This window comes from Pleurodeles waltl, chromosome 4_2 (genome assembly GCF_031143425.1).
Source record: "Pleurodeles waltl isolate 20211129_DDA chromosome 4_2, aPleWal1.hap1.20221129, whole genome shotgun sequence".
Lineage (NCBI taxonomy): Eukaryota > Metazoa > Chordata > Amphibia > Caudata > Salamandridae > Pleurodeles > Pleurodeles waltl.
The window spans coordinates 393590053-393662141 of NC_090443.1; positions in this window are offsets into that span (position 1 = coordinate 393590053).

Genomic DNA, 72089 nt, shown 5'->3' on the forward strand with positions numbered 1-72089 from the left:
GAAGGCCAGATTCAGGTGCCTGGACGTAGCTGGAGGTGGCCTCCTCTACCCGCCCCAAAAGGTATGCCAAATCATCTTTACCTGCTGCATACTTCACAATCTAGCCCTGAGACGTCAGATACCACTGATAGCTGATGAAGGTGAGGCAGCTGGACCAGTGGCTGGAAATGCTGAAAAGGCAAGTGAAGAGGAGCCAGAGGAAGAAGGTTCTGTAGACTAAGACAGAGCTCATCAATCGGTACTTCCAGTGACATACAGGTACCTGGAGTGGGGTTTACCAAGTCTTGTAAGTCCAAAATCAGAGGTGGATTGATGACAATAGTTCTCCTGATGTGATTCATCAGTGGGGGTGTAATATGATCCTATTCCTATGTTTGAGTTGCGGAAGCTGACAGATAGATTGTAAGGTGCACTGTAACAGTGGTTAAACTCTAACATGTGTGTATACTACAGTTACCTACATTCATTTCTCAAATGTACAGACCATTTTTGAGCTATGTTTGCTACATTCTCCTGTACTCATGTCATTCCACCCACTGACTGTGGTTTATAATCTATGCCTCTGCTGCCTATGGCTCGAGGCATTCATAGTCATTAGCCATTGCTAAGTGATTCCAGACATGAGGGTTGTACATGTCAGATGGCAGGTAAATAATTTTTCTGATAAGCCTGTGACTGGTGGTGAGTGGTAATATCAGGGGAGCCCTGCCTAGGAGGTGTGCTACACTGTGCACAACATCTATGACTTGCATATGTGCTTTGTGTGGCTGCATGCCTTCCATCCTGATGCTACTCTGTCATGTTTTTTTTTGCCGGTTGGAATACTGACTTTACTCTTGTGTGGCCCTGGATTATTCCCTGTCTGACTCCTGTCCTGGGACATATCAGTATTTGTTTTGTCTCCTGCAGAGGGAGCCTCTCTCTGCAGTCCACTACACTGCCTGACCGATGTAGGGGGGTGTTAGACCTAGCATCCTTAAAGGGGTCTTCTCTGTCTTTTTTGCCTCTGCTTCTCATGTTTTGACTGTGTTATGGACTCTGTTTTTGCTGTTTTTGATATTCTGGACACTTTACCACTGCTGACCAGTGCTGAAGTGCAAGTGCCCCCTGTGTAAATTATATGTGTAATTGGCTTTTCCATGATTGGCATATTTGATTTACCAGTAAGTCCCTAGTTAAGTGCACTGGAGGGGACCAGGGCCTGGAAACCAAATGTGACTAGTGAGCCTGCAGCACTGGTTGTGCCACTCACATGAGTAGCCCTGTAAACATGGCTCAGACCTGCCACTGCAGTGCCTGTGTGTGCAGTTTTAACCTGACAATTCAACCTAGCAAGTGTACCCACTTGCCAGTCCCAAACCTTCCCTTTTTATAAATGTAAGGCACCCCTAAGGTAGGCCCTAGGTAGCCAGATGGGCAGGGTGCAGTGTATGGTAAAGGTGGGACACGTACTGATGTGTTTTACATGTCCTAACAGTGAAATACTGCCAAATTTGTTTTTCACTGTTGCAAGGCCCAACTCTCTCATAGGTTAACACGGGGGCTGCCTTTAAATAACCATAAAGTGAAGTTTCCCTTTGAGAGCAGATTGAGATTTGGAGTTTGGGGTCTCTGAACTCACAATATAAAACACATTTTTAGTGAAGGTGGTTTTTAGATTGTCAGTTTGAAAATGCCACTTTTAGAAAGTAAGTATTTTCTTGCTTAAACCATTCTGTAACTCTGCCTGCTTGTGTATTCCCTGTCTGGGTCAGACTGACAGTTAGTTTGTTTGTTAATCCCCTATAGAAAGTGACACAAAGGGAGCTGGGGTATAGCCTGGAGGGAGGAGTGGTCACTTACACCTGAATGGGCTGTGCCTGCCCTCACACAATGCAGTCTTCAACCCCCTGGTGCGTGTCTGGAGCCAGGCCTGGGCACGGCATGATCTTGTGAACAACAGAGACTTTCCTTTGAAGTTTGCCTACTTCAAAGGCAGAAGGGAGTATAAGTAGTGGACCCAAACCACCAGATTTTTAGATCACTTCTGGAACCAAGAGGAACCTCTACCAAGGAGAAGAGCTGAAGAGCTGGAGGAGGAGTACTGCCCCTTTGCCTGTGACTGTGCTTTGCTGGGCTGGGCTGGCCTGCAGCTGCTGCTTCTGCCTGAAAGAGGACAAAGACTGCACTTTGTGGTATATTCTTGATTGCGAAGAATCTCTAAGGGCTTGATCTGAGCTTGCCACCTGTTTTGAAGTCTTAAGGCCATCAAAGACTTCCTCTGCCAGCACCTGGACTCTCTGCTGAGGCTCCTGCCCTGCCAAGTGGTGCCCTAGCCAGTCTCTGGGCCCTTGAGTGGTGAAGTTGGCAGAACAAGGACTGAAATCCACGCACAGAACAACATGTGGGGAAAATTTTGAACACACATCTGCAAGGTGACTGTAAAAACGACGCGCCACTCGCTTCACGGCTAAAATCAACACTCCACCTGCATCGCAGCTGGGAGACTGACACATTGCAGCTGCAGAAACACAACACCCGATTGCGGCTGCTGATAATGATGCAAACCCCATGCAGTGAAGTTTTCTGACACTGTCCCCCTGGATTTCTCACGCATCCTCGAGGGGCGTCAAAAATCAAAGCAGGCCTGCACGGATCTGAGGTGCCTGTTCAGAAATCAAAGCATCGCTCTCTTGAGGGAGAGAAAAATGGCACATTGCTGACCCGACCGGAGAAAAAACGACACACTGCCTCACTTGCGAGTAAGGAATCAACACACTGCTGACTTTTCTGACGCACGCTTGCCTGCTCAGCTTTATTTTTTTTGCAAACCAGGTACTCTGTGTAAAATCAACATTTCCATTGGTTTCTATGGAGTAAGAATCTTACGGGGTCATCACGACTCCGGTGGTCGGTACAATAGTGGAGGTATTACTGCCAACAGGCTGGCGGTACCTTCCTCCACTATGATGACATTGGCGGTTTGGCTAAAGCCAAACCGCCATGCTAGCAACCTGACTGCCACAACGCTAATGACCGACAGGCTGGGGACTTCAGTCTCCAGCCCGGAGGCCGTCACTAGGCTACTCATGCCATTTTGACCCCCCCCCCCACCGTGATGGTTTCTGTACCGCCATGGAAACCATTGTCGCGTAGGCTCTCATTATCCTAATGAGACTACTGGATTCCGAGCGGCAGAATCGCTTGCGGTGTTGGAGACTGAGTCTGACCCACTACAGGTGACACCTGTCGCTCCAATCCGGGTTTTGCTCTGGCTAACTAGCAGTGCCTCATCTCTACCCAAGGGCAGGGACGAATGGACAGCCGAGCGCATGACAAAAAACGTTTCTCAGAGAAGCCATGGTCACTCAGGTCTCATCCGTTTCTCTCAGTTACATTAGTCTCATATACATAATGACAAACAGAGGCAGTATATGTTTCAGTAAGATTTTAAAGAAGTGACTGCATCCTAGAAAGCAAAGCGTGTGCTGCAATAACCAGGACAACACAACATAATAAGATTAAAATTGTGTCTAGGAGAGTAAAGCATAGAAATAACGCTACCATGTTGTCACTAGAATCAATAGACTAACTGCTAACCAGGCTATAATAGAGCACAGCCAGTTAACCTCTAATTCTGCCATTCAAGTTCCCCTGGGAAGACATCATCCCCCATAGCAAAGGCCTGAAGTCTGCAAAGGCAGCTGTAGCGAAGTACTCAGCAATCAGCATACAGTTGTGGTTCTCTGGCTGGAATCTCCCTCTAACGTGTAAGGGACAGGAAAGTGTTTTTTTTATTATAAAACAGCTGATGTTCTGAGAAAATGTCCCTACGTAAAGATGTGTATTTTCTACGAATGTCAGGGACTAAACTTATACCACGTACACCGGCAACCTGTCTTTCTGCAGCCCTGGAAGAAGCACAGAGTGAGCAAGAATGTCTTGTTTGAGAACAGAGTGCTGGCCTAGGAGAAAACAGTTAGATAGAAAGAAAGAAAACAAGACTGTAAAAGTGGCTACTATAACAATAATAAAGCGAAGCTGAACAAAATATATCTAGGTTAAAGTGCACAGCTGCAGGCCTAGTATGCTAAAATAAAATGCATGGAGCTATAACTAAAATGGCTACACAACATCAAGGCAGTATGCACTATCATTCCTTCCCTGGCACTGATAGGGGTTTCCCCCACCCTCCCCCTCTTCTTTCTGACCCCCAACATATACACACATACACGCACATACATACACACCCATACACACATGCATACACACATTCACCCATGCATGCATACATTCATACACACTCACAGCAGCACTCACAAACATACATCCAGGCACACACACACTCACACAATACAACATGCATGTACACACACACCCACTCATGCACACACGCATTACACACGCATGCACGCATTCACACACAGTCACACCCACACATGCACCCAACACCCCCACCCCCCTCTCCTGAAGGATAACCCGACTTACCTGCTTGCAGGGGGTCCTCTGGCAGGAAACAGGACGCGGCACTGCTTCCAGCAGCAGCGTTCACCAGCAAAACACCGCTGCCATGGCGCTGCTGCTGGCAGCAGCGGCAACTTACCACTGTCCGCCGCCATGACAGTTGCTGGAATTCCGCCAGCCTTCTGGTGGAATTCCGGCTACGGTCATAATTCCATGGACGGTCGTTAGCCACGGCGACGGTATGTTGGCAGCCGTCGCCGTGGCGGTTGGAAGCATTTGCCGCCAATGTCATAATGAGGCCCTTAATCTTTTGAAAATCATATCTTGACTTGTGTATGTTGGAATTTCTGTTTTAGTCTTGTTTGATTTAGATAAAGATCACCTATTTTTCTAAACTGGTATGGTGTCAACTTTGTAGTGTTTTCACTGTATTACTGTGTGTGCTGGTACAAACACTTTACACACTGCCTTTGAGATAAGCCTGACTGCTTGTGCCTGTAGGAGGCTGGCCTGGTTTGGAGTAGGTACCTTGGGTACTTACACCTTACACCAGGTCCAGTTATCCCTTATTAGTGAAATGTAGTAGTGTTCTAGCGGCTTAGGCTGATAGAGGTATCTCTAGCAGAGCAGCTTAGGCTGAACTAGGAGATATGCAAAGCTCCTGCAATACCAATAGTTACACAGTACTTATACACAAGTAAAGACAATACTCATTGTTACCAAAAATAAAGGTAGTTTATTTGGGTGACACAAGGCCAAAAGTATCTTAGAGGCAATACTCCTTTTGGAGGTAAGTATTATACATAATATATACAGTCGACACCAAAATAAGGTAAGTAATTACACATAGGACAGTGCAAACAATAGGAAATGCTATAGAATGCAATGGGAGAAAATAGGTCATGGGGCAACACAAACCATATACTAAGAAAGTGGAATGCGAATCACGAATTCCCCCCTAGGGAAGTGTAGTGTGTAGAGAATCGCTGGGTTAGTAAGAATACAGCAAAGGTAAGTAAAATACCCCACCCCAGAGCCCGGAAAAGCAGGAGTAAAGTACTGCAAGTTTCCTTAGGGCAAACTACAATTCGTGATTAGAGTTATTGCAAGAACCAAGCAAGACTGCAAACAACAAATGTTGGGTTCCTAGACCTGAAGACCTGCAAAAGAAGGAGACCAAGTCCAGAAGTCGAAAGAAGTTCCAGGAAAGACACTAGCCCCTGTCAACCCAGAAGAGGGTGCAAAAGAAAAGTCGCCGGTTGGACGAAGACTGCAGAAATGCACCCAAGGAAGATGTCAGCGTGTTGCTGCATGATGCACTGGATGTCCCATGGAGAGAAGGAGAAAGCAGGCGAGTTTTGGCGCTGGATTCCTCCAACAAGCCTTGGTTCCGGCAAAGTCGCGTTTTACGTCAAGTTGGCGCTATGTGGACCCAGGAGGGACCTGGGGTTCCTCATCTCTGTGTGAGGAGGAAGAGGAGGCTCTCAGCACTTTAGAGAGCCCTCAGATCACCAGATAGCTCCCACGGGAGTCCCAGGACACGGGGCAAGGAGGTGCAAAATGCAGTTGGTGCAGCACTACAAACGAAGGTCCCACATTGCCGAAGAACAACTCCGCGAGTTGAGCATCACAGGATAGAGTGTTGGGGCCCTCGGCCAGGCTGTGCATGAAGGAATTTTGCAAATGGTGCACAAAGGCCTCAGGAGGTGCAGAAGACGCAGTGCACAGGGGTACTGTCATTCTCGGGGAAGGCAAGGTCTTACCTCCTCCAAATTGGGACAGCAAGACCTCAAGACAGTCTGTGTCGATAGGTCCACCCGCTGTGTTCCAAGGAGCACGCTCGTTGACAGGAGAGGAGTCCAAAAGAACCGGTCGTCAACTTAGAAGGTGCCTGCATGATCAGGGGAGTGACTCCATCACTCCATGGGAGATTTCTTCGGTAATTCTGGTGCAGGGTGAAGACAGGGACTCCGCAGAGCGTGCACACCGTGGAAACTGTTGCAGTTGCTGGCTGGAGCTGAAGTTGTGGAAGAAAAGTAACCCTTCTGGATACTTTGTTGCTGTTCCAGAAGTTCCTGGAGCAGTCTGCAGTTGATCTGAGATCAGAGAATGAAGTAGTAGTTGCAGAGGCTTCATGCTGGAAACTTGCAAGTAGAATCTGAAGAGAACCCACAGGAGAGACTGCAAATAGCCCTGAGAGGGGGAGTGGCTACCTTATCAGGTATGGACCTATAAGGAGAGGTCTCTGATGTCACCTGCTGGCACTGGCCACTCGGAGGCCTCCAGAGTGTCCCCACACCTTGGAAAACAAGATGACTGAAGTCTGGGACACACTGGACACCCTGGGGTGGTGATGGACAGAGGAATTGTCACCCACCTTTTCTTTGTCCAGTTTTACACCAGAGCAGGTACTGGCGGTCCCTGAACCAGTGTAGACTGGCTTATGCAAGGAGGGCACTATCTGTGCCCTTCAAAGCATTTCCAGAGGCTGGGGAGGCTACCCTTCCCCAGCCTGTAACACCCATTTCCAAATGGAGAGGGTGTAACACCCTGCTCCCAAAGGAAATGCTTTGTTCTGCCTTCCTGTGACTGAGCTGCTCAGACCTCAGGAGGGCAGAACCCTCTCTGCGAGGTGGCAGCAGCTGTAGCTGCATTGCAAGCCTCAGAGAGATGGTTTGGCAGTACTGGGGGTCCATGGTGGAGCCCCCAGGACACATTGAATTGGCTCCCCAATACCAGATTTGGAATGGGGAGACAATTCCATGATCTTGGACACCTTACATGGCCATATTCTTAGTTACCATTGTGAAGCTACATATAGTTGTTGACCTATATGCAGTGCACATGTGTAATGGCGTCCCCGCACTCACAAATTCCTGGGGACTGGCCATTAACTATGTGGGGGCACATTTGCTAGTGCAAGGGTGCCCTCACACTTAGTAACTTTGCACCTAGCCTTCATTAAATAAAGGTTAGACATATAGGTGACTTATAAGTTACTTAAGTGCAGTGGAAATGGCTTTGAAATAATGTGTGCACTATTTCACTCAGGCTGCAGTGGCAGTCCTGTGAAAGGGTTTGTCTGAGCTCCTTATGGGTGGCAAAAAAAATGCTGCAGCCCATAAGGATCTCCTGGAACCCCAATGCCCTGGGTACCTAGGTACCATATACTAGGGACTTATAAGGGGCGTCCAGGGTGCCAAATGAAATTGGTAAATGGAGTCACTAGCCTATAGTGACAAATTTACCAGCAGAGAGAGCATAAGCACTGAGGTTCTGGTTAGCAGAACCTCTGTGATACAGTTAAGCACTATACACACACACACATTAGGCCATAAACTATGGTCACCGGGGTCCTGACCAGCAGGATCCCAGTGAGACAGGCAAAAAACATATTGTCATACAGGCAAAAATGGGGGTAACATGCCAAGAAAGATGGTACTTTCCTGCAGTGCCAAGCTACCAAGGGGGTTAGCAGGGGTTGTCTTAGGATGTAACAACCTTTACCTTGACTAGAGTGAGGGTCCCTGCTTGGACAGAGTGCAAACTGACTGCCAAACAAATACCTCATTTCTAACAGGGGGCATAACCAGACCATAGTTGGCAAGCATGAGAATTATAGATGTTTTATTAAAGACACATATACAGTAACTGTGTTCAATGGTGTTTTACTGTGCGTATCATGATTATGAATGTAACAATAAGGTGCATAAATAGAAATGAGGGTGATGAGTGAGTTCATGGTAGATGGAATCATCAAGATAGGCGCTACGGCAGTTGGTTGCACAGGTCCAGTATCCAAGTGTCATGGGAAAATAGAGTAATGTCTCAGAACAGTCAACAGGGTGTCTCAGTAGCACAAAAAGGGAGACAAATCAGGTGAGATTCACATCCTGGTAGTGGCTTTGGTTTTGGTATGTGCTCCAGATGGATGTCTGGGTGGATGTCCACATTTGCAGGGGGGAGTGGGGGCACTTCTGCTACAGAGGGAGGGGTGTCTGACGCCTGTGGTTCCCCTGGCAGGGCATCCATCCCACTAGCTGCTGCTGATGTAGATGGGGGAGACATAAGGTTACTAGCGGAAGGGACCTGCTGGTGAGTCGAGGAAGCACAAAGGATGATGTTTATGTCCCTCATCACCCCTGCAATGCGGGCCCTGGTAGAATTGTGGGCCTGCCACTGCTGCATGATCTTCTGGTGGTATTTCCTCTGCAGCCTTTGGTTTCCCCTCAACATTGTAATAATCTGACCCATCCCGTCCTGGGAACTTTGTTATACTTTCAGGACTTGAGAGATGGTTTCCTGGTCACTCTAGTCCCTTGGGGGTTCCCCCCTCTGGTCCACAGCTTCCCTCTCATGCCCACTGCCCCAGGGTTGGCTCTGCTGTTGTAGCTACAGGAGTGGGTGATTGATGTGGGCAGGGTGAGGCAGGTAGTCATAGACTGAACATGTACCCAGATGGGCCCGGTAGGTCTTCACTGTCCAGACATCCAGACATATTTTCCTCACTGGGGCCTTGATCCTGGGGAGGGCTGGCAGTCTCTAGTATCATCTCCATGTTGGCAGGGGTACCTGTGGATGGAGTGAGACACCGAGTTAAATAGTGTAAGTGTGTTTGGTTATCTGTTTGTCAGGTGCATACAGTGTCAACATGATTCCAAGGTATGACAATAACAGATTCTGCACAGCATAACTTTGGTGGTACATACTAGTCTGTGACATGTGTTCCATTCTTCATGTAATGTGCTGTTATTCAGGTTTTCTGCATATAGCACTGTGGATGGGTTCAGGTACTGTCTGATACTTCACATGAGTGTACAGCACTGCTTCCTAGAGTATAGTCAGGCTTGCTAGATGTGGCACGTACTGGCTGAACTTTGCACCATGGTGTCCTAGTGGGATGACAGCATGTGAGTAGGAAAGGTTAAATGTTGTTTCTCTGCATGTGGTGCATGTGCATGAAGTCTGCCATCCTAATTTTTCATACCATGCTCTGTCCTTTTCAGGGTTGGAGATCTAACTGAGTGGCCATTTGGATTTGTCACAGTGCTGTAGTAGCAGTGTTTAGGCTTGGTTGCCATTGCATTGCTGTCATTGCCATGTAGTGGTCCTCAGTCGTACCTTCTAGTTGGTGTAGCTCATACAATAGTCAGACATACAAGAGTTGTGATGTCATGTGCACATTCCTGGTTTTCTCGTAGATGGCTGGTGCATTGTGGGAGTCGTAGTGATAGTATTAGCTACAGTTATATGTGCCTTTGGCAAGGGGGGTGTGGGCAGTTGGTTTGGGTGGAGGTGTGGCATGCAAGATAGGGGAATTAGGTGATTAGGTGGGAGATGTAGTGAGACATACAGTGAAATGGGGAGCACTTGGGTGGTGAGGAAGCATGCAGGACACAACAAATTGGTGATATGGAAGTTGTTGGTACTTACCAGAGTCCAGTCCTCCAGATATTCCAGTCAGGCCCTCAGGATGCAGGATGTCCAAGACTTTCTCCTCCCAAGATGTGAACTGTGGGGGAGGAGGTGTGGGCACACCACCAGACTTGTGCACAGCGATCTGGTGTCATGATGCCATGGAATGTACCTTCCCCTGTAGGTCATTCCACCTCTTCCTGATGTCCTCCCTTCTGCGTGGATGGTTGCCTACTGAGTTGACCCTGTTGATGATTCTTTGCCACAACTCCATTTTCCTGGCAATCGATGTTTGTTGGACCTGTGGTCCAAACTGATGTGGCTCTACCATGACAATTTCATCCACCATGACCCTCAACTTGTCGTCTTTGAACTGTGGGTGCTTTTGGGGACATGGTTGTTGTTATCTTGAGGGGGATTGTCGTGTGTGTGTAAGGTGCAGTGTTGGGTGATTTTTGGGGCTATAGGTGGTGCGTTGTGTGTGAGGGACACTTGTGATTTGTGTGTTTGTTATGTGTCTTGTGTGTTAGTTGTGCTGGTGTGCGGTGTGTGATATGTGTGACTTCCTATAGTGTACGGGTGCTCTCTCTATGTAATTGCCTGTTCACGATGTCTCAGAATGGTGTATTAGTAGCGAAGGATTGTGGGTTGTGTGGTAGTGTGTTATATAGTGCAGTGTGTAGGTGGTTTGGGTGTGTGAATGTGTGTCAGGTGTGGGGTATTCAAATTCTCCAATGTGGTGGTGTGGTCTGACAGTAGTGGGTTCTGTGGCTCGTAATCTGGTGGGCAGATTTGTGATGGGCTGGCATTGATGGTGGTGGAACCACTCCTTTCCCACCCTCCAGTGTCCTGGTGGTCTTGATTTTTTGGATGTTTTTTCGTGGTCTTCAGTGTGTGACTTTTAACACGGTGGTCATAGGACTACCAACATGGCGGTCATTTGGCGACCGCCACCCCAGCAGTCTTGCCAAAAGACTGCCATAGTCGTAATGAAGCCAATAATGTCTGCATGTTTCTACACAATCTGAGCCACAGCATTTCTAGCTGACTAACATTAAACTGGTTTTAAAATCTTTTTTGCAAAAAGTGACTGCTTTGTTGTTGTAGGTGTACTCCGAAAGTCATCCAGGATTTCCATTGGCTTTCCGACTTGTTCCTCTCTTTGGGTATGTAAAAGTTATTGTGGGAAAACTTTATCCCATATATAATAGAGGATGAAACATTTTGTTATTGCAATTAAAATTATCTCAATTAAAAAACATTTCCTCCACTTTACAATCCCCTTCTATATTAAGGTCTAACAAAAACATATGTCTAGCAGTCTGCAGTACAGTACACTTTATCATCAACTGCAAAATAGTCTGGCTTGGCTTTCCAAAGGCAACCTAGCCCACACCCGTGGAAGACTTAGTACACACCTGTGATAGCCAAGCACGGTAAGTGACAGTCAAAAAAGAAAAATAATCCCTTTTCTTCCAGGGTATACTCCTTTTATTTCTTCCGAGTTGCCTTGTGGCCATAGGTTGTATCAATAGAAGTTGCATGAGATGACTTAGACAACTGCTAAGCATAGTAATTTCCGATACTGAGGTGTCTAGGGCTACTTTCTAAGAAGGTTGGCCCCAAAGTGTGATTTTTTTTACACAGTAACTAGTTATGAGAGGGCAGTATTTTGTTCAGCTTTATTGCCAGTCCAGCCCAATATTTGGATCCTTCTGTTGTAGAGCTAGGAGGCTATTGGCTTTGGTGTTGATTAGACCATACAGTAGAATTGAAGCGGTCAGGAAACCTAAATGCTAGCAGAGTCAAACTCCATCTCTGGCCCCTAGGCAATGCGTAGGTATTGATATTAAGAAGGTATATGCTTCATCCAGTGGGCTTAATTTGTAAAAGAACAAGTGCCATGGCCCAAAGCTTTACTAAGAAGCTTTTGCATGGTGCTGTTAAATTATGGGATTGTTGAGTACCAATTCCACCTCTTGTCTATTTTACTTATTTTACCCACCATCTTATGATCACTCCTCTTTTCTCACTTTCTTGCAGGCCCTTGTCATCTCTGCTTACTCTCTTCATCACCATTTTACCATGTTTTTCTTCCTCCATAGTTCCCCCTTTTCTGTGTTTTTCTCTTTCTAGTTCTGTGTTAAAGTTTGATAATGAAATATTAGCCACAGTCTCCAAATATAAGTGCCAGTGGGCACCACCTGCAACTACTGGCTGAAATTAAGCATTGTTCCCTCAGGAACAGTCACTGGACAGTGTCAAAGCTCTTGTTCATTTGGAACTCCAGAGAGGGGCCCTAGATATTTAATGGAATATCTTTGTATTGTACATAGTCACTAAGGGATATATGGACAAGCCCCCAAATGTAATGATGGAATATGATCAGGGCACACATTGAAGTGTTTGCCAGGGCAATCCTGGACTTTAATAAAACATACCAATAGAGCTTTGTATGTATCAGGATGCAAGAGCAGCAATACTCAGTTGCTTGTTCAAGAGCCGCTCCACTATACTAAATTTTTCTGCAATTTCTCCAAAACCCACAATGTTTGATTTCTGCAGATAACAGCAAGCCCAACAGTACAATAACACTCTGCTATCACAAACAAATAGTACTGTATATCACAGTTAGTTTCTTGTGGAAAAGAGTGGGCACTCATCACTTTTGCCAATCCACCTCTCCCCTCCCCTCCCAATGTAGCAGGATAATTATTCACTGTTCTTAGGTCAGCGTCTGTGAACAAGCTAAACAGGAGGGGGTTAAGAATACAGTACTGGCGGATGGGAACATGGTACCTAGCTAGTTGCGCTGACCGCGAGTCCCCGCCCTCTTGCTGCCTGCATCGGAGGCTCTCCTACCTCCCCTGAGGCTTCATGCGGCTCCTCGTCGTGCCAGTGGACATGCTCGAAAACGCGCTTGAAATGCCTGCGCTGGATGGGCGCCCCGTGGCAAGGGGATCCCACAGGGCAGGTTGAGGCAGCACAACGCCTCTCCCCATTGTCTTCACTACGCTGTCTCCAGGTGGCCTGGTCGACCTGCCGGAACAGAGGGGCGGCGGCCACGCTACATTACCAGGGTGGCTGGTGCAGAGTCCAACTGGAGCAGAAGCTGGGCAGAGGGCTGCCATTAGAGTCCTTTTTTATTAGGAATTCCATCAGGACCAGCCAGGCCTCCCTGGGGGGACAATTCTGCATGACTCACAGACGTTCATCAAGGCCTGAGGCCAGGACATGGCAGCAGGGGCAGAAATTATCCTTTTCCAGACCAGGTTTGGACCAGTTGGGCCCCCTGCCAGCTACATCTAACTCTCTGGTAGATATTGGGCTTAAGAGCAAGCGTGCTAAAAGGTAAGCCCCCCAATTTATTATCAATATCTGCATTCTGTGAGGGGAGGCACCTTCTCAAAGCAATAAAGCCCTACTTACTGCAAATAATAGAGAAACAAGAGATACTGCAAAACTACCATTAAGAAAACTCAAATCACTCCTACACTCAGGTCCTTTTTTAAGGTACAGGAGCAGATTGATCCCCCCACTCAACAGAGTACGTTTACCCCTCTGGCAAATATTAACGCTACTACAGCAGAAGAAGCATCTATTCCATCAGACCCACTACAGAGTTTAGTCACTCAAGAAACAGGGCAAATTATGCCAAGGTGGGACTTCACAGTATCACAGGAGGTGGAGGTTGCACGGAGCAGTTTAACCTACACAGACTCTTTACTTCAATATATATTGCAAGAGGTGAGAGACAAGTTTGCTATATCGGAGTCTAATCAGGTTTAAATCCAAGGAGTCTGCGATAGTCTTGATGCTAAAATTACCAATCTAACAGAAAGATTAGAGGTTATGAAGTCCACTATTGAGGGGCTACAGACTGAGGTAGAGGCTAATAGGCAAGAGCTACACGCCTTAAAACAAAATGAGAAAGACCTCAGTGAGAAAGTGGAATCCTTAGAGAACCACTGTAGACGGAATAACCTTAGGTTCTTGAATTTTCCGGAGGGAATGGAAGGAGATAATATTAAAGGCCTCATTATAGCCTTAATTAAAGGATATATTCCCACGTTAGCCACCATTGATCTGGACTTGGAAATACAGAGGGTTCATCGGGATCCTTTGAGGAGGAATCCCAACAGAGATAAACCCAGGAAAGTTCTGGTTAACTTTGCCTCTTACCGAGTGAAGGAGCAGATTCTTACAGAGTCTCTCAAAGTACAGGAGTTTAAGCATGACGGTTGGTCTTTTTCAGTAAGGTTTGACATGTCTAGGGCAATGCAAGATCGACGAGTTAGCGGGCTCTGAAGTGGCGGGGCTCAGGGGTAGGATGTTCTACCCATTATGGTTCATAGGAGGGTTCCAAAGGGGAGGTCAAAGGAAGGGTAGTTTTGGGCTGTCACGTAGCAAAATTATTTGGTTAAATTTTCACCGGGTGGGGAGCACATGGGAGAACAAAAGAAAAGAAAAGAGTCCTCATACTTTAATATAATTTTTGAGTTAGACAGGAGGAAGCTGCTTGTATCAGGACAGGACAACGGAGTCCGATATTATGCTTAATCTTATAATTCTTACCTGGAATGCAAATGGTCGCAGAGTAAGCGGCAGGAGAAAGAGACTCCTTGAATTTATAAGACTATCTGACAACCATACTTTTCTCCTGCAGGAGACACATTTAAGATATGAGGAGTGGATGAATCTTCTCAAAACACAAAAATAGATTTCTCAGTTGCCTGTACCCAACAATCTTGTAATGTGAAAGGGGTAGCAATTATTGTGAAAAAGGGGATTCAAGGTCATTTGAAAGATGTGAGTGCTGAGCCTAGGGGGAGATGGGTATTGGCGAATATCAAGCTAGATGGGGTTGAGTATCTTTTGGGCTCTTATTACGGACCCAATGTGGATGACCCAGGTCCACTTATGGATACATATGAGCAATTGTCAGGCAATGCTACGAACCAGATAATAATTGGGGGGGACTTCAATGTTCTGCTCAATCCTACTGTTAGCACAATTAAAATGAGGAACTGTCTCCACAACATAATTAAGAATGTTGGCTCGGTTGACCCCTGGCAAATCAGAATGGGGCAGACTAAGAAGTTTACTTTTTGGCAAAAAAGGTATGGCCATGCCCCTAGAATTGATTTTCTGATAGATGTGAGAATTTGGAACAAATTAGCGGACATTTCCCACCAGCCATGTCACCTCTCGGATCACTCAGCGGTTCAGCTGGACATAACTCTTACCGGTCCACGTGCATATTCCAGATGGACACTAGATAGATCCCTTCTGGGGGAGGAAGAGATTATACAACTGTTGAAAAGGGATTCTAAGGACTTTTTTTTAGATTAATTTAGGCTCTGCATCGATAACCACAGTTTGTGAGACACATAAGGCTTTTATTCGTGGAGAATTGATTAGCTATGCAACTTATAGGACTAAGAGAACTAAAGCTATAATAGAGACCTTGGAGGGTAACCTCCGCGAATTGCAAGCTCAGATGGACATTGCTAAGGATGCCACTCAAGTCACTTTATTCGGTTAAAAGATTTTCAACCATAAAAACATATAAATAAACAATACATAAAAACAATTAAAAAGACAATTACATTCAAGATCACAGTACTCATTTAAATGATCCCTAAAAGAATAAAGAATTTTATAAAAACACTATCAAAAATTTAAAATTAACGCTATTCCACCATTTTATAGCTCCCTTAAAAAAGAGCCTAACCCTTGCCACACCATTGCATCACAAGTCATACACAACCACATAAAGGCTGGGCGGTATTGCACAAAACCCCTGTCCCTCAAAAGAGGGACTAAAAACGTTTCCTAAAAGGTGCATAAAACTCACAAAACATAGTGAAATGAATTAAGGACTGAGAGGAAAGCCCGTCACACGGACACAGTTTTATGGAATTTTGATCAAACTGCCCTAACAGAAAACAAATTGCTTCTAATTGTTTCCAGACGAAATCACGTGATAAGTGTCCTTTCCCATACATTTTTAATCTCTAGGAGGTAGGTCTCTGGGCCCACTCCCATCTTTATCATAATGAAGTCCCTCACTGATTTCCCTCACTGATTTTTTCCTTAACTCTACCTTCTTCCTTTCGGCCCCTAAAATGTTTAGGAAGTGCTCCTTCACCCACCGTTTGTCTAAGCTAGTTAAACCCTCTGGTGCATCAAAAATATCTGCGCACCCCAATACACTGGCCACCTTTCTTACATAAGCCAGCCGGGTAATTTCCTTTGCGTGATTGCATAAAAGACAATCTCGCAGGATTTCCCTGTTAAGGGGCCCAAACTCATTAGTTCAGATAGAAATCCACAATAGAAGGGGATCTATTTTAATGGCATCATCTATAAAATCCAAATTCAGCTCAACAGGCAAGCAAAGCCAAGGAATATTTTGGCCCACCCCTAGTAAGCTTCGACAGAAGCGATTTTCCTCAATCGCAGGGGCCCTATTATTTGTTTAGCCCCAGAGCGGGGCTTAATAGGGTTATTGCCCACCCTGGCAGCAAACTCAAACGTAGCACCTACAGTGGAGTGAAAAATCCTCCCTCTCTTAGAGATACAAGGTTTCCAGGAGCTCTTATCATCAAAGTTCACCCCTAAATAAGGGAAATCATGTACTTTTTCAATTACCTGCTCCTTTATACGCAGTGCACCCACCCTACTCAATGGCTTACCAAAAACCATGAAATGTTATTTGCTGCAATTTATCTTTAAGTCTAGGGCTGATATAAATATTTCTTAAACTCTAACTGCCTCACGTAATCCATTCATGGTACGGGCCATAAGAACTGCATCGTCCGCGTAGATCAGTACTGAGATACTTTTGCCACTGATTTTAGGAGCGTCCTCACATCTTTCAGCTAAGAAATCATACAGCCCATTTGTATATGACAGAAAAAGGATAGAGGCCAAAACACACAACTGTTGCACGCCCCTGTTTAATTCAAACCATTCCATGCTTTCCCCATGCTGGCCAACCCTCACATTTGCGTTGGTACCTGAGTGGAGATAACAAAGCAGCTCCACAATATGCGAATTCATGCCCAAACGGGTTAGCCCTCTTAGCTTGTGTATATTTGCTAATCAACATAAGCAGGTTTAGGCACTGCTCTAAAGAGCCCAACCCTTCCCTAAAGCCGTACTGAACCCTACTCAGAATTGTGTTTTCAGACATCCAGTCCTCAATACGTCTTACGATAATTCTACCCAAAATTTTTGCTGAGGAATCAAGTAGTGAAATCGGACGGTACGACTTTGTGTCATTACTATTACCCTTTTTATAGACAGGTACTATACAAGCTGACTTCCAAGTAGCCGGGATTCCCACACTAACTGCTGCATTGAGGACACTGAGCAAAATAGGAGCCCAAGGCTGTGGGCAATATTTGTATATATCCATAGGGACAGTATCAGGACCCTGGGCTTCATGGCTAGCGCTGCGTTGCAGCACCTCTTGTACCTCCTCAAGGTTAAATCTAATGGCTAAATCCAGGGAGTGACCGTGCCAATTGCCCTTCTAGTCTCCTATAAGACCCCCGAAAAGATCCCACAAAAGTGGTCCACCCAAGTCTCTGGGGCGATATTGCAGCCCAAACCCTCAGTAGTTTCTGTCTCAAAAGAGCCCCTGTTGACCACCTTCCAATACAGACTCGGGTTCTTATATAACGATGCTCGTTCCGGATCCTCCCAGGCCCTCTCCTTAAGCTGTTGTTTTCTGGCCCTCAAGGCAGATTTATAAAGGACCCTCGCATCTCTTACAAGAGCTATGTTTCGCGGTTGTTCCTTTAGAGCCTTCCTCAGAGATTTCCTAGCCTCATAGCAGGGCTTACTAAACCAGCCACACTGTTTCTTACACAGAGGCTGGACAGCTACGGTCCCTTCTTTGATAGCTTCATTAACTTTAGATATGGCGTCCATGACTTCCCCTGGTCTGGGGGAGTCTGCCAAGAGAGTGCCTAAAATCTAATTTACATTTTTCCCTATCACCTTCTCTGTAACTAGCTGAATGTTTACCTGTTTCCAGCCAAGTCGTCTACCCTGATCTTTGGGTCTCACCAGGACTGGCCAAGGATGTAACAATGCAGACTGACTTACGGCATCATATGCAGGAAGCTAACAACTCACTTGAGACCTTCCTGGAATCAATTGTGAGAAGCAAATGGGAAGCTAGTAAACTTGCGCATTTTGAGTATAGAGAAGGATGTGGGAGGCTATTAGCTTGGAAAACCAGGTCTGACAATACTAGAAATATTGTTAAAAGCATAATGATGGATGGGTCAGGTCGGGTGTCCTCAGAAGATCATGATATTGAAGGAGCATTTGTTAAATTATTTTCGGAACTATATAAGGAAGACACTGTGGCTCCGGCGGAGGCGATCGAAAACTGGTTTAGGGGGGACAGGCTCCCTGGACTAGAACCAGACAAGAATCAGGCCCTTAATCAATGTTTCCAATGCGGGAAGGTAGAAAATGTTAATGACGGTTTGAAAAAAGGGAAGGCCTCGGGGCCAGATGGGATCCCGGCCGAATTATATAAACTTCTAAAAAAAGAGCTTGTGCCAGTTTTAACTCAATTGATTAATTCAATACTCAGAGTCTACCTCGGTTCCATTCTCATAGAATGAAGCCATTATAACACTAATATTAAAACCGCGGAAAGAAACTAGGAGATGTGAGTCGAATAGGCCCATCTCACTGCATAATAGTGATTATAAAATCTTTATACAAGTACTTGCCAGGAGACTAGATAAGGTGATTGGTGATCTGGTTCATATCAACCAGAAAGGTTTTATGAAAAATTGTCACTTAAGTGATTTGGTCCATGATTTGGTCTCTGCAATTGACATTTCTACTGCCACTAATATGCCTCTCACCATTTTAACAATTGATGCTGCAAAAGCTTTTGACCGGGTGAGTTGATGTTTCTTGCAGGTAGTGATGGAACATAATAACTTAGGAGATAACTTTCTTTAGACAATTAAAACTATTTATAAAACACCTCTAGTTAGGGTTCTGATTAATGGCTCCTTATCCCCACTGTTTAAAATTGAACAAGGAACACAACAGGGATGTCCCCTCTCCCCCCTTCTCTTTAATCTATATATTGAAACTTTGGCTAGGAGAATCAGATCAGATCATAGAATAATACCTTTTCAGTATCAAGGATGGGTTTTGAAGGAAGCCCTATATATGCAGATGACCTATTGGTTTATAAGCAGGATCCTCAGAGCTTATTTCTGGCACTTTTTAAAACTATAGCAGGGTTTGGGGAGATTTCTGGTTACTTACTCAATACCGATGAATCTGAAGTGATGTCTTGGAATGGGCCCACAAGATAGTAGATTAGAGAAAGATGAAATTCGCTATCTTGGGGTAAAAGTGGTCAAAAACTTGGGAGAGATGGCCCTCGTGAATTTTTTAAATCTTTTCAGGGAAACTAAAAAGCTCCTTATCCTATGGTCGCACTTCCAACTTTCTATTTTAGGTGGAACAAATTTAATAAAAATGGCGATACTCGCAAAATTTACATTCATTTTTAGTACTCTCCCCCTATTGTTTAAAGCTGACTGGTTACGAAAATTGCAGGGGGAAGTAGCTAGTTTTATCTGGTCATATAAAAATCTAAGAATAGCCTGATAAAAATTGAGGAAAAAGAAGCTAGATGGAGGAATTCCACTGCCAGATTTTCAGCTTTACTACTGGGCATTCCAATTGAAAAATATCAGAACACTATTTTGTAAAGAATAAGGTTCCCCCCAGTTACAGGCATTAACAGGCAGCTTTCGGGAGCAGGCTACATATTTTCTCTATAAATTTGGCCATCCCAAATACTACAAAAAAGTAAGATTAAAAGTTCTTAATTCTGCTTGTAGGATATGGTTCGCACTGACAGCGAGGTTAGGAATTCCTTATTATAGTGAGTTAGCCCCAATTTGTGACTTGCCTTGTACACCAATATCTACGAGATGCCTTGGCTGCCTCACTGATAGAGGGAGGAATTGTACGATGGGGACAAATAGTTGTCAGTTTTTCCGCGATTCCATGGGAGTTCTTATCTGATGTGACAAATGTTAAATTATCCAGATTCAAATATACACAAATTAAATCCTGGGTACAAGGAGAGCCTGAGGCCGGGCTTGTTACGGATTGGGAAAGTGAAATTATAGGCACCCAGAGGTTAAAGAAGTTTCAAGATGGTATTGGGTTCTGATACAGGCCAAGGACGCCTCTCTTCCATTACCCGTAGAGGAGTGGAAATTTGATTTTCCGACATTCGACCTTCTTAAATTTTGGCAAACATCTTTGAAAACACTTTGGTCTGTGGTAAAACCCACCTCTTGGAGGAGGAATCACTTGTTCACCTTGTACAGGGCTTATTGGACTCCCAGAAGGTTTGCTAAAATAGGCTTTCAAAAGAGGAATAATTGCCCGAAGTGCGTTCTAGAGGGTGTAGATGACATCCATTTTTAGTGGCAGTGTCCGGGAATACATTTTTGTGGGGAAAATGTAGGTAAGATGATTCCATTCATTATAAACGGTCGAGCAGAAATTAGTTTACCAATGATTATATTTGGACTATATGAGGGTTCTGGGGGACCAATACATGATAAATTGAGGAAACCTTTGGCACATCTCTTTTTTTATCTAATATTGATGGCACAGCGGGAAATATGTACCAAGTGGATATCCAGTTTTCCCCCTACTCATATTGACTGGCTATTGTCGTTGGAGAGTTTCTGACCTCGATTGTAGTAAAGGCCAGCTCAAACGTCAGAGAATGTGGGAACCTTTTGTAGAATCAATTTTCCCGAGTAGATATGTATGGGACTATTTTTCTCCAGCTGATTATGGTAAGAGTCCAATAATTAATTTAGATGTAACAGAGAAGAGGGGAGTTGGATCGGGTCTTACTTTCTTACCCCCTGTATCTCCTCTTCATGTTGATGGAGGCCGCAACTCAGGTGCCCACTCTCGGGTTTGTGACCTGATAAGAGCTGAGACATGGTAAGACCTCTCCTGTCTTTTGTTGTAAATGAGAACTAAAAAAAAAAAAGAATACAGCACTAATTTACACCAACACATGCCCTAACAACCTGTTTAGGCAATGGATTACCATGCTAGTTTGAACCACCACCCAGTCTTTCTATTTCAGACTATGGATGCCCTTAAGCAAGTACTTAGGTAACCCCATCGAACCTGCCTTTTACAAGAGTTAGACCATCAGGATCATAAAAAGACAATAGAGGGGAGGTGGGATGGCTCTAAGGGAAGATCATCCCAGTAAAGTCCAAACCCACCAATGAGCATACAAACTGGATTTTGAAAGTCCCGTTGCATTCTTCATTCCTTTCACTCACCCATTCTAATATTTCCCATTCCAGGGCTGTGCTAGGAGCTTGCTGAACTTGATCCGTAACTGAGCTGTCTTATCCCATTGTTTGAAAATGTAAGTCAAAATTGGGAAGCAGGAAAACAGGAACTGGTACACCAGCATCAGACACTGTCCTCATCACAAAGCCCCACCTAAAGACTATGGGGGTCATTCCGACTCCAGCCGGCCGCGGTAACTGCAGGGCCGGCGGGAGCCGCCGAATGTCCCCACCGCGGTCAAATGACCGCGGTGCACATTCTGGCTTTCCCGCTGGGCCGGCGGGCGACCGCCAGGAGGCCGCCCGCCGGCCCAGCGGGAAAGCGCCTTCAACGATGAAGCCGGCTCCGAATGGAGCCGGCGGAGTTGAAGGCGTGCGACGGGTGCAGTGGCACCCGTCGCGATTTTCAGTGTCTGCAATGCAGACACTGAAAATCTTTGTGGGGCCCTGTTAGGGGGCCCCTGCAGTGCCCATGCCATTGGCATGGGCACTGCAGGGGCCCCCAGGGGCCCCACGACACCCGTTCCCGCCAGCCAGGTTCTGGCGGTCAAAACGAACAGGCTGGCGGGAAGGGGGTCGGAATCCACATGGCGGCGCTGCCTGCAGCGCCGCCATGGAGGATTCCTCAGGCCAGGGGAAAACCGGCGGGAAACCGCCGGTTTCCCTTTTCTGACCGCGGCTTTACCGCCGCAGTCAGAATTGGCCTGGATGCACCGCCAGACTGTTGGCGGTGCATCCGCGGTCCCCGGCGGTCTATGACCGCCAGGGTCGGAATGACCCCCTATGTCCCTCATTACGACCTTGGCGGGCGGCTAGTTTCCGCCCGCTGGCCCAGCGGGGATCTCGGCCGCAACACAGGAGCCAGCTCCAAATGGAGCCGGCGGTGTTGTGGCCGTGCGACGGGTGCAGTTGCACCCGTCGCGCTTTTCACTGTCTGCATAGCAGACAGTGAAGAGCTGCACAGGGCCCCCAGGGGTCCCGCGACTCCCCGTACCGCCAGCCTTTGCCTGGCAGTTCAAACCGCCAGGAAAAGGCTGACGGTAGGGGGACTCGTAATCCCCTGGGCAGCGCTGCCCTGGCGGATTAAAACCGCCGGGGCCATTGTGGTGGGAAACCGCCGGCCCCTGTGGTGCGACCATGGCGTGACCATGCCGTGGGAAGCACCGCCACCCTGTTGGCAGTGCTTCCGTCTAAACAGCCCTGGCAGTCTTTGACCGCCAGGTTTGTAATGACCCCCTATATCTTCTTAACAACAATAACTGAACTATTTACATTAAGGCCCGTGAGCTTATTTTTTTATTTAAAATACATTTTTTGACCTTTACCATGAAAACAAAAATGCAGTTGACTATCAAGCATACCCAGCATTTATTGCATAATGTACATACAGAAATAAAGGAAAATCTTCAACATTAATCAATGCACATAGGCTGCAAAAGTAGGGTGAAAACTTCCTTTCTCCTCCTGCCACATGCTCAAGAAGGAGACTACGGGAAAGCGTATCAATATCCAAGCAAAGCCATACCTCTCAATTCTCCATGAACTTTAGCCTACCCTGACAAAAAACAGGGGCAGAATTAAGAGCCCCTAGTGCCACTGAAGCATCACTTTATGTGATGCTCCGGTGGCGCTTACCACTGCTCCATATTTACAAGGAGGCGTAAGGCCACTTTTTGTGGTGTTACGCCTCCTTGTAAATATGGGCCCTCTGACGCAGTTTCACAACACCCATCGCTTTTGACGCTGCCCCAGATTTACGAGTAATCGTAAACCTGTAACAGCGCCAAAAACTAACGCCACTGCAGGGGTAGCATTAGCACAGCAAAACGAGGAGGAATGCTTTTATTCCTCCTTGTTTTTTGCTTTTTTCACATGTGCTGCAGTCTGCAGCACACATAGAAAGAGCAAAATGCCAAGGTGTCCCTTCCTGCACATAAACATCCCAAAATAATGCTTTTGATCTTCTATGTGTTCTGCATTTTGCAGCACACATAGAAGTGCCAAATCATCATTTTAGATTGTTTATGTGCAGGAAGGAACAATAGAACAATTTCTCAGATAGAGGATGTGTATTCCAGGACTGCCTCCTTGGGACTGGTTTTGCTCAGTTTGCTTTCATATATCCTGGACAGGTCACTGTCTAGGCGTGGCCTTCATCTGCAAGGGTGCTCTGCCACTCTAGTGACCTGGCTGCACCAGCCTATTTATTACCCCTCCTCACAGAGATCAGAAACAGAGACACAAATCTGTGCCTCTTCAAATTACTCCTTTCCCTAACAACAAATACTGCAGGCCTCGCCATGCACAACCCTTGCATCTAACTAATGGCAGTTGCAGTAAGAATCATTTACAGCCTAATGTTTCAGGAGTCTCCTATATAAAGCCTATTTTCTCTTTTCTCACTACAGAGTTTGGTGCTATATACTTTCATTTAGAAGATGCCAGCAATACCCATGTGTCATCTGGAGAAAGCAACCTCTCCTTCATCTTGTTCTCTGGTCCCGGCTGTGGGCTTCCAAAATGGAATCCACAGACCTGTATCGCTGATGCACAGCACACTATCTATCTTAGCATGCGTGCAATACGTGGGATGTCGACGCTTTGATTTCTATGTTCATTGTGGGCAGTGGAACATTTAGGTGAATGGTCCTGTAAGAGTGCCTTTCATTCTCACAGGTAAAAAGCCTGTCATTATTCTTCACCAAAATGGTATGCTGCCACCATCCCGACCAACACATTAAGGGGGTGATTCTAATTCTGGCGGGCGGCGGAGGCCGCCCGCCAGAATTCCGCCCCCATAATACCGCTCCGCGGTCAGAAGACCGCGGAGGGTATTATGAGTTTTTCCCTGGGCTGGCGGGCGGTCTCCAAAAGACCGCCCGCCAGCCCAGGGAAAAACTCCCTTCCCACGAGGATGCCGGCTCGTAATCGAGCCGGCGGAGTGGGAAGGTGCGACGGGTGCAGTAACACCCGTCGCGTATTTCAGTGTCTGCAAGGCAGACACTGAAATACCTTGCGGGGCCCTCTTACGGGGGCCCCTGCCGTGCCCATGCCATTGGCATGGGCACGGCAGGGGCCCCCAGGGGCCCCGCGACCCCCCCCTACCGCCATCCTGTTCATGGCGGCTTTCCCGCCATGAACAGGATGGCGGTAGGGGGGGTCAGAATCCCCCATGGCGGCGCAGCAAGCTGCGCCGCCATGGGGGATTCTGAGGGCAGCGGTAAACTGGCGGGAGACCGCCGGTTTACCCTTTCTGACCGCGGCCAAAGCGCCGCGGTCAGAATGCCCTGCGGGGCACCGCCGGCCTGTCGGCGGTGCTCCCGCCGACCCTCGCCCCGGCGGTCGAAGACCGCCGGGGTTAGAATCAGCCCCTAAATCTGCAACAGTGACGGGGGTCCCTTGTCATTATGAGGGTGCGTGTGGCGCACCCCTCCTGGTTCAGGACAAGGTCCACACCCTATCATTGTCAGAGACCAGGCCTGGGTCAATGTGTGCATACTGCATTAGTGTGCAACATGAACAAAAATAAAAAAAGACAGGGTTATAAGTATGCAGTTTGGGTGCAACAACACAACTGTACATTAATGAGGGGACATACTTGTCTCAATGATACAGTTGCTACATTAACTTCTCCAAAATCATTGATTAGTCCTACTTAAAATAATTTTGAGAATAACTATCCGAGATGTGAAATATACTGCTGCTTTTGATGGATTATAAAATGTTTAGATCTTCCCGTGCTTCAGTATTGTTCTTCATTATCTGACGTATTCATGATTGTATCTAAAAGTAAAACTCGTATGAATATGCCATGTCCAAGCACCTGTTGTTCGGTTGTTACGTGAAAATGCAAAAATAAAAGTTAAAAAAAATATATGTAATCTTTTCCATATCCTCATCTGTAAAAAATAAAGAATTCAGACATGAATAAGATTTGCTGTTGGACCATGTGTGTTTCAGAGTTATCCCAGGCATATCCTAAAATAGGAATATATTTATTCATCGTTGGCCCTGATAATCAGGCTTTGTTTTGTTGAAAGCACACTCTGGTATTACTAGACGTTCCTCATTGCATTCAATAAAAAGGTCATGGGTGTAAGGTAGCTTTCATTTTAGCATTATGGTCACCCATTGTTAGTAAGGTATAGTATGCGGACAAATAGCTTTTCAAAGTAAGCTCATGTAGTGATGAGAGGTGTAGAATTTTGGGGAAGTAGAAAAAGTGGGTGAATGCTGCAGAGTTTTCAAGGGACCTTATCGGTGGGATAGAACAGTGCTGTGCTTTTCAGATGCATTTAGCAGAATTTACTTTTAACGGGTACAATGCCAACAAACATTGAAAATTAGCAGTTTCATGGAAATGCATACAATTATTTGGTTTAAATTACATGTAGATTGAACCAAATGATTTTAAAAGCAGTTAGCAAGAAAGCAGAGTGTGAGAACAGGTATAGGTTCTTGTAAAAAGAAAGAATCTAAGGTTAGGGTCAGTGGTGGGGTGAAAAGGAGGGTTAAGGTGATGATTTAAACCAATTCTAATTTCAATGCCAGGCCTGCCAACTCATATGGTGCCACCGTGTGACACACAATATCGGCTCCCTTCACATGGCCACCTGGTGAGGAGCCAATATCACACAGCGACAAGGAAAACGAGCTGAAAATCACTGTAAACAGTGTATTTCTGCTTGTTCTAGGAGGCGTTGAACTGCCGACCTCCAATAAGAATAAGGGTGTGACACTGGCACCAGCCTCAACAAGTTTTTGTGTGGGGGTGTGGGTTTGCAGGTGGTGCGGTGGCAAAAGTGACTTATATACTTCTCAGCACAAGGCCCCAAACCACTCCAATGCCCCACTCTCTTCTCACACATTGCATTTTCTGTTGCAGTTGCCAGGTCTGCAATACATGTGGGCCTTTTGGCAGCCGTTTTCATTCCCAGCTTTTTATGCAAATGAAAGTTTCCCAACAAATTACTTTGAGCTATTCGTACAGAATCCCATTATATAAGGATGTTGAGAAAACTGTTCCAAAGCCCCACTTAGCAGCTACAAAGCTAGAAAATTAAAATATTTTGAGATGTACAATGAATTATTTACATTTACCAAATAATTGAATGAATGTTCAAGAGTTTTGCTGTTTGACAAACCCGCAGGGAAACCTTTCCTCATCATGCATACTGTTATTTTTTCAAATGTGTCTCAGGCTCTTTGGTTTTATCAAATGCACAATTTTCAAACACTGCCATTCCATCAAACCATGGATCCAGGCTGAGGGCATTATCTAAGCACCCCTCACATTGTTTCTTTTTCAATTCAGGTGCACAGCTGGAACGCCCGTAAAGAACACTGGAATCTACAACCCATCCCCGTCTCCTGGGTTTTTTACCACCAGGTGAGCTGCAGAACTCTACGGCAGTGGTTCCCAACCTGTGGTCCGGGGACCTCTGGGGGTCCGCAAAACCTTCTCAGGGGGTCCACGACTGCTCAGAAAATGAAATAATATGAACAGTTTAGGTCCCCAATGACTCATTGGGGGGGTCCCCGGATTCCAATAATGATTCAGTGGGGGTCCCCGGGTTCCAGTAATGATACAATGGGGGTCCACAGAAGTCAAAAGGTTGAGAACCACTGCTCTACGGCGTTCAAACCCCCAAAACCGGGACAGTGCACAATATTCTAATAGGCTCATATGATTTATTGCTACTGAGAGGTAAGTGACCTCTACTCTGTGTCAGACCCTCTTTTATGAGTTAATCTTCAGAGTTTCCTGGAAAAACATTGAAAAAGTGTGCTGTATTATGAACCTTTGTCCTGTTTTTATCCATTCCTGCCATGAGAACCCCTTATCCAAGGCAATAAAACTCAGACTCACTCATGGTAATCTGGTTCTAGTATTAAAACATTCTCTAAGGGTGATTTTAGTTTCCAGTGTGGCCCATTTAAAGTTGTGCATTATCTGACATCACAACTGGACCATATGTAGGAAGATGTGTAAAAACTGACTGAACAGTCACACCACTACTGATTTTAGGGTTTAGGTGCTGACATCAGGAAAGGAAAGTTTAATAGCAACATTAAAACCAGCAATAGTGCCCTTCTGTTTCTGTGAGCCTAAGTGCACTACAGGAATCTTAGGACCATCAAATCAAATTCTTAGTGATTTGGATACGTACTTCAAAGCATTTCAGAAACAATTCCAATTCTAAAACAAGTGTATGCAACATTTTTGGTCCATCGGTTTACATATGAAGAACCCACTAATACTAGAGAAGTGAACCTGTAACTACTGAAAGACAAATTCTTTAAACATCTTTGTAACTCTCTGGACGTTTTTTGCTTAGGGCAACGAAAGATGATGCTAAAGCAATAGGCCTTAATTGCTCACTTTCTGAAGGTGTCAAACTAAAAAATAAAACAATGAAAAGGCAAAAATCCCTTGAACACATAGGGCCAAATTTACAAGAAATGGACGCATCATTACTGATGCGTCATTTTTCTTGCGTCGCCCTTGCCCCACCTAACGACACCATGTGTGGACCAAATTTATAATACGGCGCACCATGGAGGTTGTTAGAACAATAGCGTCAACATTTTTGACGCTATTATGGCCCTTTGCTACACTAGTGTCAAAGATGTTAACACTAGTGTAGTAAAGTGCAAGGAGGCCCATTGATTTTAATGGGTGCAACACTTAAATGCCTGCTCTGAGCATGTGTTAAAAAAAAGACACCAAAAATGGCACAGTGAAATCTTGTAGATTTCACTGCGCCATTTTTTAGGTTCTCCTAATGTCGGCACGCCACCCTTGCATACATTATGCCTGACACAGCCGTAATGTACGCAAGGGGTCACAAGGAGTCACAAGGTGGCGCAATGCATGCATTGCGCCACTTTGCCAAATATGGCACACTAAAAATGGCCTCCTTGAGCCACATTCGGGTAAAAAGAAATTATGCTAATGTGGCGCTAATGTGGCAAAAGGAGGCGCTAGGGCCTTGTAAATATGGCCCAATCTGGCCCATACTCCTTACCAGAGAACCAAATAGCGAGCAACCAACTGTTCCTCTCAAAGATTTTAAAGAAAAACAGGCAGTCTTAAGCAGTAGTCCCTCCCGATCCAGTGAAGTTACATTTTCAGCTCAGAGATTTCAACTCTTTTTTTAAGCCACCTAGGAAACCGAATGTGGCTTTTAGATCCCTCTGTAACATGATGAAGGCGTTTTTTATGGAGACCACCTAGAACCTAGTTAAACGCAAATAAGACTCTTCCTCACTCATTTGAGAAGGCTTGTTTTACCTATTTGAAGTTCATCGAGAATTTACTCACATTTTCTGCTTTCAGTTAACATACAAGGTTTTTAGTGAACATAAATAGTGAACATAGTGAACATAAATGACCAGAAAACATATGCTCCCCATTCATGTCTGAGATATACCACCCTAATAAGTGTAAGTTCCTAGAGGATGGCAGGAGCAGGTAGAATGGCCTCGAACAGCTTTCCTCTAGAGCTCTTAGAAACCTGGGGCATGATTTATGAAAAGTGGCGCTGCAGCTTGTGCAGTGCCACTTTTCTTGCACCCCTTAGCACCCCCTAGCGCCATCATGTGTGCGCCGTATTTAATATACAGCGTACCATGGCTGTAGTTAGGGAACTAGCATCAGAATTTTCAACGCTACTTCAGAGCTTTCCAGGATTAGTATAAAAAGTGTTGGCGCTAATGCTGCAAACCCATTGAGGCCTATTGTTAACAATGGTATGCCTCCTTTTAAAGCCTGCCGTTAAAAGTGCCCAAAAAAAAATGATGCAAAGAAACACCCCTTTTGCATACATTATGCTGGCGCAGGCGTATTATAGCACAAAGGGCTACAAAGTGGCACAATGCATGCATTGCACCACTTTGTAAATTTGGCACAGCGATTTTGGTCTTGTTGGGCCACATTAGCGTAAAATAAATAACGCTAATGTGACGCAAGGAGGCGCTAGGGGCTCTTAAATCTGCCCCTTGGTCCAGACAGTCACTTACATCCTCTGGAGGAATACCTTGGCAGAGAAAGCGTTACTCTAGGTCGAGGAAGGACCACCTGATTAGCTATATTGGTCAAAAAGAAACTGACTTAATTATCAGTAGAACTTAAGCAATTAAAAAAACAGTCCTGGCGAGGTGATGCAGGTGAACTGGAGTCGTTTTTATCTTTTTGCCTGAGAGTTGCCTTTTACAGAGAGCAGAGCACCTGTTCTACAAATACAAAACAAGCAATTTTTTAATTCAGTAGGTTTCACTTACCTTATCACAAGTTTTAGTCTGCTGATCTTTTTTCGTCCCCTTGGCGCAACACCTGAACTGGACCCAGATGAAATTAACAGCCCTGTCAAAAACAATCCCTAAGAGGAATCCAAGAAGGAGAATGATCTGGTGATGTTCATCATACATCAAGTCCAAGTTGTTCCTAAACCAGCATAGGTACCTAAGTGGATTTAGTAAACTGTATTCTTCAATCTGGGGTGGTTGGGGAAGTGATTCAAGGTCTTCAAATACAAGTCTAGCCCAAGCTGGGGTAGAGCTGCAAGAACAAACATCTTGCAAAAGGAAAAAAAAACAGAGATGAGCCACTAAATAGAAGCTACCTAAAGGCATTGCTCATCAGTTAGTGACTTCACCTCTTTAAAAAAAGAGATAGCATCTGACTATCAATCAAAAAAAGCGGCCTCAGAAAATCCTAGGACTCCCTGATTAGTTTCTGCAACTGTTAGCACACTGCATAACAGGGCAAAGTAACTCCTAGGCCAGTGGTGCTGGTTGCCAGGACTGATAACTACAGATGACATCATAAACTAACAAGCATTTACATTGTTTTGTCTGGCTTAGGGACGTACCATGTTTTGCAACAAGGGTGGAAAAGAGTTTGATGTACTTGAAAGAGCATCCAAGACAAGAAATGTGTTTTATATATTGATATGGTTTTATGAGAGGTACTGGTAAGTGAGTGAAATTACACAGCACTAGTCAGAGGAAATAGTCCTGCTTTTCCAAGTAGAAAAGTCTGGAAATTAAAATTGAGAGTTAAGTGAGTTATAAGAAGTACTAGACATTTATAACTTGATATACCAGGCACCAAGACAAAGCAAGTTGGTCACCAAGAGTACGCTGGAGTCTTTTAGATATATCTGAAAGCAAGAACAAGCATTGGTAAAGCTAATATATCTCACCTTTGAGAGCTATTCAGGTTCCCCATGGTTTTTAAGTGTGCAATTACTAGTGCAGGTGTATTAATAAAAATTATTAACAAGTGTTCATGTATTATGAATAAGGGGTTTGTGTAGAAAATAAAATAACAGAGAAATAATGCGCGCATTTGAAAATGTGATTACGAAGACTGGCCGTCAATGTTCACGGAATGTACTTATTAATATCCTAACACTGTGAAAGGGTGAATATATGTTTGACTAATGTAGTAAAATGTCATATTAAGGGTTATGTATTATGTCCTAGATTTATTAACTGTAGGCCTTAACATACAGAATGTCTTGACCTACTTGCCAGGCCTCATGTCAAAGCTGTATTTCTAAACGTGATTAATGGCTGCCCTAGAGAGTTAAACTGTGATTTCATTTTCAATTGTTTAAATGGACTCATAACAGAAGCTTTATCGTGAGAACCGACTGCTAGAAGATGCTGTTCTTGCTAATGTAACATTTTGTGTGTAATGCGTGTGAGACTGACTATCTCAGGAGGAGAACAGTGGAGATACTGACTGGAGTAGAGGATGCAACAATATTGTTATCTGACAAGCCGGATGATGAGGACATTGCAAGACAAACCAATCAACGACATGTTAATGGAGTAATAGTAGAATTCACAGATTTGGAGTTTTAGTTTTATTGGACAAACTGTGAACATGCGATTAACTGACCAATAGGGATTTGGGAAGTCGTTTTACTATAATGACACTGCACTGAGAGAAGACCCTGTCATTGCCCATTTTCTTGCTGGCCGAAAGGTCAATATTTCTTGTGCATCTTGACAAGGAATGTGCTTAACTTTAATGTTTAAAGACTTTGCATTTTCTGAACTTTGATACTGAATCCTAATGCCTTGCTGATCGACTGATGTGCTGAGGACGAATACTGACTCTGCTTGCTGATCCACACTGAGGATAGGTATTATGATTTAGACTGTTGATTATTATCCATATTAGCTTTTCTTTCTAGGTGCAACTGCACTGTTTTGATAGAGCCATACTTGGATGTCTTTCCAAGTTTGTGTTACTAAATTGTTTTGCATGAGGCCCAACATGCTGATGTTAATCTGATGTTAGTTAAGGATCCTCACTAATGACATTGTGCTAATAGGGAATAATGCTTGATGAATTTCTCAACGGAACTTAAATGTATGTAATCACTTTGACGCAGTTGTCTTTGCTTTTATTTGCACTGTAGCCTAAGAATGTGTTGTAGTTCAAACTTTGATTAGATTACGTTTCTTCCGCTGCTTTGGACAGCCAGTATTGTTTCTATATGTGTTCCATCTGATTTTGAGATTAATCTAGATGACTTTAGCATTGTTAATATAGGGAAATAAATACTCTAACTTTTATTAAAAGGGTGTGGTTATTCATGACTGAAAGGTCATGGTGTGTGACAGATACTGACTCTATTGATTACTGATATTATTTATCATTGGTGATTATTGATATTGTGTATTGATTATTGATTATGTACTGGATGTGAGAATGTAGCCTCTTTCAAGCATGGTTACCTCCACTTTTGGACTGTTTGTGAGTGTGCGTCAGTGTGTTTTTACTGTCTCACTGGGATCCTGCCAGCCAGGACCCCATTGCTCATAGTGAAAACCCTATTTATCAGTGTGTTTTGCCTATCTCACTGGGATCCTGCTAGCCAGGACCCCATTGCTCATAGTTTGTGGCCTAATGTGTGTGCTGTCAGTAGTGCTTAACTGTGTCACTGAAGTTCTGCTAACCAGAACCTCAGTGCTTATGCTCTCTCTGCTTCCACATTAGTCACTATAGTATAGTGACTTCATTTACCAATTCCAATTGGCACACTGGACCCCCTTATAAGTCCCTAGTACATGGTACCTAGGTACCCAGGGCATTGGGGTTCTAGGAGATCCATATGGGCTGCAGTATTTCTTTTGTCACCCATTTCACAGAACTGCAACTGCAGCCTGCGTGAAATAGTGCACACACTATTTCACAGCATTTTCACTGCACTTAAGTAACTTATAAGTCTGTGTTGAGGCCCCCAGGTCCCTCCTAGGTCCAGGCAGCGCCATTGTGATGCAAACTGTGACATTGCTTGAACCAAGGCTTGTTGGACGAATCCAGCGCTGCAACTTGCCTGAATCCAACATCTCAATGTGGGACATCTTTTGCATCATGCAGGAACCCGCAGCCATCTTCTTTGCTGCTCTTCTGCAGACTTCTTCCAACCAGAGAAACCTCTTTTGCACCATCTTCTAGGTTGGCAGGGGCTCCTGGCCTTCCTGGAATCTTCTGCGACTTCTGGACTTGGTCTCCTCTCTTCACAGGTCTTCAGGTCCAGGAATCCACCATTTGTTGCTTGCCGTCTTGCTTGGTTCTTGCAATAACTTATCACGACTTGTAGTGTGTCCTGGGGAAACTTGCAGTACTTTACTCCTACTTTCCTGGGCTCTGGGGTAGGGTATTTTACTTACCTTTGTGAGCCCCTCTACACACTACACTCTTGCCTAGGGGGGAATTCTTGATTCACATTCCACTTTCTTAGTATATGATTTGTGTTACCTCTAGGCCTATTTCTTCCTACTGCATTCTATGGTATTTTCTACTGTTTGCACTATTCTGTGATTATTTACTTACCTGAATTTGGTCTCTAGTGTATATATTGCGTATAATACGTACTTCCAGAAGGAGTATTGTCTCTAAGATATTTTTGACCTTGTGTCACTAAAATAAAGTACTTTTATTTTTGGCAACAATGAGTATTGTCTTTTGTTGTGTATAAGTACTCTGTAACTATAGTGGTATTGCAGGAGCTTTGCATCTCTCCTAGTTCATCCGAAGCTGCTCTGCTAGAGCTACCTCTAACAGCCTAAGCCGCTAGAACACTGACTACATTTCACTAGTAAGAGACAACTGGACCTGGTATAAGGTGTAAGTACCTTAGGTACCCACTAAAAACCAGGCCAGCCTCCTACATTGGTGGTGCAGCGGTGGGATAAGTACTTGCAATTGCTTTACCACTTTGTTACTGGTGCTTTTCACAAGAAAGCTCTAGTACTTAGAGCTACACATAATTGTACCTAGAAGTCACTTTTAACTTTCTAAAAAGCTCTTTAAAACTTTCTTTCTTACTTTCTTTTCTCTAAAACGTTAGGCCTAATAGCTTACTATTTTTTTTTCTCATTTTCCTAATCTCATTCTGTCAACATGTCTATTGTAGAGGATACCCCTAGCATTATGAAGACAGCTTATGAAAGTTTAAATTTTAAAAGTTTGAGGGGTCTCTGCATTGAAAGAAGTTTAAGGATAGTGAAGAACCCCAATAAGGAATTCCTCTTAAATCTCCTCCTGAAGGATGACCAGGGACTTAGCACTGGTCAGGTAGAGCCAGAGGCAGAGGTAGAGGAAGATTCCAACCAGGCAGACTCAAGAGCATTCTAATAATCCTGGGGAGGGTCCTTCCACTGATCTTTCCATCAACAAACCCTCTAGTGTAGCTGGGGGTGGGAAGGGGTCACACACCAGTAGGGCTCCCTCCACACGTAGAAGACAGGTAACTAGGGCGATTCAAGTTAGGGAAAGATCTGCCTCTGCCAATTCAAATGTCACTTCTGTCTCAGAGGTGTCACACACATCTAACCCTCAGGCCCAGTCCCTAGATAGGGAACTCAGAAAGCTGAGGTTAGAAGAGGCCAGACTGAGGCTACATCAGCAACAGTTGGCCTTAGACTGGGAATCCCGGGCTGTGGAAAGGGAAAGGCAGGGGTTGGGGTTAGTTCCCCATGGAGGCAGCAGCAGTTGTAGGAACTCCAGTGTTAGGGAACCTACATTAGATTCCAGAAGTCTGCACAAGGTTGTTCCTCCTTACAAAGATGGGGATGACATCTATAAGTGGTTTGCTGCACTTGAGAAGGCCTGTAAAGTTCATAGGGTACCTCAAGCACAGTGGGCTACTATCCTGTGGTTGTCTTTTGCCACCCAGAGGGAGCTCAGACAAACCTTTACACAGGACTGCCATGGCAGCCTCAGTGAAATAACGCACAAGTTATTTAACAGGCATTTTCACTGCACTTAAGTAACTTATAAGTCACCTATATGTCTAACCTTCACTTGCTGAAGATTAGGTGCAAAGTTACTAAGTGTGAGGGCACCCTAGCACTAGCAAAGGCGCCCCCACATAGTTCAGGGCCATTTCCCGGACTTTGTGAGTGCAGGAACACCATTACACATGTGCACTACATATAGGTCAATACCTGTATGTAGCTTCACAATGGTAACTACGAATATGGCCATGTAGCATGTCTAAATCATGGAATTGTCCCCATTCAAAATCGGGTATTGGGGAGCTAATTCCATTCATCCTGTGAGCTCCACTATGGACCCCCAGTACTGCCAAACCAGCTCTCTGGGGTTTTCTCGGCAGCTACAGCTGCTGCCACCCCACAGACACGGTTCTGCCCTCCTGGGGTCTGAGCAGCCGAGGCACAGGAAGGCAGAACAAAGCATTTCTTCTGAGAGCAGGATGTTACACCCTCTCTCTTTGGTAATAGGTGTTAAAGGCTGGGGAGGGGTAGCCTCTCCCAGCCTCTGGAAATGCTTGGAAGGGCACAGATGGTGCCCTCCTTGAATAAGCCAGTCTACACCGGTTTAGGGAACCCCTAGTCCTTGCTCTGGCATGAACCTGGACAAAGGAAAGGCGAGTGACCACTCCCCTGTCCATCACCACCCCAGGGGTAGTGCCCAGAGCTCCCCCAGTGTGTCTCAGACCTCTGCCATCTTGTTTTCTGAGGTGTGGGGGCACCTCTGAGTGGCCAGTGCCAGCAGGCCTCTGAGTGGCCAGTGCCAGCAGGTGACACCAGAAACCCCTCCTGATAGGTGCATACCGGACTAGATGGCCAATCCTCCTCTGAGGGCTATTTAGGGTCTCTCCAGAGGGCTTTTCCTCAGACTACGACGCCTCTGCACTTCTCTCTTCGATTTCTGCCAAGGATCGACCGCTGACTGCTCCAGGACGCCTGAAAAACTGCAACAAAGTAGCCAGAAGACTACCAGCGACATTGTAGCACCTAATCCTGCTGGCTTTCTCAACTGTTTCCTGGTGATGCATGTTCTGGAAGCTGCCTGCCTTCACCCTCCACTGGAAGCAATGAAGAAATCTCCTGTGGGTCGACTGAATCTTCCCCCTGCTTCGGCAGGCACCAAACTTCAGCTTCACCGGTACTCTGGGTCCCCTCTCATCCTGACGAGTGTGGCCCCTGGAACACAGGTGGTGGGCCCAAGTGACCCAGACTGTCCAGTGGTCCAACTGTCCAAATTTGGAGGAGGTAAGTCGGGTTGCTTCCTTCCTATCCGAGGGCCCTCCAAGTTGCTGAGGGCCCCCTCTTTCTCCTCTCCCAAGTGGCGACATCCTGTTCCTTCCTGGGCCCAGGCAGCACCCTTTTTCTCCACAGCGGCTCTTGCAGGGAGCAAGGCTTGTTTGTGGTATTTTGCCAAGGAAACAACTCTGCATTGTCCAGCACACCGTGGGACATCTTCTGCATGAAGAAGAACGTACTACCTCCTTTCGTTGTTGCAAAACCTGCAGCTTCTTCCAACCGGAGGCAGCCATTTTGCACCTTCATCTGGGGTTTAGTGGGCTCCTGCACCCCCTGGACACATTAGCAACTCTTGGACTTGGTCCCCTTTACAGGTCTTCAGTTCCAGGAATACGTCTCCAGTGCTTTGCAGTCTGTTGTGGTCCTTGCAAAATCCTTTATCACGACTTTAGTGTGTTTCTGGGGAAATAATAGTACTTTACTCCTACTTTCCAGGGTCTTGGGGTGGGGTTTCCTTTACACCCTTAGTGTTTTCTCACACTGCCAGCAACCCTCTACACACTACACGTGCCTAGGGGTGCCTTTCGTGCTTCGCATTCCACTTTCTTAGTATATGGTTTGTGTTGCCCCTAGGCCTATTGCATCCTATTGTGTTTTACAGATCTGACTGTTTTACTTAGCTGATTTGGTTAGTTGTGTATATTTTGTGTATGTTACTTACCTCCTAAGGGAGTATATCCTCTGAGATATTTTTGGCACATTGTCACTAAAATAAAGTACCTTTATTTTTAGTAACTCTGAGTATTGTCTTGATATAAATGGTAGTGCATTAGCTTTGCATGCCTCCTGGTTCAGCCTTGGCTGCTGGGCTATAGCTAACTCTATCAGCCTAATCTGCTAGAATACTACTACTCTCTAATAATAAGGGATACCTGGCATAAGGTGTGAGTATCACTGGTACCCACTACAAGTCAGGCCAGCCTCCTACAGGGGATACCATTACACGTGTGAACTACATACTCTGAGTATTGTGTTTTCAAACGATATAGCGCTAAGTGATGTAAGTGGTATAGTAGGAGCTTTGCACGTCTCCTAGTTCAACCTAAGCTGCTCTGCTACAGCTACCTCTATTAGCCTAAGCTGCTAGAACATTGACTAAATTTCACTAATAAGGGATAATCGGACCTGGTATAAGGTGGAAGTACCTTAGGTACCCACTACAAACCAGGCCAGCCTGCTATACTGCAGCTATGGAAAGAACATCTTAATTGCAAGTCAAAAGGTTCAGCGACTGTGGGAGGCTGGCCTGGCTTATAGTGTGTACCTTGTGGTACTTACACCTTGTGCCAGGTCCAGTTAGTAGATTAGAGGTGTTCTAGCATCTTAGGCTGATAGAGGTAGCTATAGCAGAGCAGCTTAGGCTGAACTAGGAGACATACAAAGCTCCTACTATACCACTTAAATCACTTAGTGCTATATCATAAGAAAACACAACACTCAGAGTTGCTAAAAATAAAGGTACTTTAGTGACAGTATGCCAAAAGTATCTCAGAGGATATACTCCCTTAGGATGTAAGTAATATACACAAAATATACACACAAACCAAAATCAGGTAAGTAACAGTTAGAAAAGTAGTGCAAACAATGTAGAACACAGTAGAATGCAATAGGGAGAAATAGGCCTAGGGGCAAGACAAACCATATACTCCAAAAGTGGAATGCGGACCACGAATAGACCGCAGGCCTAGTGCAGTGTGTAGAGGGTCACTGGGAGTGTAAGAAAACACTAAGGGTGTCCAAGATACCCCACCCCAAAGTTTCCCTACTACCCCAGAATGACAGTAAAGTTGTGATAGGGGATTCTGCAAGGTCAAAAACTGACTGCAAAACATAGAAGACGGATTCCTGGACCTGAGGACCTGTAAAGGAAGGGGACCAAGTCCAAGAGTCACGTGCAAAAGGGCTGCCTCCGGGTGGAAAAACCTAAGGATTCTGCAACAACAGAAGGTGCCAGAAACTTCTTCATTGGTCAGAAGATGTCCCACGGCCTGTTGGAGGATGCAGAGTTGTTTTCACGCAGAACGACCGCAAAGAAGACTTGCTAGCTGAAAGAGTTGCGATTGAGGATTTTGGGTACTGCCAGGGCCCAGGAAGGACCAGGAGGTCGCCCCTTGGAGGAGGAAACAGAGGGGGCGCTCAGCAACACAGAGAGCCCACGCAGAAGCAGGTAGCAGCCGCAGAAGCACCTGAACAGGCACTTAGAAGATCTGAGGACGACGGTTGACTCAGAACAACAAAAGAGAGTCCCGCGACGACAGAGTCCAACTCAGCGAGTTGGGCAATGCAGGACAGAGTGCTGGGGACCTGGGCTAGGCTGTGCACAAAGGAAGTCTTGCAAAAGTGCACAGAAGCCCGAGCAGCTGCAGTTCACGCAGTGCACAGGATTACTGTCTGGCGTGGAGAGGCAAGGACTTACCTCCACCAAATTTGGACAGAAGGGCCACTGGACTGTCGAAGACACTTGGACCCAGCTCCTGAGTTCCAGGGCCCACGCTCGTCCGGATGAGAGGGGACCCAGAGGACCGGTGATGCAGAAGTTTGGTGCCTGCGTTAGCAGGGGGAAGATTCCGTCAACCCATAGGAGATTTCTTCTTGGCTCCCAGTGCAGGGTGAAGACAGACAGCGCTCAGAGCATGTACCACCAGGAAACAGTCGAGAAAGCCGGCAGGATTAGGCCCTACAATGCTGTTGGTAGTGTTCTTGCTACTTTGTTGCGGTTTTGCAGTTATCCTGGAGCAGTCAGCGGTCGATCCTTGGCAAAAGTCAAAGAGAGAAGTGCAGAGGAACTCTGGTGAGCTCTTGCATTCGTTATCTGACGGGAAACCCACAGGAGAGACCCTAAATAGCCCTCAGAGGAGGATTGGCTACCTAACCAGGTAAGAGCCTATCAGGAGGGGTCTCTGACGTCACCTGCTGGCACTGGCCACTCGGAGGTCTCCATTGTGCCCTCACACCTCTGCATTCAAGATGGCAGAGGTATGGGACACACTAAAGGAGCTCTGGGCATCACCCCTGGGGAGTGGTCACTCCCCTTTCCTTTGTCCAGTCTCGCACCAGAGCAGGGGCTGGGGGATCCCTGAACCGTTGTAGACTGGTTTATGCAAGGAGGGCACCATCTGTGCCCTTCAAAGCATTTCCAGAGGCCAGTGGAGACTACTCCTCTCAGGTCCTTAACACCTATATCCAAAGGGAGAGGGTGTAACACTCTCCCTCAGAGGAAATCATTTGTTCTGCCTTCCTGTGACTGGGCTGCCCAGGCCCCAGGGGGGCAGAAACCGGTCTGAGGGTTGGCAGCAGCAGTAGCTGCAGAGAAAACCCGAGAGAGCTAGTTTGGCAGTACCCGGGGTCCATACTGGAGCCCTGGGGATGCATGGGATTGTCCCCCCAACACCAGTTGGCATTGGGGGGGACAATTCCATGATCCTAGACATGTTACATGGCCATGTTCGGAATTACCATTGTGATGCTAAACATAGGTATTGACCTATATGTAGTTCACGCGTGTAATGGTGTCTCTGCACTCACAAAGTCCGGGGAAATTGCCCTGAACAATGTGGGGGTACCTTGGCTAGTGCCAGGGTGCCCTCACACTTAGTAACTTTGCACCTAACCTTCACTAAGTGAGGGTTAGAAATATAGGTGACTTATAAGTTACTTAAGTGCAGTGTAAAATGGCTGTGAATTAACGTAGACGTCTGCGGTGGCAGTCCTGTGTAATAATTGTCTGAGCACCCTATGGATGGCAAAAGAAATGCTGCAGCCCATAGTGATCTCCTGGAACCCCAATACCCTGGGTACCTAGGTACCATATACTAGGGAATTATAAGGGTGTTCCAGTGTGGCAATCAGAATTGGTAAAATTTGTCACTAGCCTGCAGTGACAATTTTAAAAGCAGAGAGAGCATAAACACTGAGGTTCTGGCTAGCAGAGCCTCAGTGATACAGTTAGGTACCACACATGGAACACATACAGGGTACAACTTATGAGCGCTGTGGTCCTGGCTAGCAGGATCCCAGTGACACAGGCAAAAACAAACATACATATAAGTAAAAAATGGGGGTAACATGCCTGGCAAGATGGTTCTTTCCTACACAACCCCCCCAAACAAGGGACAATAAGGCTAACCTTGCCCAGATGAGTCTTCATTGTCTAAGTGGAAATATCTGGAGAGTCCATCTGCATTGGAGTGGGTACTCCCAGGTCTATGTTCCACTGTATAGTCCATTACCTGTAGGGAGATGGACCACCTCAACAATTTAGTGTTTTCCCCTTTCATTTGTTTTAGCCAAAGTAGAGGTTTGTGGTCTGTCTGAACAATAAAGTGAGTACCACACAGGTATGGTCTCAACTTTTTCAGTGCCCAGACCACAGCAAAGGCCTCCCTCTCTATGGCAGACCAACACTTTTCCCTAGGGGTCAACCTCCTGCTGATAGAAGCAACAGGTTGATCCTGGCCCACAGTATTAAGCTGTGATAGCACTGCCCCAACCCCCAATTTAGAAGCATCAGTCTGGACTATTCACTTTTTTGGAGTAGCAAGGGCTTTTTAGGACAGGTGCAGATCGCATGGCATGTTTGAGCTCATCAAAAGCTTCTTGACAGCTAGCTGTCCACAATTCCTTTTTAGCCATTTTTTTACTAGTGAGGTCATTAAGAGGAGCTGCAATGGAGCCATAATTCTTAATAAACCTCCTATAGTACCATGTGAGGCCTAGAAAGGCTCTCACCTGGGTTTGAGTTGAAGGGGGAGCCCATTCCATAATGGTCTGGATCTTCTCCTGCAGTGGTGCAATCTGTTCCCCACCTACCATGCGGCCCAGATAAACTACTTTCCCCTGACCTATCTGCCACTTTGAGGCCTTGATAGTGAGGCCTGCCTTTTGCAGGGCCTCCAAAACTTTCCACAAGTGGACCAGGTGATCATTCCAAGTGGAGCTAAAGACAGCTACATCATCCAGATATGCTGCACTAAAAGCTTCCAACCCTTGTAGGACTGTGTTCACCAACCTTTGAAAAGTGGCAGGTGCATTCTTCAGACCAAAGGGCATCACAGTGAATTGATAGTGCCCTCCAATGGATGAAAATGCAGTCTTGGGTTTAGCATCTTCTGATAATTTTATCTGCCAATACCCTGCAGTTAAATCAAAAGTGCTTAGATACTTGGCAGAAGCCAGTATGTCTATCAGCTCATCTGCCCTGGGTATAGGGTGAGCATCTGTCTTGGTTACTTGGTTGAGCCCTCTATAGTCAACACAAAACCTCATCTCTCTTTTACCAGCCTTACTGTGAGGTTTTGGGACAAGCACCACTGGGCTAGCCCATGGGCTTTCTGAAGCCTCAATCGCTCCTAAGTCTAACATTTTCTGAACCTCTTGTTTAATGCAGTCCCTGACATGTTCAGGCCGCCTAGAAATCTTACTTTTGACAGGTAAACTGTCTCCAGTATTGATTGTATGCTCACACCAAGTAGTGGTACCTGGTATCAGTGAGAAGACTTCAGAAAACTGACTTAAAAGATTTACACAGTTATCTTTCTGCTCAGCAGTAAGACAATCTGCCAGTACTACTCCCTCCACTAAGCCATCAGCTTCAGTGGTGGAGATGAGATCAGGGAGAAGGTCACTCTCGTCTTCCTGTCCCTCATCAGTTGCCATGAGCAGGGTGAGATCAGCCCTGTCATAGTAGGGTTTTAGGCGGTTGACATGGAGCACCCTAAGGGGACTACTGGCAGTGCCTAGGCCTACCAAGTAGGTAACCTCACCCTTTTTCTCAACAATTAGATGGGGTGCACTCCATTTGTCCTGGACTGCTCTTGGGGCCACAGGCTCCAATACCCACACCTTCTGTCCTGCGTGGTACTGGGTCAGGACTGCCTTCTGATCATGCCATTGCTTTTGCAGCTCCTGGCTGGCCTGAAGGTTTTTACTGGCCTTTTTCATGTACTCAGCCATTCTGGATCTTAGGCCAAGTACATAATCCACAATGTCTTGTTTAGGAGCTTTTGAAGGTTGTTCCCAACCCTCCTTAACAAGAGCAAGGGGACCTCTCACAGGGTGCCCAAAGAGGAATTCAAAAAGGCTAAGCCCACTCCTTTTTGGGGTACCTCCCTGTAAGCAAAAAGGAGGCAAAGTAACAGGATATCCCATCTCCTTCTGAGTTTTTCAGGGAGTCCCATTATCATACCTTTGAGAGTTTTATTAAACCTCTCAACCAGACCATTTGTTTCTGGATGATAAGGAGTAGTGAACGTGTATGTCACACCACACTCATTCCACATTGCCTTGAGGTATGCAGACATGAAGTTACTACCTCTGTCTGACACCACTTCCTTAGGGAAACCCACACTGGAAAATATTCCCAGGAGGGCCTTTGCCACTGCAGGAGCTGTAGTGGTCCTTAAGGGGATAGCTTCAGGATACCTAGTGGCGTGGTCTACTGCCACAAGGATAAACCTACTGCCTGAAGCTGTTGGAGGGTCAAGGGGACCAACTATGTCAACCCCTACCTATTCAAAGGGCACCACAACCACAGGAAGTGTAATTAAGGGGGCCTTTGGAGAGCCACCAGTCTTGCACTGGCTTGGCAGGTCACACAAGAGCGACAAAACCCTTTGGTGCCCTCTGACATATGAGGCCAGTGAAACAGGGGAACAAGCCTGTCCCAAGTTTTACTTTGGCCCAAATGCCCAGCCAATGGAATGTCATGTGCCAAGGAAAGAAAAAACTCTCTCTATTGCAAAGGGATGACCAATCTCCTGACAGCTCCAGGCTTAGGGTCCCTTGACTCAGTATACAGGAGGTTGTCTTCCCAATACACCTTATGGCTATCACCAACATCCCCATTCTGCTGCTTGACAGCTTGCTGTTTCAAACCCTCTAGTGTGGGACAGGTCTGCTGTGCCACACTCAGCTCTTCCCTAGCAGGCCCCCCTCCACCCAAAAGCTCAACAGTGTCTGCTGCCAGCTTATCTGGTGTAGGTTCTGCACAGGGAGAGGATTCCTCTTCCTCAAAAGGGGAATCTTCTGGTGAGGGAGGGATAGTGGACAAGGATTTACCCTTCCTACCCCTAGCTTTTGTGAGCACTTGGTCCATTGTTCCAAGATCCAAGTTTCCCTGTCATTTTTGCTTTTTGGCCTGAGCCCTTGTTAAAGCAAAATATGCCCAGCATTGCTGCATGAGCCTCCAACTCCACTTCAGCCCAAGCTGATGTCTCCAAATCATTGCCTGTTAAGCAATCTAAAGGTAATTCAGTAGCTACCACATCTTTCTTTGGACCAGTAACCCCCCTCCCCCCAGTTGAGATTCACAACAGCCATGGGGTGGCTAAGTGTGTTATTGTGAGCATCAGTCACTTGGTACTGATGACCAAGTAGGTGTTGATCAGGGTGAACCAGTTTCTCTATAACCATAGTTACACTGGCTCCTGTGTCCCTGTAGGCCTCAACCTTAACGCTATTAATTAGGGGTAGTTGCTTGTACTTACACATATTAAGGGGACAAGCAACCAAGGTGGCAAAGTCAATGCCACCATCAGAGACTAAAACAGCCTCTGTGGTCTCCCTAACAAGACCAACCCCAACTACACTGCCAATAGTAAGCCCAGCTACACCCTTGGATTGGCTATTTGTAGTAGACTTCCCACCACCACTGCTATTACTAGGGGCACTAGAGATTGCAGTTGGGGTTGTGGTAGTGGGAGCCTTGGTGTTTTTCTTTGGACAAGTGGTATCACTTGCCCAATGGCCTTTTACTCTACATAAATAACACCATGGCTTTTGCTGATTGTGAGAAGAGGATTTGGACCCACCACCCCGAGGATTTTTGTGGGCCTGATGAAGACTCAGAATGTTTATCTTTGTCCCCACCCTTGTCATTAGACTTACCATCCTTCTTCTTACCATCCTTGTCACCCCCTGTATGAACTTTTCTGTTCACTCTTGTTCCCACCCATTTGTCTGCCTTCTTTCCCAATTCTTGGGGAGAGGTCAGATCTGAGTCTACCAAGTACTGGTGCAACAAATCAGACACACAATTGTTCAAAATATGCTCTTTCAGGATTAGATTATACAGGCTTTCATAGTCTGCCACCTTACTGCCATGTAACCAACCCTCGAAGGCCTTCACTGAACAGTCCACAAAATCTGTCCAGTCTTGAGAAGACTCTTTTCTGGTGTCTCTGAACTTAATCCTGTATTGTTCAGTGGTTAAGCCAAAACCATCCAAGAGTGCATCCTTCAAATCTTTGTAATTGTTAGAATCACTTTCTCTGACAGTAAGGAGCCTATCCTTACCCTTACCAGTGAAAGATAGCCACAAGAAAGCAGTCCACTGCCTTTGAGGGACCAACTGTACCATACAGGCCCTCTCAAGTGCAGCAAACCACTTGTTAATGTCATCCTCCTCCTTGTAAGGGGGGACTATCTTATGCAGGTTCCTAGAATCTTGCTCTCTAACAGGATTAGTATCAAAAACACTGCTGCTGCCACCATGGGAAACTAACCCCAACCCCTGCCTTTCCCTTTCCACATCCAGAGATTCCCTGTCTAAGGCCAGCTGCTGCTGTTTAAGCTTCAGCCTGGCCTCTTCCAACCTCAGCTTTTTGAGTTCCCTTTCCATTAAGTTATCCTCAGGGTGGGAGGCTTGGGAATTGTGAGACACAGAAGAAATGTGTGAATTGGCAGAGTTGGACCTGTCCCTAACTGACTGGACTCTAGTAACCTGGCCTTTAGGAGTGAAAGGTGCCCTACTAATGTGTGACCCCCCTCCCACTACCAGTGTCACTAGGTGGCCTGTTAGCTGACAGGTCCTTGGAAGAACCCTCCCCAGCATCCTCAGTGGACTCCTCTGAGTCTTGCTGGGAACCCTCCTCCTCTACCTCCTGATCCTAGGATGGGCCAGACTGGTTCTGGTCACTTTCTAGGTGAAGGCTAAGGAGAAGACCTTTTGTAGGATTCTTACCAATTGCTAAACCTCTGTCAATGCAGAGACCCCTCAAACTTTTAAAGTTTAGATTCCCATATGTTGCCTGGACGACTGTGGGAGTAAGCTCTACTGGAGACATGACAGAAAAGGTTTAGGACAGAGAGAGAAAAAAGTTTTTGGAACATTTAAAAGAACAGAGAAAAACTTTTTCAAACTTTTGAAGATGTTTGAAAGTTTTCAGAAACTTTTCAGAAACCTTTTAGAAAGTTTTAGAGAAGGAAAGTACAGCTGTTTAGGTTACTGTGTACATTCTGAAGTATTTGGTATATGTTTTTCGTATGAAAAGCACCAATGACAAAGTGGTAAAGAATTACAAGTACTTATCCCACCACTGCACCACCAATGTAGGAGGCTGGCCTGGCCTATAGTGGGTACCTTGTGGCACTTACACCTTGTGCCAGGTCCAATTATCCCTTATTAGTAGATTAGTAGTGTTCTAGCAGCTTAGGCTGATAGAGGTATCTATAGCAGAGCAGTTTAGGCTGAACTAGGAGACATGCAAAGCTCCTACTATTCCATTTATATCATATAGCACTATATCATAAGAAAACACAATACTCAGAGTTACTAAAAATAAAGGTACTTTATTTTAGTGGCAATATGGCAAAAGTATCTCAGAGGATATACTTCATTAGGAGGTACTTAGGAGTAAAATACACAAAATATACACACAGACCAAAATCAGGTAAGTAAAACACTTAGAAAGGTAGTGCAAACACTGTAGAACACAATAGAATACAATATGAGACAATGGACCTAGGGTCAACACATACCATATACTCCAAAAGTGGAAGGCGAACCTCGAATGAACCCCAGGCCTAGTGTAGTGTGTAGAGGGTCGCTGGGAGTGTAAGAAAACACTAGGGGTGTCCAAGATACCCCACACCAAGACCCTGAAAAGTAGGAGTAAAGTTACCCTACTACCCCAGAAAGACAGTAAAGTCGACATAGGGGTTTCTGCGAAGACAAAAACTGACTGCAAAGCACTGAAGATGGATTCCTGGACCTGAGGACCTGCAAAGGAAGGGGACCAAGTCCAAGAGTCATGCAAGTGTCCGGGGGGGCAGGAGCCCACTAAACCCCGGATGAAGGTGCAAAAAGGGTTGCCTCCTGGTGGAAGAAGCCAAAGATTCTGCAACAATGAAAGATGCCAGGAACTTGTCCTTTGGTCAGAAGATGTCCCACGGCGTGCTGGAGGATGCAGAGTTGTTTTCACGCGGAAAGGCCACAAACAAGCCTTGCTAGCTGCAAGAGTTGTGGTTAAAGGGTTTGGGTGCTGCCAGGGCCCAGGAAGGACCAGGAGGTTGCCCCGTGGAGGAGGTGACAGAGGGGGCGCTCAGCAACACAGAGAGCCCATGCAGAAGCAGGAAGCACCCGCAGAAGCACCTGAACGGCCGTTCAGGAAATCTGAGCACGGCTGTCACCTCAGCACAACAAAAGACAGTCCCACGAAGTCGGACGTCAAGTCAGCGAGTTGGGCAATGCAGGACAGAGTGCTGGGGACCTGGGCTATGCTGTGCACGAAGGAAGTCTTGCAAAAGTGCACAGAAGCCCTAGCAGCTGCACAGCACGCAGTACACAGGATTACTGTCTGGTGCGGGCAGGCAAAGACTTACCTCCACCAAATTTGGACAGAAGGACCAGTGGACTGTCTGGTTCACTTGCCAGCTCCTGTGTTCCAGGGACCATGCTCGTCAAGATGAGAGGGGACCCAGAGGACCAGTGATGCAGAAGTTTGGTGTCTGCGTTGGCAGGGGGACGATTCCGTCGACCCACAGGAGATTTCTTCTTGGCTTCCAGTGCAGGGTGAAGGCAGACAGCCCTCAGAGCATGCACCACCAGGAAACATTCGAGAAAGCCAGCATGATTAGGCGCTACAATGTTGCTGGTAGTCTTCTTGCTACTTTGTTGAGGTTTTGTAGGCGTCCTGGAGGAGTCAGCGGTCGATCCTTGGCAGAAGTCGAAGAGAGAAGTGCAGAGGAACCCACAGGAGAGACCCTAAATAGCCCTCAGAGGAGGATTGGCTACCTAACCAGGTAAGAGCCTATCAGGAGGGGTCTCTGATGTCACCTGTTGGCACGGGCCACTCAGAGGTCTCCATTGTGTCCTCACACCTCTGCATTCAAGATGGCATAGGTCTGGGACACACTGGAGGAGCTCTGGGCACCACCCCTGGGGTGGTGATGGACAGAGGAGTGGTCACTCCCCTTTCCTTTGTCCAGTTTCGTGCCAGAGCAGAGGCTGGGGGATCCCTGAACCAGTGTAGACTGGTTTATGCAAGGAGGGCACCATCTGTGCCCTTCAAAGCATTTCCAGAGGCCAGGGGAGACTACTCCTCTCAGGCCCTTAACACCTAGTTTGGCAGTACCCAGGGTCTATGCTGGAGCCCCGGGGATGCATGGGATTGTCCCCCCAATACCAGAATGGTATTAGGGGGACAATTACATGATCCTAGACATGTTACATGGCCATGTTCCGAGTTACCATTGTGACACTACACATAGGTATTGACCTATATGTAGTTCACGCGTGTAATGGTGTCCCCGCACTGACAAAGTCCAGGGAAATTGCCCTGAAGAATGTGGGGGCACCATGGCTAGTGCCAGGGTGCCCTCACACTTAGTAACTTTGCACCTAACCTTCACTAAGTGAGGGTTAGACACATAGGTGACTTATAAGTTACTTAAGTGCAGTGTAAAATGGGGATGTATTGTTTTTCCAACATAACAATATGGACTAACCAGCTAGCTGAATTGTACATTTTCTTTATCCACACATTGATAACCAGTTATTATACAACGCATTCCTAGATGCCATGTTGAGTCTTTAAACATCTGTGGAGTGTCAGCAGTTAAAATGACAGCTAGCGCAGTCAGCATGATGTGATATAAAAGTTAAGTAGGGAACGTGCATCCAACCCCTGATTGGGGAGGGGTCAGGTTATACGTCCTGTCCCTAGTATATGGAACCTTGGTACCCAGGGCATTGGGGTTCCAGGAGATCCTTATGGGCTGCAGCATTTCTTTTGCCACACAAACTCAGACAACTCTTTCTTCAGGATTGCCACTGCAGCCTGAGTGAATTAGTGCACACACTATTTCACAGCCATTTTCACTGCACTTAAGTAACTTATAAGTCACCTTTATGTCCAACCTTCATTTACTGAAGGCTAGGTGCAAAGTTACTAAGTGTGAGGGCACCCTTGCACTAGCAAAGGTGCCCCCACTCTGTCCAGGACCAATTCCCCGGACTTCGTGAGTGCGAGGATACCATTACACGCGTCCGCTACATATATGTCAATACATATATGTAGCTTCACAATGGTAACTCCGATTATGGCCATGTGAGGTGTCTAGGATCATGGAATTGTCCCACCATTCCAAATCTGGTATTGGGGGCCTAATCCCAAGCACTTTGGGGGCTCCACCATGGACCCCCAGTACTGCCACCTCACAGACAGGTTTCTGCCCTCTTGGAGACTGAGCAGCTCAATCCCAGGAAGGCAGAACAAGGTATTTCTTTTAGGAGGAGGGTGTTACATCCTTTCCCTTAGGAAATGGGTGTTACAGGCTTAGGAGGGGTAGCTCCCCAGAGCCTCTGGAAATGCTTTGAAGGGCACAGATGGTGCCCTCGTTGCATAAGCCAGTCTACACCGGTTCAGGGACCCTCAGTCCCTGCTCTGGCGCAAAACTGGACAAAGGAAAGGGGAGTGCCCACTCTCCTGCCCATCACCACCCCAGGGGTGGTGCCCGGGGTTCCTCCAGTGTGTCCCTGGCGTTAGCCACCTTGGAATCCAAGGTGTGGGGACACTCTGGAGACCTCTGAGTGGCCAGTGCCAGAAGGTGACGCCAGAGACCCCTCCTGATAGGTGCATACCTGGGTAGGTAGCCAATCCCCCTTTCAGGGCTATTTAGGGTCTCTCCTTTGGGTGTTTCCTCAGACTCAGCTAGCAAGACTCCTCCAGGAATCTTCTGCATCCTCTGCTTCAGCTTCTGACTGTCAGATCATCCGCAGACTGCTCTAGGAACCGCTGTAACTGCAACAAAGTATCCAGGACAACTCCTGTGACCTGCAACTTCAGCTCCAGCCAGCATTTGCAACAGTTTCCAAGGTGTGCATGCTCCGAGGACTGCCTGTCTTCATCCTGCACCAGAAGAACCAAAGGAATCTCCTGTGGAGTGACGGAGTCACTTCCCTTCTTCTGCAGGCACCCTTCTGCGACAAAGACCGGTACTCTGGGACTCCTACCCTGATGACAAGCGTGCTCCCTGGAACACAGGTGGTGGACCGACGTGACCCAGACTGTCCTAAGGTCCAGCTGTCCTAATTTGGTGGAGGTAAAAGAGATTGCCTCCCCGTGCTGCAACAGTAACCCTGTGCACTGTGTTATCTCCAGCTCCTTGTGCTTCTGTGCACTTCTTCCAGGAATCCTTCATGTACAGTGTAGCTCGGGTCCCCAGCACTCCATCCTGTGACGCACAACTCACTGAGTTGTTCTCCGGCAGCGTGGGACCTTCCTTTGTTGTGCTGCAATGACCGCACTTTGCATCTTCTTTGTCCCTGTGTCCTGGGACTCCTGTGAGTACTGCCTGGTCTTCTGTGGGCTCTCTCCAGTGCTGAGAGCCCCCTCTGTCTCCTCAGTCCGAGTTGAGACCCCCAGATCCCTCCTGGGTCCAGGCAGCTCCACTTTGACGCATACCGTGAACTTGCAGGAACCAAGAATTGTTGGTGGAATCCAGCGACGCAAACAGCCTGCATCCAATAACTCAACGTGGGACATCTCCTGCACCATGCAGGAACTCGCAGCCATCTTCTTGTGTGCTCTTCTGTACTCTTCTTCTTACCAGAGAATCCACTTTTGCGCCATCTGTAGGAGGCTGGCCTGGCTTTTAGTGGGTACCAAGGGGTACTTACACTCTGTACCAGGTCCAGTTATGCCTTATTAGTGTAGAAGAGGTGTTTCTAGCAGCTTAGGCTGATAGAAGGTAGCTATGGAGAGCAGCTTAGGCTGAACTAGGAGACATGCAAAGCTCCTACTATACCACTGGTGTCATGTGCACAATATCATAAGAAAACACAATACACAGATATGCTAAAAATAAAGGTACTTTATTTTTATGACAATATGCCAAAAGTATCTCAGTATGAGGATAGCAAATATACACAAGATATATGTATACAATACCAAAAATATGCAGTAATAGCAAAAGGAAGTAATGCAAGCAATGTATAGTCCCAATAGATTGCAACAGGAGCACATAGGTATAGGGGCAACACAAACCATATACTCCAAAAGTGGAATGCGACCCACGAATGGACCCCAGACCTATGTGAGCTTGTAGAGGGTTGCTGGGACTGTAAGAAAACAGTGAGGGTTAGAAAAATAGCCCACCCCAAGACCCTGAAAAGTAGGTATAAAGTGCACCTATTTTCCCCAGAGAGCACAGAAGTCGTGATAGGGGAATTCTGCAAGGAAGACCAACACCAGCAATGCAACAAAGGTGGATTTCCGGACGAGAGTACCTGTGGAACAAGGGGACCAAGTCCAAGAGTCGCGACAAAGTCGAGATTGGGCAGATGCCCAGGAAATGCCAGCTGAGGGTGCAAAGAAACTGCCACAGGATGGTAGAAGCTGTGGATTCTGCAATAACGAAGAGGACTAGGAACTTCCCCTTTGGAGGATGGATGTCCCACGTCGTGAAAAAGCTTGCAGAGGTGTTCCCATGCAGAAAGACCGCAAACAAGCCTTGCTAGCTGCAAGGGTCGCGGTTAGGGTTTTTGGATGCTGCTGTGGCCCAGGAGGGACCAGGTTGATGCCAATTGCGTAAGGAGACAGAAGGGGCGCCCAGCAAGATAGGGAGCCTTCACAGAAGCAGGCAGCACCTGCAGAAGTGCCGGAACAGGCACTACGAAGAAGAGTGAACCATAGCTCACCCGAAGTCACAAAAGAAGATCCCACGACGCCGGAGGACAACTCAGAAGGTTGCGCACTGCAGGTTAGAGTGTCGGGACCCAGGCTTGGCTGTGCACGGAGGAAATCCTGGAAGAGTGCACAGGAGTCGGAGCAGCTGCAAATCACGCGGTACCCAGCAATGCAGTCTAGCATGGGGAGGCAAGGACTTACCTCCACCAAACTTGGACTGAAGAGTCACTGGACTGTGGGAGTCACTTGGACAGAGTTGCTGAGTTCCAGGGACCACGCTCGTCGTGCTGAGAGGGGACCCAGAGGACCGGTGATGCAGTCTTTTGTTGCCTGCGGTTGCAGGGGGAAGATTCCGTCGACCCACTGGAGACTTCTTCGGAGCTTCTAGTGCAGAGATGAGGCAGACTACCCCCACAGCATGCACCACCAGGAAAACAGTCGAGAAGGCAGCAGGATCAGCGATACAAGGTTGCAGTAGTCGTCTTTGCTACTTTGTTGCGGTTTTTCAGGCGTCCTGAGCAGTCAACGGTCGATTCCTTGGCAGAAGGTGAAGAGAGAGATGCAGAGGAACTCTGATGAGCTCTTGCATTCGTTATCTACAGAATTCCCCAAAGCAGAGACCCTAAATAGCCAGAAAAGGAGGATTGGCTACCTAGGAAGGAGGATAGGCTAGCAACACAGGTAAGAGCCTATCAGGAGGAGTCTCTGACGTCACCTGCTGGCACTGGCCACTCAGAGCAGTCCAGTGTGCCAGCAGCACCTCTGTTTCCAAGATGGCAGAGGTCTGGAGCACACTGGAGGAGCTCTGGGCACCTCCCATGGGAGGTGCAGGTCAGGGGAGTGGTCACTCGCCTTTCCTTTGTCCAGTTTCGCGCCAGAGCAGGGCTGGGGGATCCCTGAACCGGTGTAGACTGCCTTATGCAGAGATGGGCACCATCTGTGCCCATCAAAGCAATTCCAGAGGCTGGGGAGGCTACTCCTCCCCAGCCCTGACACCTTTTTCCAAAGGGAGAGGGTGTAACACCCTCTCTCTGAGGAAGTCCTTTGTTCTACCTTCCTGGGACAGGCCTGGCGGGCAGAAACCCGTCTGAGGGGTTGGCAGCAGCAGCAGCTGCGGTGAAACCCGGGGGAAGGTAGTTTGGCAGTACCCGGGTCTGTGCTAGAGACTCGGGGTATCATGGAATTGTCTCCCCAATGCCAGAATGGCATTGGGGTGACAATTCCATGATCTTAGACATGTTACATGGCCATGTTCAGAGTTACCATTGTGACGCTGTACATAGGTAGTGACCTATGTACAGTGCACATGTGTAATGGTGTCCTTGCACTCACAAAGTCCAGGGAATTTGCCCTGAACAATGTGGGGGCACTAAGTAACTTAGCACCCAACCTTTACCAGGTAAAGGTTAGACATATAGGTGACTTATAAGTTACTTAAGTGCAGTGGTAAATGGCTGTGAAATAACGTGGACGTTATTTCACTCAGGATGCAGTGGCAGGCCTGTGTAAGAATTGTCAGAGCTCCCTATGGGTGGCAAAAGAAATGCTGCAGCCCATAGGGATCTCCTGGAACCCCAATACCCTGGGTGCCTTAGTACCACATACTAGGGAATTATAAGGGTGTTCCAGTATGCCAATGTGAATTGGTGAAATTGGTCACTAGCCTGTTAGTGACAATTTGGAAAGCAAAGAGAGAGCATAACCACTGAGGTTCTGGTTAGCAGAGCCTCAGTGAGACAGTTAGTCATCACACAGGGAACACATACAGGGCACACTTATGAGCACTGGGGCCCTGGCTGGCAGGGTCCCAGTGACACATACAACTAAAACAACATATATACAGTGAAATATGGGGGAAACATGCCAGGCAAGATGGTACTTTCCTGCACCATCTTCTAGGTTGACAGGGGCTCCTGTCCTTCCTGGAATCTTCTGCGACTTCTGGACTTGATCTCCTCTCTTCACAGGTCTTCAGGTCCAGGAATCCAATGGTTATGGTTTGCAGTCTTGCTTGATTTTTGCAAAGTCTCTTACCACGACTTGTAGTGTGTCCTGAGAAACTTGCAGTACTTTACTCCTACTTTCCTGGGCTCTGGGGTGGGGTACTTGACTTACCTTTGGTGTTTTCTTACACTTCCAGCACTCCTCTACACACTACACTTGCCTAGGGGGGAATTTGTGATTCACATTCCACTTTCTTAGTATATGGTTTGTGTTGCCCCTAGGCCTATTGCATTCTATTGTATTTTCTACTGTTTGCACTATTCTATGACTATTTACTTACCTGATTTTGGTTACTAGTGTATATATTGTGTATAATACTTACCTCCAGAAGGAGTATTGCCTCTAAGATATTTTTTTGTCATGAAAATAAAGTAACTTTATTTTTGGTAACACTGAGGATTGTCTTGTATTGTGGGTAAGCACAAAGGGGCTCATTCTGAGCCTGGCGGGCGGCAGGCGCCGCCCGCCGGGCGGAAACCGCTGAAAGACCGCACCGCGGTCAATAGACCGCGGGGGTAATTTTGACTTTCCCACTGGGCCGGAGGGCGATCGCCAGAAGATCGCCCGCCGGCCCAGCGGGAAAGCCCCTGCAACGAGGAAGCCGGCTCCGAATGGAGCTGGCGGAGTTGCAGGGGTGCGACGGGTGCAGTAGCACCCGTCGCGATTTTCACTGTCTGCATAGCAGACAGTGAAAATCTTTGTGGGGCCCTGCTAGGGGGCCCCTGCACTGCCCATGCCAGAGGCATGGGCAGTGCAGGGGCCCCCAGGGGCCCCACGACACCCGTTCCCGCCATCCTGTTCCTGGCGGGTTTTACCGCCAGGAACAGGATGTCGGGAAGGGGGTCGGAATCCCCATGGCGGCGCTGCTTGGCCCAGGTGAAATCCGGCGGGAAACCGCCGGATCCCCTTTTCTGACCACGGCTTTACTGCCGCGGTCAGAATGGGCACTGAAGCACCGCCAGCCTGTTGGCGGTGCTTCCGATGCCCGTGGCCCTGGCGGTTTAGGACCGCAGGGTCAGAATGAGGGCCTAAGTATCTATAATGGTATTGCAGGAGCTTTGCATGTCTCCTAGTTCAGCCTAAGCTGCTCTGCTACAGCTAACTCTAGACAGCCTAAGCTGCTAGAACACTGCCTACATTTCACTAATAAGGGATAACTGGACCTGGTATAAGGTATAAGTACCTTAGGCACCCACAACAAACCAGGCCAGCCTCCTACACCATGTCCTCAATGAGACATCTACCATCAGTTACCCTGCCTTATCAATACATCAAAGTTCTGCTATAATATATTCTGTCTAATAGTTCAGCTGTGTGGGTCTTCAGCTGGTCTTTATAGCCATCTCCCTACGTAACCAAAGCGTGTCAGCCCACATCTCATCATTGAAGTCACCAATGTCTTTTTCTCATCTCATCTTAAGTCCCGGCAGTTCTGGCTGTATGTTCACCATGAGGGTACAGTACTTGTGTGAGTTGGCACTCTTGAGCAGATTCCCATCTAAAAGATGCCTCTCTAGCAGGCAGATTCACATCCAAAATGTGCCTCTGTAGTGGACAGACTTGCATAGTATTCTCCTCCTTAGTTAGCTGGGTCTCTAGCACATATTTAAGTTGATAGGTATTTGAATCTTTGCAAGACGTTCATCTGCTATTCTGTTTTCAGATGTGCAAATGGTAGTATGCCATTTGCATCCCATACATCTGCCAGCGATGAAAGACCAATATCAACCCATTTTTTAAATCCTGCCTGCATGGGCGCCATTTTCAGGCGTGTGCCTATCCGTACAGATTTTAAGGTGTAAGTCTCTGTCCCCAACCCATTTACTTATATAGCTTATGCCACATTTGTATGACTGTGGTTGGGGGAAATTCTGTCCCCAACCTGCCACCTTACAATAAGTGTACGTATACACCCTTCCTCAACTCCTATCTATCCACTGTGTGTGTAGGGTCAGCCAATAGGGTGTGCCCCAGTCATTTGTAATGCAAAACTGCAATGCCTCATAGAATTTGTGAACATTCAGGAGCGCAATGCTTTTCCAATCTGTTGACCTCTGCAGCATTCCTAATGCTATTTGCAGTGTGACACCCTCCCAGATCAGTGTCCTCCGGATTGGGTAAAGTTTTTGTAGAAAAAAAACCAAGGGATTTTATATTGGCTAATTTGAAGCATATATGTAAGTCCGGGAAGTGCAGTCATTTTATATATAGCAGCTATCCCCACCAAAGACATTGGGAGGGGACTCCAATGCTGGATATCATCCTCCAATTTATGGAGCATGGGAATTAGATTATTGGCATAGGGTAGCTGGTTGCTCTCCGACACCCAAAATACCAAATATTTGAAATTAGTAGTTTCTAGTTGTCATGGAAATGCCACATTCCTTCGGGGAAATCCATCCTCCCATTTGATACATGAGGGATTTTTAACAGTTAATGTCAGTCCTGTGTGATTCCCATAGGTATCAAATATTTGTTTGAGTTACAGCACAAAGGCGTTGGGATCCGCAATGTATAGCAGAATGCTATCCACATGGAGGGAAGTCTTTTCATCCCAACTCTCTTCTCAGACCCATCATAGCTGTATGTACACCAATCCAATGAGGCAAAGGTTCTATTGTCAGAGTGAACGATATCTGGAAAAGAAGGCATGCTTGTCTCATAAACTGCCCAACCTGGAATTCTGTAGAGTGTAACATTTAATTTGACTTTTGTCATGGGATCAGTGTAGAGCAGCTGGATCAATTGTAAAATGTTTTGGTCGCAGGCCCATTCTGTCCAACATAGTGAACAGAAATGGCCATTCAACTAAACCAAAGGCCTTGTTAGCGGCAAGAGATAGCACATCCATTGGGTCCTGCACCTTTGCTATATGTATTAGGTTATTATACAGTCTCCTAAGACGGAGTTTTGTGGGCCTCTGGGGTATGAAACTAGTCTGGTCCAGATTGATCAACTCAGTATTGACACGATAGAACTTGTTAGCCCTGTACTTTGCCGATAACTTAGCATAATCATTCATCAGCAAGATTGAGCGATAGGGGTCAGATTTGTTTTGCGGTTTTCCCTCCCTGTGTATTATTACTATTGTGGCAGTTCTGAGGTCTACCAGCAATGATCCTGTATGCTAGGCCTGGATATAAATTCTGCATAATAGTTTAATAACCAGTCACGTCAAAAAACACAGTTAGCCCATTCAGGCCAGGTGCTTTCTCAGAAAGTAGTTGTGCCACTGTGGCACCTCTTTCCTCTTCTGCGTTCTGTAAGATTTTCTTCCAATTCCAGTTGTGATTCTTTGGGCAGCACTGTCATCAGACAGTCTTGTACAAATTGTGAGAGATCAGTGGGGTTTATGTCTAGCCGGGAGAAGTAGAATTGAGCCAAATGAGCAGCAAATTATTCTGCTATCTCCCAGTCTCCAACCATCACTTGGGAGTTATTAATTTGGAGTTTTCTGACAGGTCTATGTTCCGATTCCATGTCATTAAGCCATGCCAGAAGTTTCCCCGCTTTGTCCCCAGTTTCATATAGCCGCTTTTGCTGTGTAATATATGCTGTTTTGATCTCATTGGTTGCCAGCATTCAATACTCCTCCCTCTTGCGAATATAGCCTTCATTTTCTGTGGGATGGGTTGTCAGTTATTCTCTATTCCTAGAAGTTCCCCTTCTGCGCCTACAAGAAAAGCCTCTCGCTCCCGCCTGTTCCTCACTTCACCAGATATAATCACTCCACATACTGTGCTGTCATAAGTCCTGGGATTCTTGCACAGTGTTCAATCCTTTCCAGGCCGTGTTTTTTTAATGTTTTCTGTGACCAAAGACTATCTTCCCTCATATTAGCCGTTTCGGTGCCTCACTCAGGCCAAATCCAAACTGGTATTTCTAGAGAAGATGAATAAGCTCCATATACTCTAGCATTTGTCTGGGCACTTTCATTTTCATGATCTTTCTGAGAATGTTGAGGAGGGTGATCATTGCATGTTTCAGACAGGCTAGGGAAAAATCCTGAAACTAGTGAAGCACAGATTGTGACTTACATCTAATGCCAGAGGGAAGAAAGAATTGTTTGAAATATGAGGGTGAGCAGTGGATGAACCATGCTAAGTGCATGTTGTGCACTAGGCAAATGTGGAAGTTTGAGTAGTAATGTGTATGTGGTTTGGGGGTATTATGAAAACTAATGTTATTCCAATGCATGTACCCCTTGGGGAAAAAGCTAGATAACCCAATGTGATTTGTGGCACAACCATAGAATGTGAACAGACTCTAGTCAGAGATGTTATACGTAATTAATGGACAATTTACTCACCTTCGGTAATGCTTTTCTGGTAGACACTTATCTAGCCGCAGATTCCTCATGTAATGAAGGTTCCACAGGCCTTACACTGAATTTGAATTTGAAAACTTTTCAACAGTACCTCTGTGCCCCATTAGGTGGTGTCATGTGACTTCGCACTGACGCTGTTCCGTTAAGGAAATGACGTGCAGAGCCTATATAGGTGCCACTTCTACGCTCTGTCAGTTGCTTTCGAGACTGTCTATGCCTCTAGATGCAGAGCTCCAAAACCAAAATGACCAGTGTGCAGATCCCTCGATTTGGATCTTATTAATGGATAGAGGTCAACCACAGAAAGGGGAAGAAGGGAGACTCATGAGGAATCTGCGCTAGATAGTCTCTACCAGAAATAGCATTACGACAGGTAAGTCACTTGTTCCTCTGCTAGAAACATCTGCCCGCAGATTCCTCGCCTTATGAATAAAATCAATTTAGGAAGGTGTAGGAAAGTACCATCTTGTCTGGCATGTTACCCCCATTTTTAATGTATATATGTTTGTTTTTGCCTGTGTCACTGGGATCCTGCTAGCCAGGACTCCAGTGCTCATAAAGTGTGCCCTTTATGTGTTCCCTGTGTAGTGCCTAACTGTATCACCGAGGCTCTGCTAACAAGAACCTCAGTGTTTATGCTCTCTCTGCTTTTAAAATTGTCACCGCAGGCTAGTGACTAATTTTACCAATTCTGATTGCCACACTGGAACACCCTTATAATTTCCTAATATATGGTACCTAGGTACCCAGGGTATTGGGGTTCCAGGAGATCCCTATGGGCTGCAGCATTTCTTTTGCCACCCATAGGGAGCTCAGACAATTCTTACACAGGACTACCACTGCAGCCTGAGTGAAATAACGTCCACGTTATTTCACAGCCATATTCCACTGCACTTAACTTATAAGTCACCTATATGTCTAACCTTCACTTAGTGAAGGTTAGGTGCAATGTTACTTATTGCGAGGGCACCCTGGCACTAGCCAAGGTGCCCCCACATTGTTCAGGGCAATTTCCCTGGACTTTGTGAGTGCGGGGACACCATTCCACGTGTGCACTACATATGGGTCAATACCTATATGTAGCATCACCATGGTAACTCTGAACATGGCCATGTAACATGTCTAGGATCATGGAATTGTCACCCCAATACCATTCTGGTATTGGGGTGACAATTCCATGCATCCCGGGTCTCCAGCATAGAGCCCGGGTACCGCCAAACTAACTTTGCAGGGTTTTCTCTGCAGCTACCGCTGCTGCCAACCCACAGACAGGTTTATGCCCCCCTGGGGCCTGGGCAGCCCAGTCCCAGGAAGGCAGAACAAAGGATTTCCTCTGAGAGAGGGTGTTATACCCTCTCCCTTTGGAAATAGGTGTGAAGGGCCTGAGATGAGTAGCCTCTCCTGGCCTCTGGAAATGCTTTGAAGGGCACAGATGGTGCACTCCTTGTATAAGCCAGTCTACACCGGTTCAGGGATTCCCCCCAGCAATGCTCTGGCATGAAACTGGACAAAGGAAAGGGGAGTGACCACTCCCCTGACCAGCACATCCCAGGGGAGGTGCCCAGAATTCCTCCAGTGTGTCCCAGACCTCTGCCATTTTGGAGGCAGATATGTGAGGGCACAATGGACACCTCTGAGTGGCCAGTGCCAGCAGGTGACGTCAGAGACCCCTCCTGATAGGTGCTTACCTTTCTCTGTAGCCAATCCTCCTCTGTGGGCTATTTAGGGTCTCTCCTGTGGGTATCTCATCAGATAACGAATGCAAGAGCTCACCAGAGTTCCTCTGCACTTCCCTCTTTGACTTCTGCCAAGGATCGACCGCTGACTGCTCCAGGACACCTTCAAAACCTTTCCTGGTGGTGCATGCTGTGAGGGCTGTCTGCCTTCACCCTGCACTGGAAGCCAAGAAGAAATCTCCCGTGGGTCGACGGAATCGTCTCCCTGCCAACGCAGGCACCAAACTTCTGCATCACCGGTCCTCTGGGTCCCCTCTCATCCTGACGAGCGTGGTCCCTGGAACACAGGAGCTGGGTCCAAGTGTCCCTGACAATCCAGTGGCCCTTTTGTCCAAATATGGTGGAAGTAAGTCCTTGCCTCCCCACGCCAGACAGTAATCCTGTGTACTGCGTGAACTGCAGCTGCTAGGGCTTCTGTGCACTTTTGTAAGACTTCCTTCGTGCACAGCCTAGCCCAGGTCCCCAGCACTCCGTCCTGCATTGCCCAACTCGTTGAGTTGGACTCCGACTTCGTGGGACTCCCTTTTGGTGTGCTGAGTCGACTGTTGTGCTCAGATCTTCTGAACACCTGTTAAACTGTTCAGGAGACATGCAAAGCACCTACTATACCACGTATATCACTTAGTACTATATCATAAGAAAATACAATACTCAGAGTTACTAAAAATAAAGGTACTTTATTTTAGTGACAATATGCCAAAAGTATCTCAGTGAGTACCCTCAGTAAGAAGGTAATATATATACACAAGTTGTATGACACAAACCAAAATTAGGTAAGTAAGAGCAAGAAAAGTAATGCAAACAGTGTAGAATTACAATAGATTGCAATAGGAGCACATAGGGATAGGGGCAACACAAACCATATACTCCAAAAGTGGAATGCAAACCACGAATGGACCGCAGACCTATGTGAGCTTGTAGAGGGTCGCTAGGACTGTAAGAAAACAGTGAGGGTTAGAAAAATACCCCACCCCAAGACCCTGAAAAGTAGGAGAAAAGTGCACCTACTACCCCCAGAGAGCACAGAAGTCGTGATAGGGGGATTCTGCAGGAAAAACACACACCAGCAGTGCACTGACAACGCATTTCCAGACCTGAGTACCTGTAAGACAAGGGGACCAAGTCCAATAGTCGCGACAGTGTCGAGAGTGGGCAGGAGCCCAGGAAAAGCCAGCTGAAGGTGCAAGGAAGCTGCCACCGGTTAGAAGAAGCTTTGAGTTCTGCAAGAAAGAAGAGGACTAGGAACTTCTCCTTTGGAAGACGGATGTCCCACGTCGCGATGAAGCTTGCAGAGGTGTTCCCACGCAGAAAGACCGCAAACAAGCCTTGCTAGCTGCAAGGGTCGCGGTAGAGGTTTTTGGGTGCTGCTGTGGCCCAGGAGGGACCAGGATGTCGCCTTTTGGAGGAGGATACAGAGGGGGCGCTCAGCAACTCAGAGAGCCCTCACAGAAGCAGGCAGCACCTGCAGAAGTACCCCAACAGGCACTTAGAGGAAAAGAGAACCTTAGTCCACGTGAAGTCACAAAAGGGAGTCCCACGACGCTGGAGGACAACTCAGAAGGTTCCAAATCCTGGAAGAGTGCACAGGAGCAGCTGCAAATCACGCGGTGCACAGCTTTGCAGTCTAGCATGGGGAGGCAAGGACTTACCTCCACCAAACTTGGACTGAAGAGTCACTGGACTGTGGGAGTCACTTGGACAGAGTTGCTGTGTTCCAGGGACCACGCTCGTCAGGATGAGAGGGGACCCAGAGGACCAGTGTTGCAGTCTTTTGGTGCCTGCGTTAGCAGGGGGAAGATTCCGTCGACACACTGGAGATTTCTTCGGAGCTTCTGGTGCAGGGTGAAGGCAGGCTACCCCCAGAGCATGCAATGAGAGAAGAAAACAACCAAACTTCATGCTATGGGTTCCAGAATGACCAGAATCCCCATTAAGCTCTGAATACAGAGCTGAACACAGAAAGCAAGACAAAACCAGACAAGAGACAATACAATGGCAAACAAACAAATAATCAAATACAATTTATTGAATGTCTAAATAATATATATTAAATATAATCAATTGATGAAAAAATAGAAAAAACTAGCTGAAAAAACATGATTAAAGCCACCCCCTATATTGAAAACCAAAAGAAATTCACAATCATACTAACTCAATCACACTATAAAAATACACCTGAGTACCAAGGAATTTCGAACAAGAAACGAAAAACAACAATGTTTCTCCTAGTCATATTAATCAGAATTATGAACTGTACATTTAGTAAAGAGACGAAAAAATCAATATTCCTTTTTTACGTTGATTTAAAGTCTCTTAGATTAATTGCTTTTATAGTTATGGTGGAACAACCATCCAATCCAGAATGTTGGTCCCGGTGTGTAGGTGCCAACGTACGTTTCGGTGAAAAGTGCCCTAAACAGGACACTCACCTTCATCAGGGCACACAACTGATTTAAATGCCAATAATGATCCGGGGGGGGGGGGTAATAGCAATTCTCATTTAAATACCTATAATAAACAAATTATTATATTTACAATGAAAGTACTTGTAAAAAGTGACCACACATAAAAGACCAAACAACCATAAAATAGACAATAATAATGACACCAATCACAAGACAAAAAGACAAACACAAAAGCAAAAAAGAGACCACAGAAAAAGTGCGAGAAAACCACAGTACAGAAAAATAATAAACGAGAAAAGACCAAGGAGTTCTACTAGGATAACAATCTCAAAAGAATATATTTCAGCCTTATCTAAAATAGCCACGATGATCATTCAGCATGCAGTGTCATAATAGTCAAGGAGACGATCTTATAATTGAGTATGTTTACCATTGAGTGGAAAAAATCACGAAAAAACAAAAAGTAATGAAAAATGAAAGTATTAGTGTCCCAAAAAGTGACTCCTATAGTTCCAACGAAGGTGTCACCAGAGTGAACGTGCAAAATACCACAAAAAGATTCCTGGATAAACATCAAAGGGTCTTACTTAAGAAGCTGTTATAGCTCCATTTTAGATGAAACAAGTGTGGATTGAGAGATCTCCTACTGAAGGGGCTTGCAATATCTACAAAAAGAAACATATCAGATGAGGATAATTTGAATATGCTCTGTATCTCATCCTCACAGAGACTAACAGAATAATAGTGAGGCAGCAATATCTCACCTAGACCTCATTATATTTCCTTAATTGTCGATAAAATATTGCATGTAGTTTTCTCGAGGCAAATGTATATACACAGTAGAGGTGTTGTTCAGTCTCGCAAGTGAATCAGAACATCCTGGCCTAAAATGCAATAAACACCGAAAATCAAAAAGGACAATGTGTTCCACACGGATCACGAATCCAGAGAAAATAAATAAACATAACAATAACCACAAAAGCGGTCAGCAGTGCCTCACCTGTTTCACAATATGAGCCAAAATCTATCGATATTAAGGGCCCCGTTGTTAAGAATATTGCTGCGGAGGTCTAAAATACCATACAATTAGAAAAGGGAAAAGCAGCATCGGAACCGTTTTTAAACCGATTTTCTAAATGCCAAAACTACAAACGTACTTCTGGAATGCCGTCCAACAGATAGAAATCGAAGACGGACAAAGTACATCCTGTCACAAAAAGAATAAAGAAACTATGTGGGTGCCATCTTGGAGCAGGACAGAAAGTGAAACCAGACCCAAGAATGATACCACGATATATATGTAATACATATAGAATAATGAAAAAGGAGCATAGAATGAGAAATTTCCTAGCTAACGTGAAGGAAAGTTTCAATTCTATTAAGGACACGGAGGCGAGGATTATGCAGAATCTTTCTTCACTTTTAATGACAGCAGGTTCAAAGTTAACAAAAGAAAAACTACAACTCCCATGAGACCCACTCCCATGGCAACCAATGTCCAATCACACTGCCGTCCGACCAAATGTATAAATATCCCAATGCCATGACGTTCTTCCTCGTCTTCACTGCGAACTGACGTGGACCGCCACTATGTAGTCGCAGGAATCACTCCTAAGGGCAAGTAAATAGTAAAAGGTAAGCAATCGAATCCATAAATTAACTAATCATACAAGCGAACTCGTAGCCTCTGATTGATAGAGCAAACAAGCTTATAATACCAAATTCAGGCAAGAAAAATGACATCGCAATTTGAATATACGTAATGAAAACCAAATATACCACCTTGCAAAGGAAGAAATTTCACTCCGGGCGGGTGCCATGGCCACCGTGGCGGGCGGGATAATCCTCGCCTCCGTGTCCTTAATAGAATTGAAACTTTCCTTCACGTTAGCTAGGAAATTTCTCATTCTATGTCAGGACCGGAGGCGAGGATTATGCATGTTCAAAGCTTACTCACCACCAACGAAGCGGCTTCATGAATAGGTTTAAAATAGAATTTTTTTAAAAGTCGATTCAGAGGACCAGTCGGCCGCATTCATAATGTCCTCCAATCTACCGCCTACATGGATAGCTTTAGAGGCCATGGCACCTCGGGTGGAGTGAGCTCCAAATAGCTGGACATTAACGCCCGATTCCGATAGGATCCACCGGACCCACCTGGCGATAGAGGGGGAGGAAACCGCCTTGAAGGGTTTCCTGATGGAGATGAGCAATTGTCTCTCCCCCGACGGCCGAAGTCCCGCCGTCACCTCTTCATACCTCTTTAAGCATCTAACCACACAAAGCTTTGGCGCATGCTCAAAAGCGGGATAGGTTACCGACCTGGTACTAGACTTTGTACGCCTTGAAATCGTGAAAGTAACCCCTTCCGGCGAGAAAACTCTAGCGGATACATCTAGAGCCCTGACATCAGAGACCCGTTTGCATGAGATGAGACAGAGCAAGATCGCCAATTTGGCCGATAACTGTTTACGCGACAGGAATTGATTATCCGGCCATGCAATCAAGAATCGTAAAACCTGATCGACATCCCACAAGGAGGTGTACCTGGGTTCCGGCGGTTTGGCCAAGCGGATGCCCTTCAGTAGCTTGCACACCCACGGGTGCTCCCCTACGGGGTGATCATCAATCGGAGGGTGCCCCGCAGAAATCGCAGAACGAAAAGAATTCACAGAGCAATAGGATTGGCCAGAAGCAGCCAGGCTAGCTAGAAAATTCAAGATATCGGTAATCCGGGCCCCCAAGGGATCGAAGTGCCTCGCCAGACACCAACGAACCCAGCCGTTCCAGGCTGATCTGTATCTCTTGCAAGTACCAGGGGCCCATGCTTGTCTGAGGAAATCCTCAGCTTCTCGTGAAAGTCTGTGGTCCGCCCAGCGTTCCCTGAAATCCGCCAGGCCACCAGAGAGAGATGGCCCTGAAGGGCTAACGGATGGAATTGCCCCTCTGGATTCAACAGAATGTCCGGACGGACCGGGAGCCGAATGGGAAAATCGCAAGAAAGTTCCAGAAGCGCTGGGAACCACACTTGAGACCGCCAAAGCGGTGTTATCAGAATGACCGTCGCTCCCTGGCGACGAACCTGAGCTGTTACTCTCGGAATCAGAAGGAAGGGGGGAAACGCATAATTTTGATCTCTGCCCCAATTCTGAAGGAAAGCATCGACTGCGCTCGCCCCCGGATCCGGGCGCCAGCTGAAATAGTGAGGAAGCTGAGTGTTCCACCTGGATGCAAAGAGATCCACCGCACAAGGACCCCATCGCTCCAACAGAGCTAGGAACACCGCCCTGTCCAGACGCCAATCGCTGGGATCCTCCAGGTACCTGGAGTTCCAGTCCGCCAGGGTGTTCAGGGACCCCGGAAGATACTCCGCAGTGACCGAGATCTGACGCTGAAGGCAAAAATGCCAAAAATCTTTTGCCAACTCCGCTAGAGCCCTCGAGCGGGTCCCCCCCAGGCGGTTGATGTACTGTACCGCCGAGACGTTGTCCATCCTTAGCAACACGCAGCAAGAAACCCTGTCCCGCGTCAAGGATCTGATCGCGAAGGAACCCGCCAGGAGCTCCAGACAGTTGATGTGTAGATCGAGCTCTTGCTGGGTCCAACGGCCCCCGAAGGAGATGTCCCCGCAACGAGCCCCCCAGCCGGAACGACTGGCATCCGACTCTATGACCAAATCGGGGGCGGCCCCGAATATTGCTTTGCCGTTCCACGCTTCCATGTGGTCTAGCCACCATTGGATCTCCGTCCGTGCCTCCTGGGACAAAGCTATCAGTTCTGAGTACGGAAGCCCCCTCTGTAGGTGATGGGCTTTGAGACGTTGTAGGGCCCTGTAATGAAGAGGGCCCGGGAAGATGGCCTGGATCGAGGAAGAAAGGAGCCCCACCACCCTGGCAAGTTGCCTCAGGGAAATTCTGTCCCGTCTCAAGACCGTGGACAGCTCCTTCTTGATCTTCTTGACCTTCGGACCCGGGAGACTGAGGGAGGCTGCCTGGGAATCGATGAGGAAACCCAGAAAGGTCATCGACTGCGAGGGGAGCAGTTCCGACTTCTGAGAATTGATCACGAAGCCCAGATCCTGTAGGAGCTGGATAGTTATGCTCGCATTGGATACGAGCTGCGAGCGCGACTGATCCATCAAGAGGATGTCGTCGAGGTAGATAATCAAGCGGATCCCCCGAGCCCGCAGGTATTCCACGACTGGCCTGAGTAGCTTTGTGAAGCACCACGGGGCCGACGACAGGCCGAATGGCAGGGAAGCAAACTCGAATGCCTGACCCCTCCAGAGGAATTGTAGGAACCGGCGATGAGGAGGAAAGATGGGGACCGTCAGGTAAGCATCCTTGAGGTCCAACCATACCATCCAATCCCCCAGCAGTAGGATATCCCTGAGCATGTGAATGCCCTCCATTTTGAAGTGGCGATACACCACCCATTCGTTGAAGGACTTGAGATTGATCACAGGGCGAAACCCCTTGTCCTTCTTTTCTACAAGGAACAGATTGCTCACGAAGCCCCTGGGGTGAATCGTCGATGGATGAATAGCCTCCTTCTGACGGAGCTCCTGAACTTCCGCGTCTATCAGAGCTGCTTCCGCGTCCGAGAAAACCAAGGGTCGTGGAAGAGAGTCCTGAACTGGGGTTCCCAGGAACTCTATGTGGAACCCCTTGACCGTCTGCAGCACCCAAGCGTCTGACGTCAAGGATGCCCACTTGTGGGCGAAGAAGCGTAGCCGCCCTCCCAGAGTGCGAGGGGAAGAAAGGGTAACACTTACCGTTAGCACCTCCGGGGGCGTTAGCTCCACCATGGGCGGATCGCTTGGATTTTCCTCTACCCCGGTTGGGGAAGAAGGTGCCCTGACGGCCATCCCTCCATCCGTTGTTTCGCGGTGGGTAGGGCGAGGGACCTTGCTGGAAAGGGCGGCCGGAGGAGCGGCCCCTGCCTCGTCCGGCCCCGCCGAAAACCTTTCCCGGAAAGATTTTCTTAATTGAGCTTTGCGCCTTATCAAGCGCCGAGAAAGTTGCTACGAACTTGCTCAGTTCCTTCAAAAAAGGATCCCCGAACAAGTTCCCTTGTGCCACCGCCCCTGCCTCTGAGTTGGAGAGTTCTCCTAGTTTAGGGTCTATTTTGATAAGTAATGATCTTCTCCTCTCCGCAGAGAGGGCGCAATTGGCGTTCCCCAGCAAGCAGACCGCCCTCTGGGCCCACCCCGCCACGATATCCGTGGGGAGGGGAGAGTTGGATCGCCTAGCCCGTTCGGCAAGCTGGATGATCTGCGTGAGGGGACCCAGGACATCCAATAACTTATCCTGGCATCCCCTCCAGGAGCGATCGATCCCCTTCTTCGGGTCTTTGACATACTTTCCGAAGAAAGTACATAGTTTGGGGTCCAGATCAGGGGTAGCCGCCACTCGATCCGGAAGCGTCGGGCGTGGGCATTCCGCTCGCAATCTAGCCCGAACCTCCTTCTCCAGGGGTTGGCGAATTTTGGTGGCTACGTAATCCGCCACCCTCTTATCCGGATGCCACTCCGAAGAACGGGGATGGTATAAGTCCTCAGGGTGGAACATCTCCTCCTCCGAGTCCTCCGTCCCGGGCGGGTCTGAAAAGTTAGAAGACGGGCGCCAAGGGCGTCCCGCTTCCTGATCCTCGTCAGAGGAGGAATCCCCGTCCGTGTCCCTCGCGACCCGTTTGGGGGACCCCTGGGCCGGGTCCAATCTACTGTGAGTCACTTCACCGGTCTCACCGGGCTCCAAGCCCTCCCGGCAGGGTAGTCGTTGTAGCGTGCGCGCACTCTTACGGAAAGATTCAGTCAGACGACCAAATCCGTCCAGGTGCCCCGCGACACGCTTACGAGGTTTCTTGGGGACTGCCTCTCCCTGTAGGTCAGTCCCCGTCAGCCCCTTCCCTGTTTCCCCAAACACATGGTCAGACAACCTGGCCACGCTGTCCTGTAAGGGCCCTAGGGCCCTATGAATGGCCTGTGTCAGCAGGAGGTCCATCTCAGGAGCCGAGGCCCTCTGGGATGAGCCCTCCCCCGGGGACAGGGTGGGGAAAGCGTCGCGCTCGTTGAGGGACATTTCTTGATTATGCAGGAAGAAATTATAACGCCCTTAATATCTCGTCGGGCAGCCCCCCCGCGCTCCTGCAGTGACAGGGAAAATCCGGGTCGTCACGAGCGAAGCGCTCGTTTCAGCAGACGGCCCACAGAGCAAAGAAAAACACCGACTCGCAGTGTCCGCGGGGGTTGGGAGGGTTTAAAACGAGCAGGGACTCGCTTTAAACCCCAAAGCGTTAAACTGAAGCGTGCGAGCGCGAACGCGACTCAAACGCTGAAGAATAACGCTCGGGGACACCTGAGCGCGCGAAAGAGCGCCCTCTGGTGGACCCGACCGAGATTAAATCTCGATCGCGCTCGGGCTGAAAAGCCTAACCGCGCGTTGATGTTGCTGTAGCAACAAACACCACAACACACACGCGCGCGATGAAGAATAGAACTATGACAAAATACAAGTTATTTTAACGGAACAGTCTTAGCTCAACAACTCAGAGACAGAGAAGGTGACACTTATCTGACAGAGAGCAGTGAAGAAAGAGGAAGAACGTCATGGCATTGGGATATTTATACATTTGGTCGGACGGCAGTGTGATTGGACATTGGTTGCCATGGGAGTGGGTCTCATGGGAGTTGTAGTTTTTCTTTTGTTAACTTTGAACCTGCTGTCATTAAAAGTGAAGAAAGATTCTGCATAATCCTCGCCTCCGGTCCTGACATAGAATGTTCAAAACACCTACCTTAAAAAAGAGAAGAAGATACCTGAATTGTCAAAGCAACTGGCAAGCTTCCAAGATATCATAAAGCATATAGAAAACGGAGGCTGGTAAAATGCATGCTGCAGGAGAGAAGACTGAAAAACTCCATGGTCGCTATGGTGCAAAGACTAATAGAACAAATATGAGCACTCTGTTGGTATAGTACACAATACTTTGAATGGTAAACACTATCTTGAAAAATAAATCAAAAATACAAATTGTATAGGAACTAAAGCATGAAAGCCAGATGTACCATTGATCATCTAGAAACTGCAAAAAAAACTGAAAAAAAAAATATAGTAACAGAATAGATGGGCCCAGGGATCTACTGGGTGCCAGCAGACATCGTGCTCTAGAACAAAACCTTTAAAAAAAGGCATTTTCCCACGGAATCCTCTTGTTAAGTCCTAGATTCGCAGTATCTAACAGGAATATCCAAAAACCTTCAATTTTCTTTCTATATTTATCAGAATCACCCTGGGACATTGAAATCTTTTCTAGAATGGTCCATTTTAGGTCATTATACTGGTGACCCTTTTCCCAGTAGTGATCTACTAATGGTGATTGGGAACAATGGTCTTTGATGGCTGATTTATGCTTGCTAAATCGTTGCCTGAACTGTCTGCCTGTTTCACCCACATATCCTAATCCACATGGACACAAGATTAGATATATGATGTTTGCACTTTGACAGTTAGTCATGTTTTTTAACATTATCATTTTTTTGTTATGTAACAAAGAATCTGATACTATGGCATGCGCGCAAGCATGCCATACCCCACATCGATGGTTGCCTAGAATGGGATTGGTTCCTGAAATGCTTCTTTGTAGAAAATCACTGCCTTTGTGAGGCCTTGCTTGAACCAATTTGTTCCTCAAATTGGAGTTTCTCTTGTAAGCAAACATGGGTTTCGTAAGGGCAGCATGTTCTTTGTTAGTATTCAAAATGTTCCAGTGTGTGTTTATGATACCTTGTATCTTGTTGTTCATATTAGAATGTCTAATAACACATACCAACATGTCTAATTTTTCTTTTTGATGTGGAACAAAGAGGGCTTCTCGGTTATAATATTTCGCCCTCTTTTATGTATCCCGAATGACCCTATGGGGATAGCCTCGTTGCAGAAAATTGTCCTTCATAGTCATGGCATTTCTATCGTATTCATGCATAGTACTGCAGTTCCTACGAATCCTGAGGAATTGATTAAATGGAATATTCTGTCGTTGACTACTTGGATGGTAACTGTTGAAATGTAGAAGGGTATTTCTAGCTGTAGGCTTAGTGTATAGTGTGACCTGAAGATGTTGCTCTTTTTCAAATATAAGAATATCCAGAAATTCAATCCTTTTATTGCTAACATGCGGAGTAAATTTAAGATTATTGTAGCATGCATTAAGCCACTCAATATATTCCTGAAGAAGGTCTACTTCACCTGCCCATATGAAAAATATGTCATCTATGTATCAGCCCCATTGGGAGATGTTTTTGAAAAAAGGAGCCATTTCATTATATATATGTTTTGTCTCAAAATGGACCATATAGATGTTCACCACGCTTGGAGCGCACGCCGCTCCCATACTGACTCCTTTGATTTGTCTGTATATAGTTCCATCGAACTCAAAGACATTTTCCTGCAAGTATATCTCTAAACATTTGAGAACAAAATCTACCGGAACTGCAGAGTTGGTCTCTGTCAAAAGCTTTTTAACTGCCTCATAAGCTTACCATTGTGGGATATTTGTATACAGGGCTTCCACATCCAAAGTAACTAAAAACGTACGTTCAGGATTAAAGGAAAGCCCTTCAACTCGTGTTATCATGTGGCCAGTATCTTTGACATATGAGGGAAAAATTTTGATCAATGGTTTAAGGAAAAAATCAATATATTTAGATAAGGTTTCAGTAGCCGAGGCTATGGTGGACACAATGGGTCCAAGAGGGGGGTCATGGACTTGTTTATGGGTCTTCGGTACCCCATATATCACCGGTAATTGAGGTTTACTCACTATCAAATAGTCTGCTTCACACTTAGAGATGCGCCCATCTCTAATGCCCCTTTCACAGACCGCCTGTATTTCACAACCAATCCGTGTGTGGGAATTGTCTGTTATTTTTTTATAGTGTTCCGGTACAGCAAACATCTTTTTCATCTTCTGTTTGTAATGCTCCGTGTTCAAGAGCACAATACCTCCTCCTTTGTCACATGGCTTCACTGTAATGTCTTTGTTCTGCTGCAGATTCTTCATGGATTCTCTTTGTGTGTGAGTAAGATTGTCCACGGGAGCTGGAACATATCTGAGGACATGCTTGATTTTATCATAGATAATTCTTTCAAAAATAGCTACTTCAGGACCTGTTTGGTCCAGACTTGGGGTGAATGTCGAACGAGGTTTAAACTTCACTACCTGGAAACAGTCAAGAAAGCTGGCAGGATTAGGCGCTACAATGTTGCTGGTAGTCGTCTTGCTTCTTTGTTGCGGTTTTGCAGGCGTCCTGGAGCAGTCAGAGGTCGATCCTTGGTAGAAGTCGAAGAGGGAGATGCAGAGGAACTCTGGTGATCTCTTGCATTCGTTATCTAAAGAATTCCCCAAAGCAGAGACCCTAAGTAGCCAGAAAAGGAGGTTTGGCTACCTAGGAAGGAGGATTGGCTACCAAGAGAGGTAAGAGCCTATCAGAAGGAGCCTCTGACGTCACCTGCTGGCGCTGGCCACTCAGAGAAGTCCAGTGTGCCCCCAACACCTCTGTTTCCAAGATGGCAGAGGTCTGGGACACACTGGAGGAGCTCTGGGCACCTCCCCTGGGAGGTACTGGTCAGGGGAGTGGTCCCCCCCCCTTTCCTTTATCCAGTTTCGCGCCAGAACAGGGCTGGGGGATCCCTGAACCGGTGTAGACTGGCTTATGCAGAGATAGGCACTATCTGTGCCCATCAAAGCATTTCCAGAGGTTGGGGGAAGGCTAATCACACCTATTTAAAAAGGGAGAGGGTGTAACACCCTCTCTCAGAGGAAATCCTTTGTTCTGCCTTCCTGGGCCAGGGCTGCCTGGACTCCAGGAGGGCAGAAACCTGTCTGAATGGTTGGCAGCAGAAGCTGCAGTGGAGACCCCGGAAAGGCAGTTTGGCAGTACCGGGGTTCTGTGCTAGAGACCCGTGGGATCATGGAATTGTCCCCCCAACACCAGAATGGTATTGGGGTGACAATTCCATGATCTTAGACATGTTACATGGCCATATTCGGAGTTACCATTGTGACGCTAGACATAGGTAGTGACCTATGTATAGTGCACGCGTGTAATGGTGTCCCCGCACTCACAAAGTCCGGGGATTTTGCCCTGGAAGATGTGGGGGCACATTGGCTAGTGCCAGGGTGCCCGCACACTAAGCAACTTTGCACCCAACCTTCACCAGGTGAAGGTTAGACATATAGGTGACTTATAAGTTACTGATGTGCAGTGGTAAATGGCTGTGAAATAACGTGAACGTTATTTCACACAGGCTGCACTGGCAGGCCTGTGTAAGAATTGTCAGAGCTCCCTATGGGTGGCAAAAGAACTGCTGCAGCACATAGGGATCTCCTGGAACCCCAATACCCTGGGTACCTCAGTACCATATACTAGGGAATTATAAGGGTGTTCCAGTATGCCAATGTGAATTGGTAAATTTAGTCACTAGCCTGTTAGTGACAAATTTGGAAAGCAGAGGGAGCATAACCACTGAGGTTCTGGTTAGCAGAGCCTCAGTGAGACAGTTAGGCATCACACAGGGAACACATACAGGGCACACTTATGAGCACTGGGGCCCTGCCTGGCAGGGTCCCAGTGACACAGACTAAAACAACATATATACAGTGAAATATGGGGGTAACATGGCAGGCAAGATGGTACTTTCCTACACAACCCCCCCCCCCCAAACGAAGGACAATAAGACTAGCCATGACCTGATGAGTCTTCATTGTCTAAGTGGAAATATCTGGAGAGTCCATCTGCATTGGAGTGGGTACTCCCAGTTCTATGTTCCACTGTATAGTCCATTCCCTGTAGAGATATGGACCAC